The following is a 72,089-nucleotide window of genomic DNA, read 5'->3' as shown; positions in this document are numbered from 1 at the left end:
AAGCTCTCCTCATAGGACTTCATACAGTTGTGTAGTGGAGAATAAAAGAATTACAGGTCTATGGCGACGCACAACTAATTGTAAACCAAGTCAATGATGAATACAACTCTAAAGATGATAAGTTTCTACCTTATAAATAAATAGTAGAAGATTACAAAGAGAATTTCAGTAAAATCACTTTTCAATAGATTTCAAGGATACATAACAAGGCAGTTGACACCATGGCTATAGTAGGGTCTCTTATAAATATGCCTAATAATGAAACTCAGTTTGAGTTTATTATAGAACAATTGATGATACCGACATATGAGATTCCCTCAATAGAATATGTATGTGCAATTGTGGGTCCAGAATCCACATGGTACAATGAGATATATGCATATTTGCATACTCAGTACACGTCTCTGGATTTGTCTAGAAATAAAAAGAAAACTCTTATTCATCAGGCATCCAGACACACTGTAGACACCCAAAATTGTCATGGCTAATTAAATAAATATTTTATTTATTTAATTATCTAAGCCTAATTCTTCTATTAATTAAATAAATCTTTATTTATTTAATTAATTCATTTATCCTCTTCTAGCCTTATTTCTCATTTAAATAAATACATTTATTTATTTAAATTATCATTTTCCTAAATTAAATAAATATCTTATTTATTTAATTATCCTACTTCTTCTATTAATTAAATAAATCTTTATTTATTTAATTAATTTATTATCTTTTTCTACACATGACACATGTCATTCATCTCTTAATTCCTACACTACCTACCTCTTTCATTATTTTGGTATTTCTTTTACCTACCCTCTAATCCTAGCCGACCTCTCTTTTTACACCTCTCAATCTTATCCCTCCATTTCGTATTGTGTCTTCTATTTAAGGAGATGCCTCCTTCATTATCAAACCCTAATCACTCAGGCTAATGATCATTTTGACTACACTATGATCCTACTTGCAACCACATTCCGTTCTTTGTTGAGCTCTTGTGCATATAAAAATCTGAGAGCAAATATATCAAGCAAGATCAATGGAGATAGGAAGAATGGAGATCAAAACCCTATTGGACATGCGATGGTATAATCTTTGTGATTTTATGTGATTTGCATTGTCTTAGGTAATCTTCATATGTTATGGTGGATCTTTGTTGATTGTTAGGCTAGGGTTTTGTGGTTGAATTCATTTAGCCTTTCAATTTTGTTATTATTGTTATCCATTTTCACCATATACATTTTGGCACGCCCGGTGGGACTCTTGTCCCTTTGCATTTAACCTTTTTGTTGCAGATTTTGCGTTTGTGATGTTGCAGATCGGACATTTTTCGATGACATTTTAGGTTTTTCCACGTCTGCGAACTTTCGGATCGCGTCTCTGATTTTTAGGAGCGTTTGCGGAATTTGGAATCACGTCTGTGTTTTAGACAAATTTTATTTTGCAGGTTTCAGATAGGAGCGTTTGTGTTTCATAAGCGCGTCTGTGTTGTTTCTGCTTGCGTTTGTGTCGGAGAAGGGCGTCTATGACTTTTGGCCGCGTCTGTGCATCACAGAACCGCGTCTATGTCATATAGACGCATCTATGTCGTGGGTAACAACGTCTATGTTTTTGACTATTTTGAAATTTTCAAATTTTCATTGATTCGATTTTTGGATTTCGCACTTAGGGTTTCAGATCTGGTTTATTTTTGGACTAACCCTATCAGATCTAGCTAACTAAGTTTGTGCAGCTTGTTTTGGAAGCAAAACATTTTTGTTGAAGGCCCATCTTTCACAAAGTCTTTTGGGTTTCTAAAATTTACCTAACTTATGTGCTTGCAGGAAGGGGTGATCATTTGAAACAACCCAAACTACTAATAAATTTTGTTGCAGGTCCTTGGCTAGGGTTTTGAAATTTTATTGTGTGCCTTGTTTTCATAGATTAGCAAACACTTCCATTGGTGCACTAAAATTGAATCATTGTCTTTTGTGTCTTGAGCAATAGGCTCTTTTTGTTTAATCTTTAGAGGGCCTGTCTTCCCGTGTGGTCATTAGGACTACTAGTGAGAAGAGAACGACCCAAGTGGTAGCAAAAGAAAGCCATCTTCTTCCAAACCACTATAAATAAATGTATTCATGGTGAAAACTATGAATAACGTGTGCTGATTAGTTCATACCGACACTATGTCTCCCCATAAACCCGTTTGATCAAATTTATTTGATCATTTGTAGGGCGTAACCCCTACCGGCTGGGAGCCTTCTGTATTTACAGAGCTGAAAGTGTCGCATGTATGGCCACACGAGCGGATGCCCTTACTAGCACCTTTTTGTTTTAGAAGCCCAAATCCTTCTAGTTGTTGAGGCAGGAGGTCGGACCTCTGGTAGCGGCCCACACACATACGGTTCTTATTAGAGATACAAAGTTTGCCATGCGGAGTTTTCATGGGGACTGATTCTTGGCTGACCCGAGAAGTGAGTGCCGAGGGTGGAGCCAGTGAGGTCAAGCATCTAAGTATCTGCTTTGAATAGCATAGCCTCGGGGGTAAAACCCTATGTGGGATCAACAACTATTGTCTTGGCCAGCCATAAGAATTGTGCTTGTCTTATGTTAAACATTCAAACATTCAAGACCAAACAGCAAAACATTGTGTCTTTTGCGTCTTCAAGTGTATGCAAAACATTTTACATCAAACAACACACTTTTGGAGTCTAAACACTTGCAAACATTGAGTCCTCATCAACATTGTGTCCTCTTGTCACGAAAAATAGTCAAACAGTCGGATTTGGTCACAACAAAACAACTTCACAGATTGGAAAAATTGCACGAAGTTTACAGAAATGCATCTATGTCTGTTTTAACCGCGTCTGAGTCATCTAAGCGCGTCTGTGAAGGGCATAATAGCGTCTGTGTGTCTAGCAGCGTCTGTGTCGAACATAGACACATCTGTGTCTGGAAATCGCGTCTGTGAAGCATACAGAAGCGTCTGTGTCCAGAATTGAAAATTTTTACAGTTCAGCAAACAAGGAAATCAGTTTTGGAATACTTGAGCTTCCTAGGTTGTTTCTTCAGGTTTCATCTAGCATTCAACCTGTCCTTGGGTCTCATACAGTCCATCATTGCTTCACATCTCATTTTACATTCATACATGTCTAAACTTGAGTCAAAAGGTCACTTGCTTGTCCTCATCATACTTTGTCAACACACTACATACAACTACACTTTGCTAAGTGGTCCCTCATCAAGGTTTCTTACCTTTGGGTCTCATTTGGTCTTACTTAGAGTCAAGGTCAGCTTACCTCATCAAGAGAAACTATCATCTCTTTGGAAGTCACACCTACTCTACTACATACATACTTGGTCTTACACTTTGGACATTGCAAGTACACCTCAAGATTCATTTACACTCCATACAACTCTTGGTCTTCCATACTCTTTTCATTTTTCATCTAGTCTCTCACATCTTGGTCAAACACCTAGTTCATGGTTGAAACCCGTCTTCAAAAATCTAGGAGAAAAGCTAGAGAGGCTTAAGAATCCGCAAACATGAGTTCTTATGAGTCTGATAACGATTTATTTTTCAATCCTGAGCACACTACATTGCCTGACATGGATGTTTATAGAAACATTCCCAATGTGGAAAACGCAGACACTACAAACAACAATGCTACACACAATGACAATGTGGACAACTTTTCAATACCATCAGCAGATGTAGAAGAATCCATTATGAATCCTCATTTCAATAGATTGGTTGAAGAAATAATGAGGAGGGATCGACAATACTTCTTACACATGATGGCACAAAGTGGAGCTAAAATACCTCATGACTTTGACATGTCTCAACTTATGGAAAACCGACCCTCGCAACAAACTCACCCCAACATGGATCAAAGGAGACCTAATAGTGGAGGAAATAGAGGACCACATATGGTACCTGAGTCACCATTAGCTTTGCTTCAAAAACCAGAAATCCCACATACACATGGTCAAACATATGATACTTACCTTTGAAGACCATTATGGAAGCCTTATGCAGATAGATATGCTCAATCACATGCTCAAGCTATGGATCAATCAAAACAATTGGACATTCAAAAGCATGCTCAAAATTTGGACACAAGGAAACCTCATGTCAAATTTGGGGGCAACACAATAGAACATGACATGCCTATAGAATATGGTATACATGCACAAAATAGATATGGGGTTCCTCAACATGAAGCTATACCAAGTGCTCCCTATATGCCGCATCAATATAGACCTCCTCCATATGAACATGTGTATGATCAATATCATCCATACATGCAACAAGCTCCTCCTCAAATTGGTGTCTCAAACATGGGGTATGCTACAAGAAATCGATCTCCACCTAAGAGCAATTTGGAGCAACAAATTAGAGATCTACAAAAGAAAATGGAGGACATGAGTACACCAAAACCAACATACACTATGAGAGACATATGTCCTTATCCATTTGATAAGAGCATTCCAATGCCTCCATTTCCTGCACACTTTGTGACACCAAAATTTGACAAGTATAGAGGAAAAGGGGACCCCAAGGCACACATAAGACAATTTTTCACAGCCTGCATTGAGGTAGCGGCAGAAGAAACATATTTGATGAGGTTGTTCCCACAAAGCTTAGGCGATCAAGCTATGGAATGGTTCTCTCAATTACCACATGGTATTAAGTCATGGGGTGACTTAGCAGAGGCATTTATTCAGCATTTCTCCTACAATATTGAGATAGATGTCTCAGTCACTACTTTGTGCAATACTAAGCAAAAAGAGGGAGAATCTTTTGCGTCATTTTTACAAAGATGGAGAAATCTAGCTAGCAGATGCTCTTGTGAAATTCCACAGAAACAAATGGTAGAAATGTTCACTCAAAACGTTAACAAAGACATTGGCTATGATCTAAGGAAAGCTTGTTTGTCCACCTTCAGGGACGTTATTGAAAAAGGCTTAGCAACAGAAAAGGTCTTAATTGAACAAGGAGTCATTAAGATATTCAAGGAAAACAAAGATGACTTTAAAGGAAAAGACAAGCCAAGATTTTGGAATAAAAACAAAAACACAGTCAATGATGGTGTTGTTGATGCCAATACAGTGAGACCCAAATTCATCTTTTCGGGATCAAGTTCTACAAACAATCAAGTGAATACTCAAGCAACTTCTAGATCACGAAGGAAGTACACTCCATTGGGAGAACCACTTGAGTTAGTCTTCAAGAAGCTAGTGGCAAACAAGGTGATCACAGTTCCAGATTTTCCTCCATATGAACCAAAGGTTAAACCAAATTGGTGGAATGATGATGAGTATTGTGAATTTCATAAGAGCAAGGGTCACAAGACAGGTAATTGCCATCGACTGAAGAACATTGTGCAAGATCTCATTGATAGAGGTGATATTGAGATTGAGGGACACTCATCTAATCAAGAACATGAGATGTTTAAGGAACCATTCCCAAAGCATGACAAGGGAAAAGCTAAAGTCACAGATGATCAAGCCAACTATACTAGAGCACCTTACAACTATGATTCAACTATCAATCACATCTCGATGGACAATCATATCTCTACTATTACCATCAAGAACAAAAACCCTGAGAATCCTCCTCAGAGACCCAAGATTGTTCTAAGAGGTGTGGGATCTTCTTCTGAACCTACCTCTGAATGTCATGTTACAACTCGTCGAGGTAAAATTACGTTGCCAGGTGCTTCCACTAAAAATACCACTTCTTCATCAACCAAGCCTGAGTATGACCTTGTAGAACAGTTAGGGAAGACACCCGCGCTCATCTCCATCCTTGAGCTCTTACGCATATCCCCTACTCATAAAGCTATTCTTGACAAAATCTTGAGAGACACTGCCGTTCCTACTGATCTGAACGTGGACCAGTTTCAAGCCATGGTGGGATACCTTTCCATTCCACATTCCCTTACATTTACAGAAGCCGATGACACCTCCGTAAGTCAGCCACATAATGCACCTTTACATGTTGAAGCCTTCATACACAAACATCGAATAAAGCGAGTCCTGATAGATGGAGGAGCTGGTCTAAACATTTGTACATTGAGCACCATTAAACAATTGGGATATTCTGATAAAGCTGTGAATTCGACAAATCAAATCACCATCAAGGCATATGATGATGAAGAGCGCTCATCCAAGGGCACAGTCACCTTACCTCTAAGAATTGGGCCAGTCACAAAGGATGTGGTTTGTCAAGTCCTAGATCTGGATCTCACATACAACATATTGCTAGGACGTCCTTGGATTCATGAAATGAGGTCAGTCCCATCGACACATCATCAATGCATTAAGTTTCCTCATAACGGAGTCGAGGTAATAGTTAATGGTGATCCTAATCCGTTCATATATTGCAATAACTTGAGATCACATACTGATACCATCATTCCCAGTAATCGTGAAGCTGCTCCTTCTTCAGCATACATTGACCCTGAGTCTTTGAAACCTTCGATGTCAAAACAAGGTGAACTTAAAGGCAAATTTTAGGACAAAGGCATGGGAGAATACACTTTAAATTAGACCATGTATTTACGACAAGTCATGAGCTCTCCGAAAGAATATGGAAGGCCACATCCTAACAAGCAAATATCCATCATGATACTCAGATGGGATCCTACTACCTTTCAAAGATGGGGTGAACTAGAAGAGGAAGATTTATACAAAATGCTTTACAAAGACATTGAAGATGACACACATCATCAGATCAATATACCTTGTGAGAAATATGGCAAAGGCTTCAAGATTCTACAAAAATTCGGGTATGATGGAAAAAACCCTCTTGGGTTACGCAAAGAAGGCGTTATGGAGCCCTTACAACCTGAATTGACTGTAAAAAGGGAACGCTCAAAGGGACTTGGTTTTCTGACTTCCAAGATCCACACTAAAAGGATAGAAGAGGCATCACAAATCAAAGTTGCCAAAGTTCAACAAGAGGATTACTATTCCACAATGGGAATGGGGTTCAAACAAATCCTCCAGTGACTATGAGCTCACCGAGACATTCAGAGAGCCAGATGAACCCACAGAAGAAGAGGAATTTTATAAAAAGTTCAGAGTTGGTCAAGAAACAACCCATAAGGATTTCGCACAGTCTTCATCTCAAGGTCTTAGGTCAAAATCACATAGGATGAGGACACCTGTCCCGGAAGGCGCTACTAGTGACGATAATTTGGATTCGCTTGCGATCGAAACTGATGAGGAGAGTGCCATCGATGACCTCGACAATTGCCTCGATATACCCGAATATAACCACATCTTCACTCTTAGCCCTGCAAACTCCGAAAACATTAAAGGCCTTCCCCTTGTTCACCACCAACTCATTGACTGGGATTATGAAGGACTAGCACAATTTGACACATTTCAAAATGACGAAGCTATTATTGACTATCTTGGCATATGAGATGATCTTCCCCCTGGGGACCACAAAGCAGGATACATCATAGAACTCAACAACATGGCATATTTTGGTGAGGGTGTCGGACCTTCCAGTTGCAAAAATGTGAAAATAAGAACAAATCAAGGGTCTTATGGCGAAAACCACACTGTGGCGCTATCTGATTCCAAAAAAGTAAAAAGAAAGAATGTATCTGAGGGCAAAAACCTCTCTGAGGCACCCGAAGATGGAAGGCTCGACATTCTCCCAGCATCATATGAGGAAAAGCCATCCATGTTGGTAGAGGAGACTATCAAGACAAACATTAGTACAGAAGAGGTTCCACACAATATATTCCTGGCTCAATCGTTGACAGAGTCCGAAAGGTCAAAATTCATAAGCTTCTTCAAAGAACGACAAATCAACTTTGCATGGTCATACGCTGATATGCCTGGACTAGATCCGGATTTTGTAATGCATCATTTGACAGTCAAACCGGGGGCAAAGCCAGTGAAACAGAAATTAAGAAAAATGCATCCACAAGTGGCATTACTAGTCAAAACAGAGCTGGAGAAGTTATTGGATGTCGGATTCATACGCCCAATTGATTATCCTGAATGGATCTCCAATTTAGTACCTGTCAGTAAACCAGATCGCAACATCAGAATATGTACAGATTTCAGAGACATCAACAAAGCTTGTCCGAAAGATGACTTCCCATTACCAAATATCGACTTGATTGTTGATCTCACAGCAGGTCACGAAATGTTATCTTTAATGGATGGATATTTTGGTTATAATCAAATCAGGATTGCACCCGAGGATCAACACAAAACATCATTCACTTGCCCGTGGGGAACTTTTTGTTGGAATGTCATGCCCTTTGGGCTGAAAAATGCAGGTGCTACATATCAAAGAGCAATGAACACTATCTTTCACGATCTCATGCACATAACCGTGGAAGATTATGTTGATGATCTCTTGAAAAAATCAATAGACAGAGATACACATTTGGACATACTTTCAGTCATCTTTGATCAGTTGGAAAAATACAAGGTAAGATTAAACCCCAAGAAATGTGTCTTTGGAGTAACCTCCGGGAAGCTCCTAGGATTCATTGTGTCTAAAAGAGGAATTGAAGCCGATCCAGCAAAAGTCAAGGCTATCTTGGACATGCCGCCACCCAGAAATATCAGTCAACTTCGATCCTTACAAGGGAGACTCCAGTCTATACGAAGATTCATAGCACAACTTGTAGATAAGTGTAATCCTTTTCAGCACCTGCTACATAAAAATATCAAGTTCAAATGGGATGATAACTGTCAACAAGCTTTTCAGACGCTCAAAGATTATCTTTTGAATCCACCAGTTTTGATGCCACCAATTCCAGATCAGCCTTTGTTACTATACATATCAGCTACTCCAACAGCACTGGGGGCACTCCTAGCACAACAAATTATTGACGGCAAGGAAAAAGCAGTATACTATATCAGTCGCACATTGGTGGGATATGAGCTAAACTACACAACAATTGAGTATGCATGTCTCACTGTGGTCTTTGCTTCACAGAAATTATGACATTATATGCTCACTCATAAGACTAAGTTGATTGCAAGAATTGATCCATTAAAATATCTTCTCAACAAAGCTACACTTACTGGGCGACTGGCCAAATGGGTAATGATCCTGAGTGAATTCGACATCGAGTATGTGGATAGAAAAGCAATAAAAGGACCAGCAATCACGGATCAACTAGCAGATGCTCCCATGATAGATGATGTTCCTCTAAATTCAGAATTTCCAGATGAATCCATTTTAACAATATCACATGCAAAGCCATGGCAACTATACTTTGACGGCTCATACACACAGCATGGGGCAGGAGCTGGTATTCTCTTTATAACTCCTCAAGGTGATTCTATACCAAAATCATACCGCTTATCATTTCCTTGCACTAACAAAGTAGCAGAATATGAGGCATTAACAATGGGATTACGAATTGCAGTTCAGTGGAAGATCCAAGAACTTCGTGTTTTTGGGGATTCTCAACTTTTCATCCGTCAAGCAACTGATGATTACCAAGCAAAAGATGAAAAATTAATGCCTTACAAGCAACTGGTAGATGATTTGAAACAGCACTTCACAAAGATAGATTTTGAGCAGATACCAAGAGAGCAGAATCGTGCTGCAGATGCCATGGCTACAATTGCTTCACTAATTGATCTACCTCAAAATGAGACCTGCTATGAGTTCCTGGTAGACAACCTGTTGGTTCCTTCATATGAGATCACTCATATTGAAATGATATGCATTTTTGGTCCCGAATCCCAGTTATATGGTTCCATATTCACATATCTTCGTGACAATATCTTACCTCCTGATCTATCAAACAACCAACGCCGCACTTTCATTCGCCAATCCTCTCGATATGTCATTCTAGCTAATATCCTATACCGACAAGGTCTAGATGGCACTCTTCTTAGATGTTTAGAAAGCGACGAAGCTCAGATTGGGTTACGTGAAGTGCATGAAGGGATATGTGGTCCGCATGCTAGTGGTCCTACCTTGGCCAAGAAACTCATCAGGACTGGATATTACTGGCCCAATATGGAAAAAGACTCATATCAGTTTGTCAAGAAATGTAAGCAATGTCAAATTCATGGAGACCTAATACATGCACCAGCACAAGAACTACAACCACTTGCGTCTCCTTGGCCCTTTTGTCAGTGGGGACTCAATCTCATAGGCAAGATTCACCCTCCATCTTCCAATGGTCATAAATTCATTATCACAGCCACAGAGTATTTCACAAAGTAGATTGAAGCCGTGCCTCTCACACAAGTCACTGGGAAACAAATTGCTACCTTCATCCTTAACTATATCATTTGCCGATATGGTATTCCTAATTCCATTATTACTGATAATGGGCATCCCTTCAAAAATCAGGATGTTCGTGAACTCTGTGACCGCTTCCATATTTCCCATCGTTTCTCCACACCATATTATCCCCAGGGTAATGGCCAAGCTGAGGCATCTAATAAAACAATTCTTAAAATCCTCAAAAAGACAGTCGACGACGCTGGTCGTAACTGGCATATCCAACTCAATCCTACACTTTGGGCCTACTGCACAAGTGTCCACACACCTACAGGAGCTACACCCTACTCACTTGTCTATGGCACTGAAGCCATCTTGCCTATTGAGGTCGAGTTACCTTCTTTACGGGTCTCTTTGCAAAACATCATCAACGATGAAGATTACAGGGTCTCTCGCTTACAAGAACTAGAACTGTTGGATGAACGGAGACAAACTGCTTTTAATCATCTCAAGGCTTACCAACAACGAATGAGTCGCAACTACAATCACAAATTCAAGCCTCGCACATTTGAAGTAGGTGACTTGTTTCTCAGAGAAAATCCCAAGAATCAGCAAGACAGAGAGAAGAAGGGCAAGTTCGAACCAAACTGGCTTGGTCCTTACATCGTTACAGCAACCTATGGATCTGGGGCATATCAGCTCTCTACTACAAAAGGTGAACCTTTGGAGGATCCTATCAACAGCATGCACCTTCGCCGATTCTACACATAGCTCTTCGGAATATCCTAATTCAAAAAATACAAAAAAATCAAAAAAATTTCAAAAATACAAAAAAATTATAAAACAAAAAAATCGTTACTTGGTGAAAACCTGGCAAACAGGCACCTTGTGACACAAAAAAACATTGAAAAATTGAGAAAAGTAAAAAGAAATAATTTCGTCCAACGGTGAAAACCACTTCGGTGGTGCCCTGGGCAAGTACCATGGTGAAAACTGGGTCACCAGCACCATGCGTAGAGACATTGCTCCTCCTTCCTTCAGGATTCACTTTCATCACTTCACATTGCACACACTCACAACCTATTCACTCACAATAAAACTTACCCATTCCCATCATGGCTTGTTATTGATCTACCCAAGATTGGTTAGCCATTCATAATATACCCCCCTTTTCACTCCCTTTCCATCCATAATAAATCAGATCCTATCTGTGGCTAAGGCAAATCCTACGTCTAGTGATGGGTGTGGAACTGAGAACATCACATGTTTCGAGGAGTACAGTTTCTTCCAGCTTCCTTCAGTCTATCTGCGCACAATCCACAATAAAACAACATTTGCATCACAGATCCACAATAAAGTTTCGTCTTCTCCGCAATAAAGTATCAGTTTCATGGATTTAGTCAGTTTCAGATGAGCCAGCAGCAACAATGGGCTTCAACAAATCAAATCTTTCAACAGACTCAGACAACATATGGGTCAGTGCGATCTATCCTTTTTGTGAAAGTAAACATTGTGACCACAATCAAAATTCGACTTATACAAGTGACAAGGGACACTAAACTTGAGGACTATAGTGGATGTTAGTGTTGAGTCTTTGTTTTCTTTTGATTTTATCTTTTGGTGACATGTCTTTTAGCTTTTTTGGGATGTCTCTGACTAGAGATTTTTATCTCTAGGATGTCTTTGACTAGAAAGGCGAGGATGGGGTATCGTCACCTATTTTTGTTTGTTGTCTGTGGATTGTCTTTTAGTAATGCTATGACTTGTCCAAGGATATGACGACACTATGAGTCTAGTGTGAATTGGGGCATTCCTTGTTTGTGACTGTCTTATCTACATGCAAACAGGTACAATGACTTTCTGGGTCAAACATATGCCTCGATTGTCATAACCTATTTTGCCATAATAAAGCTCAATGATGATAACGCACAAGAAGCTCTTTCACTTTCATATCTTCTGTCTTTCATCCCCCTTTCTTGATTGACTTCCATCGTCCTTCTTGAGTCTGCGTAGCCTACTATCACATGACTGAGTATAATGACACACCTAAAACATTTGCATTTCATGTAGTTTGCACCTGCATTACCACATATAAGCATTTCATACATACATATAGATATCACAATTGCATCACATCCTGCACACAACACCTGTTAGCACAATTTACATTTGCATTATCATATTCATCTGCATTATATACATTCACATTTGCATCATGCATCACATATACAACATAAAAGAACAAAAATAAAATATATATTGCATTGCATCATATACATATTTGCATCCATATCATAAGCATCACATAAGAACATCTCATCACATAGGTACACATGCATATAGCTGCCGCAAAAATGAATCATCTCATATATATATATAAAGTGTCATGATACAATGATGTCAAAAATCATATGGCTACAATCACCCGCAGGTGTCTACAATACAAAAAAATGGTACAAATACTGATACAAGGGAGCCCTGTATGGCTATGATGAACTCCCTCCCTCGGAGCCGCTTGGCCTCGACAGAATCTGAGCTCTAGAAGGACCCGCTCCAAGATCACCCTACCTATCCCCCCTATCTGGTGGTGGTGGAGGACCCATGACCCCACCACTCGATGCCTGTCTCCTCCGGCTCCCTCCCATAGCTGTCGCTGTCTGCGATGGTCTATGGAAGCTCCTTGCCTGCTGATCTGCTGGCACGGCACCATAATACAGGTCCCTCTAGTAGGCAAACTCCTCTCCGGCTCGCAGGACATATGCGTAGCCTGCTCCTGTGTCCTCCGCCGCCTGCCTCCCTGCCCTCAGCGGTGTCTCAGCCTCCATGTAGTGCTGAATCGCCTGATCCCTCTCCCGCTCAGTATCCCTGAGCCTGATCCTGAGTCGGTCCCTCTCCCTCTCCAGATCCTGAATCTCATCTGCCTGGCCCTAGCAGATCTCCCTGAGCTCAATCAGCTCATCCTCCTCTGGATCCCCACCCTCTGCCTCTGCTTGTGGCTCTCCCTCTGTAGGTGCCTGCCCCTGTGCCTGTCCCTGTACCTGTACTGGTGCCTGAACGGGTACCTATCTCGGTATATGCCTTGGTCCCTGTACTTGTCTCCATCCCTGCTCCTGTGCTTGTACTGGCACCTATCCCTGTACCTGTCCTTGTCTCTATCCCTGTGCTCTAGGACCCTGTGCTGCTGGTACCTGCAGGGGCAATCCACCGCGACCCCTCACCACCTGGGCCTGTCCCTCCTGTCCACCCTCCCTCCGAGGTGCCACCCTCCTCTCCCCAACTACTCCCCTCCACCTCCGTCGGCCTCGGCCTCCATCACCCCCACCATCATCATCATCATCATCATCTCTTCCTCCATCTCCCTCCAGTAGCTCTCCTGGATCTGTCAATTGAGGGAATGGATGCTTGGCCCAATATGCGGAATACTCTGCATCCATCCCAGCATCCTCGATCTCTGGTCACATATCCCAGGGTAGGGGCACCATCTCTGCCAGCTATGTCAGTGCCTGATCATATGACAATAAAGGCCCGAACTGCGCCTGATCCCTAACTGTACGGGCATACATACCTGAGCCTCGTGGCATCCTCTAGATCCTGCCATACTACCTACATACTCTATTTACCAGCTATCTCTCTAGTATATAGGGTGTCCGCCCAGTCAGATACCTGCTCCGGAAGGTGTAAGGCAGCTCCACTGCGTCATCCTCCCACTCCTCACATCCTAGATACGGCCTCTAGATGACTACGTCAATATCATCTATCACTCGCCGCCAATGCTCTAACTTGCCAATCCGAGGCTGCGAAGTGATCATGTCATACAGATGAACAAAACTCCGTCCATGACCTCTCCCTCTTAAATGTATCGGCTGCGTGATAGGCAGATGCTCGTACGCCCAAACCTGCAGTAGTGTCACTCCATAGCCCAGTCCCACTGATCCATGGTATACAAACTGGTGAAGCTCATAATATAGGTGGGCCAACACACATGGACCCCACGCATATCTGGTGTGTTGCGTCACCAGTGTCTCCAGTGCTCCTCCCCAGCCCACTGCCAACCCCCATGTCGCCTTGTCCGGACATAGGAACCCACTGATAGCTCCTCCAATCACAGCTGGCAAGGCTAATCCTGTCGCGGTCATGGTGTCCCATGCCACATGTCCTGCTCTCATCTCTAGGTCGGGATCCTGAAACACCCGTCTCAAAGCCTCTCTGTCTCCGTCATGATCGTATGGAATCAGATCTCCATCAATCGGTATGTGTAGAATCTTATAAACATCCTCAAGGGTGACTGTCATCTCACCCATTGGCAAATGAAATGTGCAAGTCTCTGAATGCCATCTCTCGGCCAGCGCAGTTAGCAAACCCATGTTTGCCTGAAACTCAGGCACATATAGCACGTGTCTCAAACCCATCTCCTCGATGGCAGCTCTATCCTGAAATGACAACTCTGGTCGCAACCTCTATGTCGACGGGAATCTCTCCCGTGACTCTAACATAGGCAAATACTCCTGCAGTCAAACAAATCAATCATGTCAGTCAACGTGGCATTCACTGTTCATCACAAAATGCTACTCGCTATCTAAATGCATATGGTTATCTCTCTCAGTGACACTCACTGTTCATCACAAAGTGTTGCTATCTATCCTAGTAGTTCTCCCTGTTCATCACAAAGTACTATGTGTGTGACATTCTCTATTCATCACAAAGTGTTACTCACATCTTGCACTCCCTGTTCATCACAAAGTGCAGCTCATACTTTGGGTACTCCCTGTTCATCACAAAGTGTTACTCACATCTTGCACTCCCTGTTCATCACAAAGTGCAGCTCATACTTTGGGTACTCCCTGTTCATCACAAAGTGTTACTCACATCTTGCACTCCCTGTTCATCACAAAGTGCAGCTCATACTTTAGGTACTCCCTGTTCATCACAAAGTGCCTTGATCTATCCTAGTCTTCCTAGAGGACCTGCTTGAGTGTATCCTCTCAGCAGCTTATCCAATCGACAACGTATGTTCATCACAGAACTGCCGATTTGACCTAGAAGACAAAACCTTGTATTTTTCGGACATAAACATGTTTCTAACTCACAAATGTGCCTATAGACTGCACAAGCGTGCCTAAACAACATAGACGCGCCTGTTTGACATAAACGTGCCTACATTGTTCACAAATGCGACTTTGCAACATAAACACCCCTGAAAGACGTTGACGTGCCCGCAGTCGACACAAACGCGGTTCTAGACACAGACATGCCTGGCACCGACACAGACGCGCCTGTCGGACAGAGACATGCCTGACACTGACGCAGATGCGGTTTCCCAGTTTTTGCATTTTTTGCATCCTACTTCTAAGCGCATTTATTACATTACCTAGCATGCATTAATGACAACAATAAATGCATCAAAGTATGAGGAGGTTTGGTGGTACTTACCGGCTCTCCTGCCTCTGCTAACCTCTGAAATCGGCAAACACGGTCGAATCTGTGTACGAAAGCCATCGCTGCTGACTGCTGCTGCTCTTTTTCTCGCTTTGCACTGTGATCTCGTGAGGGTGTAGATGACAATGAGGATGTCTTTTTCCCGTGGTTTATCTTATAGCCTACCTTAGCCCTCGCCTTCATTTCCTGAGTCAGTCTTCGTTATCCCGTGACTTTGTCACTTTATTCGGTCAGTCCATTCTAGCCTTTCTTTCTTATCGAGAGATTGTCTGCAATCTTTTCAGACATTTTCATCCAATCTCTCAAGGGGGCATATCATTCCCATTCTGGGGCAACTCTGTATCAGTTCATCTTATCTTCTTTGAAACAACGCGACAAGCCGCATTGTCTCAAAGAGGGGCAAAATGTAGACACCCAAAATTGTCATGGCTAATTAAATAAATATTTTATTTATTTAATTATCTAAGCCTAATTCTTCTATTAATTAAATAAATCTTTATTTATTTAATTAATTCATTTATCCTCTTCTAGCCTTATTTCTCATTTAAATAAATACATTTATTTATTTAAATTATCATTTTCCTAAATTAAATAAATATCTTATTTATTTAATTATCCTACTTCTTCTATTAATTAAATAAATCTTTATTTATTTAATTAATTCATTATCTTTTTCTACACATGACACATGTCATTCATCTCTTAATTCCTACACTACCTACCTCTTTCATTATTTTGGTATTTCTTTTACCTACCCTCTAATCCTAGCTGACCTCTCTTTTTACACCTCTCAATCTTATCCCTCCATTTCATATTGTGTCTTCTATTTAAGGAGATGCCTCCTTCATTATCAAACCCTAATCACTCAGGCTAATGATCATTTTGACTACACTACGATCCTACTTGCAACCACATTCCATTCTTTGTTGAGCTCTTGTGCATATAAAAATCTGAGAGCAAATATATCAAGCAAGATCAATGGAGATAGGAAGAATGGAGATCAAAACCCTATTGGACATGTGATGGTATAATCTTTGTGATTTTATGTGATTTGCATTGTCTTAGGTAATCTTCATATTTTATGGTGGATCTTTGTTGATTGTTAGGCTAGGGTTTTGTGGTTGAATTCATTTAGCCTTTCAATTTTGTTATTATTGTTATCCATTTTCACCATATACACACACTATTATTGCATATACATTTTATAGAAAGGGATTTGATGGAACCCTTCTTGGATGTCTTGATGAAAAGGAAGCGCAACTTGCCCTAAAGGAAGTCCATGATGGAATTTGTGGGGCACATTAAAGTGGTCCACCATTGTCAAAGAAATTGCTAAGAATTGGATATTATTGGCCAACTACGGAAAAGGATGCCTATAAATATGTACAAAAATGTAAACAATGTCAAATGCATGGAGACCTCATTCATGCAACAACACAAGATCTTCAACCTATTATATCACCATGACCTTTTTCACAATGGGGGTTAGATCTAGTTGGTAAAATCAATCCTACTTCTTCCAATGAGCATAAATTCATCTTAACAACTACTGACTATTTTACTAAATGGGTCGAGGCAATTCCCGTTACATACACCACTAGAAAGAAAATAGAAAAGTTCATGCTTAATTACATTATTTGTCGATACATGATTCCAATGTGCATAGTGACAGATAATGGACACCCATTCAAAAATCAAGAAATGAAATAATTGTGTGATAAATTTCAAATACAACAGAGATTTCCAACACCATATTATCCACAAAGCAATGGACAAGAAGAAGCAACAAACAAGACAATATTGAAGATCCTTAAGAAAGTTGTCACTGCCATAGGATGAGACTAGCATCTCCAGTTAAATCTTGCTCTTTGGTCTTACATAATAGGAGTACACACCCCTACAAGAGAAACACCATATTCCTTGGTCTATGGTACAGAAGAAATATTACCTATTGAAATAGATATACCATATTTAAGAGTCTCCTTAAAAACCATCATATCAGAGGAATACTATCGGGTTGCAAGATTACAAGAGCTAGAAATGCTCGATGAAAAGAGACAAACTTCTTTCAATCATCTGCAAGGTTATCATAACATATTGAGAAGGAGTTATAATAAACATATCCGCCCAAGAACTTTTGAAGTGGGAGATCTAGTTCTCAAAGAGAACCAAAGGAACCTAGCGGAACAAGAAAAGCCAAGGAAGTTTGAACCTAATTGGCTAGGTCCTTTTATAATAACAAGGGTTGGAGGCAATGGAGCATACAATTTGGCTACCATGGAGGGAGATCCACTCTCTGACAATATAAACAACATGCACCTTAAATAATATTATACCTAAGGGCTGGGTTAGTTTAGGTTTTACTTTTCGCATTGCATATCATTTTATTCAAAGCACTACATCACATATAGTTTTTTTTTCAAGAACATCATATTCACAATTTTTATAACATAAGTTTCTACATTGGCATATAGCAACATCAATAAAAAAGGGCAACTGTCCAAGTTTGTCATTCATTTGCATCCAAGATAAACAAGGGTCATTTCCTTTCTTAGTTATTCAGACATGAAATCTTTGAGGTCCTAAGGTCATTCATTTTCAACATTACCCTGTGACGACGCTTTACTTATGGTTTGGTAGTGATTTCACTATTTGAGACATGTTTACCCAAAATCTATCAATTACTATATCTTAAACATATTAATAAAATCTCTAATTCATTCTAGACACCTAGTTGATCATATGACTACTAAAAAATCTAAAATTCTACTTCAACACCATTGTAATTGTCACACCCAAGTAGGTTTCATTACTTAAAAATTCAAGGCAAGAAAATAAAAAGAAAAAGAGCTACGCCAAATATTCATCTCAAGGCGAAAGAGAAATGATATATAACTGAAATATCATGCATGCAAGTGTGACAAAAGCTTGACTATGGGAACAAGCAAGTAACTCCAACAGGGCTATGAACCCCTACTAGAAATGGAGCAATATTTGAGAAATTGCAGTCTATAACCTCATCGGAGCTCTAAAAGCTTGTTGGCAGTGATTCTCTATTCGAGATGCTTTTGAAGTTAGGATAATCCACGTAGCTAGTCATATAAGATGCTAAGGATCTTTAGTGAATACAAGAGAAGAAATTAACTCATTTGCACACACATGGGCAAAAGAAGATCAAAGTTTCAAGAACCAATGGGGAAGCTTTCTGTGTATCCATTTGTAGATCCTAGTCACTAGGTGTGTTAACTTGGATATTACAAGGGACCTTAGGGATCAGTTTTTTAGGACCCGAAGGCAACTGAGAGGGCGGGGGGGGGTGGGGGTGGTGAATCAGTTGTCTAATAATTTCAACCCAATTATAACTTAGTTAAACTTGATACTCAATACCGGTAAACCAAACTTAATGCCAGTAAGCAGATTAACAGTTAATATCAATACTGGTAAAGTTTAACACATGAAACAGAAAGAGAAACAACATCCACAACACATAATAGAGAGATTTGTATGTGGAAATCGTGTAAGGGAAAAAACCACAGTGGGAAACCTTTCCCACAATCAAATGATACTACTGTGGATAGTATGTGTATACAAATGGGGTCTGCACATGCAAAAAGGCCAGCTGCCAAGAGCTCACTGCACAAGATGGGAGTCTCATTGACTACAATTGGATGATTAAATTCAATGATAATGTACTCCTCAAAGTAGCATCTCCAATGTTGGATTCAATACCAATTAAGCTCTAATTATCTCCTTCAAACCTTCCTTGAATCTTAAAATGATTTCTACATAAGTATCTCTTCTTATATTCGCATATACCAAATATCTCAACCTTACCATACCATATTATGTTACCTTACATAATCTCACAAATGAGATCTTACATATATACCAAAACCTAAGACCAAATGTGTAGGTCAGCTCACAAAGAATATTACAATTAAATCAATTACAAAATGAATAAAGATGCGATGCATCATGTCTCCTTAATCAACAATACCAACTGATTAAATCATCTCCATAATGTGCCATGCTAATTTGGAATAGATAATGCATGTTGGTCCATAACCTAGACCAATTTTCTGGTAACAACAAATATGTCAACTCGATTAGAAAAATAACCAAATCATCAAAACCAAGTGTCCAAACCATATCTTTGACATAACCAAGTGATCTCCAGATGATAACATGTCATGCTTAGTGCCGGTAAACAATATAACCTATCGATGAACCAAATACTGGTGACTGTGCATAAGTCAATGAACATGCTGCTGAACATAATGTGCCGGTTCAACATAACCAAAGATCTCAAGAAGTATAAGTGTTGATAAGTGTTGACATCAATGACAAAATTAGTGCAACACATCCATAATACCAACAATATACCCCTTTGGCATTGATGTCAAAACAAGATGGAAAAACCATCTAACTGCCAAAGTAGAAATGCCAAAAACCAAAAAACAACAATCTCCAAGAATAGATCAATACCAAAATTCAAGATATACATGCAAAGAGTAAAAATCTCTCCCTGAATGAATAATCTCTCCCCAAAGGATAATGTTTTTCCATAGATATCTCTCCCCCTTTGACATCAAATGCCAAAGCAATATAAATACCAGATACAAATAAGTTCATAGAACTAATTAAAAATACCAACTACTCCCCCTAAGAAGTAGCTCTCCTTCATCAAAGTCAAAAAAAGATCTCTTTGTAAATTCTGTTGGTTTGATGCCAAGCATCAACTATCTAAATCTCTATCGGTGAGGGTATAACCCCAAGCTACTCTCTAAGATATTCAAAAAAATTGTTAGGCAAAGGCTTGGTAAAGATATCGCAATCTGTTCTTTAGTATTCACATAAACCAATTTCACTTCTTTTGCTTCAACATTCTCTTTCAGAAAATTGAATTTGATAGAAACATTGTTTAGTTTTAGAGTCAAATACCAAATTCTTAGATATATCAATTGCTGCCATATTATCATAGTAAATAATTATAGGTTCTTTGTATTTTACCTTTATGTCCTTCAACATTTTCTTGATCCATAATACCTGAGTGTACAATTAGTTGCTGCTGCAACATATTCTGATTCTGTTGTTGATAATGATGTACAATGTTGTTTCTTGTTCAACCATGAAATCAATCTGCTACCAAAAAAGAATGCCCCGCCAGTGGTGCTCTTTCTGTCATCTACATCTCCTACCCAATTAGCATCAGTGTATGTACATAAGTCAAAAATTTTATCTTTAGGATACCATAAACCAAGATTTGTTGTGCCTTGTAAATACCAGAAAATCCTTTTCACTTTTGATTCATGATTTTCTCTAGGATTACTTTGAAATCTTGAAACAATACATACTGCATTCATTATATCAGGTCTTGTTTGTGTCAAATACAATAAAACTCCAATCATATATTTGTATCTTGTCGGATTAACAGGAGCTGAATCATCCTTCAATGATAGTTTATCAGTTGTAGTCAAAGTAGTACTTACCAGTTTAGAGTTTTCCATACCAAATTTCTTTAGTAATTCCTTCAAGTACTTTGATTGACATAAGAATATACCTTTATCAGTCTGTGAAATCTACAATCCTAAAAATAATTTTATCTCCCCAATCATAGACATTTCAAATTCTTCTTGCATCTATTAGAAAAGTCTTTACACAATCCATCTTCTCCTCCAAAAATGATGTCATCAACAAAAAATTCAATAACCAAAAAGTCTTCATTAGTCACTTTGAGATATAAGTTACTGTCAGCATTACCTTTAGTGTAACCAATATTCAAAAGATATTTGTCCAATCTAGCATACCAAGATCTAGGAGCTTGATTCAATCCATATAAATTTTTCCTTAATTTCCAAACCATATCTTTGTCATTTGTCAAAGAAAATCCATCAGGTTGTTCAATGTAAACTTCCTCTTCAAGATCACCATTCAGAAATGCACATTTAATATCCATTTGATATACTTTATAATTCTTGTATGCTGCAAATGCAATCAATAATCCGATTGCCTACCGATGCAAAGGTTTCATTGTAATCAATTCCCTCTTTATGTGAATATTCCTTACATACTAATCTTGCTTTATTTTTGATAACCTTACAATCTTCATTAAGTTTATTTATGAATACCAATTTAGTTCCAATTACATTTTTATTTTTAGGTCGGGGAACCAATGTCCATGTATTGTTCTTTTTAATTTGTTCTAATTCATCGTCCATAGCTTTAATCAAATTTTTATCTTCACATGCCTCAATAACAAATATTGGTTCAATTTGAGAAATTAAACATACCTCTTCATTTGCCAGTCTTCCTCTTGTCATAACTCCTTGATACTTATTCCCAATTATCTGACTTTCAGAGTGATTCAATCTTACATACCTGGGTGTGTCCACTTTCTGTTGTTCTTCAGTCACTGCAAAATTCTTTGATGATTCTGGTGTGACTGGATCAACATTCTATATTGGTGCACTCTGTATAGGTTCATTTGTGATTATCTCAATTGCTGGTTCAAAATCCATAGACCTTGAATTTCTTCTAAAGTGTTCATATATCTTCACATATGTGCAATCAAGCATGTCTTTTCAATGTTATTCAAGTGAAAGATATTACCTCTAATCTGATTACCAGTTCCAATTTCCAAACCAGTTTTGTTCATGATTTTGCATTTACCATTCTTGAATTGTAACTGAAATCCTTTTTTAACTAATTGACCAACACGATTGACTGCTTATCTACTAATATTTTGTAGCTCCATTTCAATTGGTATATTAAAAAATGCCAAACAGATACAGTCATCCTTTTTCAAATAGGAAATGCATCTTCATCATGCATATTGCATTAACATAGGTCATATCGAAAATTCATTGTCTCTGCATGCATTCTGCATATCATTATGTCATACAGGTCTGCACATTGGGGGCATAACTGAAAAAATCGTAAAAATCATCAAAAGTCCTACAAAAATCAACCAAAAATATTTGAAAAACTTCCTTTAGAAATATCAAAAACATTTGAAAAAAAGTCCTAAAAAATCCATAAGCAGTGAAAAACTTAACATCCAAAAACAATGAAAAACTTAAAAATATAAAAAATATCTACAAAATGTCCCAAAAAAATCAATAAAAAACATTCAAATATGTGAAACACATAAGATCCAAAAACATTGGAAAATCCTTCAAAAAATCCAAAACATTCAGAAAGAGTAGTGAAAATAACAAAAACATTCATATAATGTTATTTGAAAATACCAAAAATATATGCAAAATGTCCTGAAAAAATCAATCCAAAACATTCAATATCAATCCACATAATCCAAAAACAATAAAAAATCAATCCAAGATAACTTGTAATAAAATGTCTTGCAAGAATCAAATACCCTAGCATAAATCCAGCAAACACTTCGTATGAAGTTAACAAAGGATATGACTACCCAGTCAAACATCGACAATAAACTGATCAAAATTTCTTATCAATCATATCATATCCACATCAAGTGATCATTATCTTGTCTTAAACAAAAGAGGATACACTCAAAATTAGACAAGTCAGTCTTAAATGGGGTCCACAACTTTCTAAGATCAAACATTATCAACCATCACATCAAGCAATTGAGAACGAAGGCACAAGGTCAATATAGTTGTTGAATTTTGTCTGGGTTAGTCTTTATCTTTTATCATTTGGTGATACATCATGTTCCTATGCTACTCAAGGATGTACACAAGTGATTAGAGGAGCCATGATGGGCATTATTTTTTTCTTTGTTTTCTTGTTTGTGGTGTAAATCGGTGAAGTTCTATGGAAATTTCTCTAGTGGGTGTTTGTGATAGGAGCATTTAGCTATTGAATGCCACACATACCTTGACCCCTAGTGTATTTCCCATAATGGAGGGTTCACTCCTTGTCTGCTACGTGTTTGTTTCTTCAATGAGATATCTTTATATCTGGGTTCCTTATACCCTGGTGTGCTAAGCTTCATTGTTCAATAATAAGGCTCAATGATGAATATATATTGCACAATAAAATAAATGACACGGGTTCATGATTCATTCAATTTCATTCTCATCACATTTGTTTATTGATAGTTTGTTGATTTCCCATCTTCATTCTAAATCATATTATTTTCCAACATTATTCTTTCATCAATCTCTTCTTTTCTGTCATCTTACTAACATTTTTTCAAGGTATATCTGAGTTAGAAGAATATTTTGGCATTATCATACAAAAAGTAAAAATAAAAATAAAAATGCATCCATATAGTTTCAAAATGCATGCATTTAATTCAAAATGCATCCATATAGTTTTAAATTGCATTAAATCATTGCCTTCATAACATCGTTCATAGATCATATAGAATCATATAGAAAAGAATAAATCATTGCATTCATAACATTATTCATAAATCATATAGACATACATCATATAACTCATAGCATCATTAAACATACATGGAAAACAAAACATAAATCGCCACAAAAAAAAAACTGCATATCATATATATATAACTAAAAAGTGATAATATATATGAATACAATAAGCATAAACAAGCCCGAAGACTTAGATATCATGATCAAAATGTATCAACCAACACTTCCTCTATCAGCAGGTGGATCCTGCCCACGAGATCCAGCACCAGGATGTCAAGGTGGACCCATGACTCCTCCACTACTAGTCTGTTGAGAGGTAGCTCGACTCAATCTTCTTCCCATAAAAGCACTAAAACTAGGCTCCCTCTGACCCTCAGGAATAGCTCTCTCATAAGCCTGTCGATAATAAAAAGCCTCTTGTGCAGCAACAAAATATCTATCTGCCTGGCTATGCACCTCTGTTACAGGTCCAAATAACTAATCATATGCATCCATGGTGATCTAAGTTCTCCTAACTGCCTCATCTCTCTTCCTCTGGACACGATCCCTCTCAATATCTAGTGCACCGTAGTCTTTGCAGTATGCCTCTCTCTCTACATCTCATCTAGAGACCTCATCCTCTAGACTCTAAATCCATGCTTTGAGAATCTATAGATCATCATCATCCCTATCATCCACCTACCCTCCTCCACCCTCTGTAGGAGGCATGTTCTCTAGCTTTGGCATATCATCATCATCATCGTCCTCACTGCTTGATGACTTTGAAGAATTATCGTCATCTCCACTGCTTATAGACTTAGTGTCTCCACCAATGTCTAGGTCCTCCCCCCTCATCTCCTCCACCCTCCTCTCCTCCTGCAACTCTCTACCTCATGTTGATCCTCAATCAATGTCTAGGGTGTCATATCTACTTGGCTGTAATCAGAACAGTATGATCAGTCAATCGAATAGGCCTATGTCTGACCCACCATGCATCATACTCCGGAGTAGACCCTAGATTTTCTGGACTTGTCATCCAACCCCAAGGTAATGGCTGAAGAGAATCAAACTCGACAGAAACAACATGTGTCTATATGCATACACCCCAATCAGAAAACTCACGAGAAACACAAGCAAAATACGCGGTAACAATAGGTGTCACCCAAACCTCCCCAAATTGTCAGAGTACCATCCCAGAAGAGACATCTCAATGATCCTCTGAGTCTTAATTGTCTTGCCAATAATATATCTCTGTTGTCTACAGAAAGGCAAGTGATGTGCATCATCTTCCCAATTGGGGCAATCTAAAAATGGTCTCCAAATGAAATGCTGCAAAATATCAAGCTGATGTCACTAGTATAAGGTGTTACCCAAACCTTAGTGTCTAATACCAATTGTGTACCTATAAGAATAAGGCTCACTAGGCTGGAAGTCAACATGAATAACAAGTCTAGCGATAGATATGTGCTCCCATGCCCAAGTCTGGAGTAATATCACACCACAATTGATAGATCGGTATCCAAGGTAAACAATGTCATGCATCTGATAATAAACCATAGCTAAGAGACACAAACCCCAAGCATATACTCGACAATGAAAAACCATATCATGGAGCACTCTGCCTCATCCAATTGGAAATCCACGACCTCATCTATCAGGAATAAATAAACCACCTACGATACTGCAAAAAATGATGGTCAGATCATCATAGTCCAAGAGAGCCCAAGGGATATCATAAGGTCCACTGACCTGGAATTCTTGCACCTCACACTCAAAAAGGGCACACAATCCTGCAATGCCATCGTCATGATCATTGACAACTCTCTCACCATGAATAGGAATGAACAATATATTCCATACATCCTCTAAGGTAATGGATGCCTCACTAGTAGGAAGATGAAAATAACATGTCTTGGAATGCCATCGTTCTATCAACACTGTAATCAAGGCTCTGTTGGCCATAACCTCTGGTAAATGTAAAACATAATATAATCCAAGTTGTCGAATATGTGCAACCTCCTCCTCAAGTAAATCGACACGAAGATCAAGTCCACTGGGTCTACTCTGTTGGTAGTATAACACTCCAATATTCTCATGCATAGAGAAAATGTTGAGAATATCAGATATCGGATAATGAGAACATGACAAATTATCAAGCATGACAAAAAAATTCAATATACAACGAATGCATAATGTTTTACACCCATGCGTGATGTTTAACACTTATGCAATACAATAAAGGCTTATGCATGACATTTACCATGAATGCATGACAATATGAGCTAATGCGTAACAATTTCAGTGGATGCATGACATTTACAATAAATGCAGTACATTTAAAGCTAATGCGTAATAGTTTACATGCTTGCGTAACAGTTACGGCTAATGCATAAAAAATGATATGTGAATGCGTGAAGGATGCAAATTAGGTCTCTAAATTTTTTTCAGAAAAATTAAAAAACATGCAAAAAATAAGGCAAAAATTTAGAAACATACCATGCCGCTAGTCCCTAGAGGTCTCTGATAAGAATGTACTCGGTCAGACACATGCAATCAAGCTCTATAGCCAGCCATGAGGATCAAAATACTCAAAGAAAACCAAGAACTTACCACAACGCAAATGAGCAAATGAAAACCTAAAATCTCTATTTATAGCTCAAATTAGGGTTTTTTACCACCTTGACGCCCATGGTCTCTACCCACTTCAAACAACTTGTAGGCTACTCAAATGATCTCAAAATTGCACAAAACTACACATGATTTCTCATTATACTGATATAAAAAATATGGTCTCAATTTTAAAAAATTTCAACCACCTTTTCCGAGGGGGCATATTTACACTATACAGTGGTATGAAGGCATACTACGACATAATTTTTTCATTTTCTTCAAAAAAATGTCATTTTGACTTTGTCTCGAAGAGGGGCAAATGTAGACACCTAAAAATGTCTCATTGATCATGTACTAATTATTCCTCTAAATTAGTTAAATAGTTCTTTAATTATTTAATTAAGTTAATTAATCTTATTCTTCTAATTCATATTTCCTCATCATCTTACTAGTTATTTCTATTTCTATCTATTATCATTTAATCATCTTTTAATGTTAATTAAATATTTATTATTTAATTATTTATTCTGATTAATTCCCCAATTTAAATAATCTTTATTATTTAATTAAATTCATTTTATGTTTCTATTTCTATTCAATTAATCATTAACCCTCTTCTAAATATTAATTAAATATTAATTATTTAATTAATTGTGATTTATTTCCTTTAATTTAAATAATATTTATTATTTAATTAAAGTCCATTTATAAATAATTGATTAGTCTCTTTAAATTATTTAATTAACTAACTAACCGATTCTTCCATTTCTCCTAATTTCAAATACATGTGCATGATTTCAAAAACCAAAATGAAAATCAAAGTCAAGTTCTAAATATATTCAAATACTAAATTGAATTTAAAATAAATTCAATATTTGAATTAAAATCTCAATCAAAGATTAAATTGAAAATCTAAGTTAAAGTTCAAGCACATGCTAAATTAATTAATTAAATCATCATCTCTCCAATCTCTATTTCTATCTTTTAGTTATCTTTTTCTAAATAAAGATTTCTTTGTCATCCTCTTTATTTCCTCCAATCATTCTTTTTCTTCCCTCAGTTAGCTTTTTCTCAATCAGTTGACTCAATTAATCAACTCAATATATTTTGTTCCACCTCCAAATCAGCAGTTCAACTATCAATCTTCATGTGAGCTCACCTGAGTTCCACCTCTTGATCAACCTATTCCACCTTTCAATCAATCTTCTCCAATTATCTATAAATATCATTTTCAATCCTGGACAATTATTCTCAATCACGAACTTTGAATCTTTATGTCATTTTCAGGTTGCCAACGTGATATCTAAGAGCCACTATACCATAAAGAGGAGAAGAACAATGGAAGCCATGATGCACAATAGGGAGTTTTACATTATTTAAATTTAGTCTATTTTGCATCTATTTCATTGGTTTGTGTTCAAATTGCTTAGATAGTTAAGGGATTCATGATTTTCCTTATTTCCTATTTAGAAATGATGAATTTGAGCATGGCACACTTCTTACACTCCCTAATAAAATGGGATAGTAGAATTAACGAACCAAACCATAATGGAAAGAGGTAGGATCATGTTGAGTGGTGCTAAGCTGGGTAGATGCTTTTTGGTAGAAGCTATTAGTACTGCTTGTTGTTTGATCAATAAATCTCCTTGCTCAACTCTTAATAACAAAATGCCTTATGGAGTCTTTGGTTATGAGAATTTTTTTCATGTGCCTCAAGAGATGTGATCTAGACTAGATCAAAAAGCGTAGAAATGCATCTTTGTTGGTTACAGTGAAAATGTAAAAGGTTATAAGTTTTGAAATCCTCTAACCTAAAAAATGATTATTTCTAGAGATCTTATTGTTAGGGATTTTAGAGCTTATTAAGGTGAAGAATAGTGAAAAGTGAAGAAAAAAAATTGTTATTTGAAACAAATATTAAGAAGCCAGAATATGCACATGTGGAATACCAAATAGATGAATTTAAGGATGGAGAAGAAGACGAGGGTTCAAAGAGTTTAGATGATGTGCAATATGAGCCTACAAAGGGAGATGAATACACGAGCCCATAACTGCTATCTTGAGGAGGTCCACAAGGAAACAAAATCTAGTTGATAGGTATAACCCACTATATTTTTATTGTATATTCAATTTGTTAAGTACTGAAATTGAAACTAGATCCTCTAAGGAGGCTCTCTGTTGAAAGGAAAGTGAGTTTTTGATGTAGTCCATGTAGGAGGAGATGATGGCATTAAATAGTTGTGAAACCTAGGCTATTGTAAGATTTCCTAAAGGAAGTAAGAACATTGGATGTAAGTGGGTATTTAAAAAGAAGTTTGGAGCAGACTAATAGTTAGAGAAATACAAGGCCAAACAAGTGGCCAAGGGCTACTCCTAGAGACAAGGAGTTGATTTTGGTGAAATCTTCTCTCTTAATAAAAAATTGACTTCTATTAGATTCATATTGTCTATTACTACTACTTGTAATTTGAAATAGAGAAAATGGATGTTTAAAATTCCTTTTTGCAAGGGGATCTTGAGGAGGAGATTTATATGTGGCAACCTAATGGTTTTGTTGTGAAAGGGAAAAAAAATTGGTTTGCAAGTTAGAGAGATCTTTGCATGGTTTGAAACTATCACCAAGGATGTGGTACCAGAAGTTTGATACTTTTGTGTTGAATTTGGGTTATAAGAGGAGTGAGAAGGATAATTATGTTAATATTTAGGTTATTGGTGGTCAAACACTAATCATCATATTATATGTTGACGACATGTTGTTTATGGGTAAGAATAAAGAAATGGTTAGAGAATAAAGGCTCAACCTGGCATATTTGATATGAAAGACTTGGCGGATACAAAACATGTTCTATGGATGAAGATTAATGGAGATTAGGTTCACAGAAAGATTTTGTTAAGCCAAAGTAAGTACAATGATGCTATTTTATAGAGGTTTAATATGCATGACTATAATCTAGTTAGTATTCATTTTCCAATTAGTATTGAGTTGAGTTTAGACATGTGTCCATGTTTTGATGATGATTATTTGAGTATGTCTGATGTTAATTATGCTAGTGTTCTTGGAATTTTGATGTATGCAATGGTTTCCAATAGACGACATATAGCTGAAGTAGTGGGAATTCTGGGCAAGTTTATGTCTAATCTTGGTAAGGAGCATTGGAAATTTTTTTAAAATATGTTTAGATATTTGCAATTACTCTTGATTTGTATTTGGTTTATCATAGTGCTAATGATTTTCTAAGACAATAAACATACAAGGATTTGTTGATGCAGATTGGGGAAGAAAAGGTCTACTAATGGCGATGTATTTACTTTTTTTGGAGGAGAAGTGGGTTGGATGAGTTAGAGGTAGCCCATAGTTGATTTTCCTACAACTAAAGAAGAATATATGGATACTACTCATGCCTTTAAGGAGGTGATATGGTTACAAAGAACTGGCATTAGCATTGGTTTTGATTGCATGATTGTGAGGATCAAATGTGACAGTTGGAGTGCTATATGTTTGTCCAAGAATCCTATGTAATTCTCATACTAAGAAGTTGAATTTTAGTATAACTTTGTACATCAAATGGTTGATAATGGTAAGGTATTGATAAAAAATTTTGACACTCTAGATAATGGTGCAAATTCACTTATGAAGCCAATGATCTCGAAAAAGTTCTCTTGGTGTAGGAAGGCCATGGGCCTTAATCACTATACTTGATTTTATTTTTTATGTATCTCTTGGATGTAATTTCAATGTAAAATGTCAAGTGGGAGAATGATTGGATAAGGTGACATTAGCTTTTCAATCCTAAGCCATTCATATGTCTCCATGTTTATTTGAAAGTGTTCATTAGGACATGTGGGTAAAATATTAAATATTTGTACACTATGGATATTTTCAATTGATTGTCAATAGGAGATAAATATAAATCAATATGAATAAAATATACTCCTTTTGATGTCCATAATGAGACATTAATAGTCATGCATAAAGATATCAAGTTTTAGAGGAGAAAAGGTATCCATTTGGGGATCTAAATAATCATCACAAGCTATGAAGAACTTGAAATGTGTAAAGATTAGGTGGCTTTGGGTTTGGAACCCATGAAGAGTCACTTGAAAATTTATTTATTATTGTATTATGTCTATTGGATATTCATTCTCTATGGTGTGTGTTTTCAATTAAGTGAAAGATAATAAAAACCCTATTGAAAATCCTATTATAGAAAGATAATCAAGAGATAAGACATAAAATGTCCATGGCATGTGTTTTTGCAAGTGGTTTTGGCCCATTGTTTTGGAAAAATAAAAGTGTCTTTTCCTCTCCCATTTCGCTATAAATTGGAGCGAAGACACAATTTTTAATACATCATTTGGTCATTGTTTCTAAGTGGCTTTATAACCATTTGGAGAAATATACTGAATTTAATTATTGTTGTGTTCTCACTTTTGAAGAATAATAATATACTTGCCCTCGTTCTCTAGTGATTTTTTTATTCAAAAGGGTTTCTCCATATAAATTTGGTGTCTCTTTTGGTATGGCTGATTTTATATTTATGTTGAATGGTAGAGTCACATGTTGATTTCTGATTTAGCTTCAAATTTGGTAATATTTTCAGATTCATAATCATAGAATAAAGTTCATATTCCAAGATTTCTTCACCTTGTTTTTTCAACATCATTAAACTACACCATCTTGTTGAGCAGCATAAGGAATTATTGTTTGCATCTTAATGCCATTAATTCCACAAAATTATTCAAATACATAATTGCAATATCTACCCCTATTACCAATCCTTAATAATTTAGTTCTATTTCTACTCTAATTTTTAACTAATGCCTTAAACCTTGAAAATCTCCAAACAAGCTATTTTTATCTATTCAATTAGATAAACCCATACCCACCTACTGTAACCAGAAATAAATGTAAGACATTACCTAACATAGTAAAGTAGAGGGTAAGATAGTTCATATAGATCATTATGAATGAGTTGTAGCAAATGATTGGCTCTCCATGCTTCTCTTGAATCAAAAGGATCTTGATGACGATTACCTGACACACATCCCTCACACCATATGCTCACTAAAATTAGAAGCTACTTTTTTATTTATCCCCTAACCATATCTTATCGAAACATGTATTGTAATATCTCATAATTTATATGTCCAAGCTCAACATGCTAGAGTTTTGACATATAATGCTTAGTGAGTGTGTGTTTATGCTCAACAAACCCAATAAAATTAAAAAGATTGTTTTTTATAATTAAATTTACCAATAGAAATTACATTTCTTGGGTTGTTTCTATCTCCATCAATAGATTTACTAGTAGTGACAAGAAATTTATATTCATCTTGAGCAATTTTAGGTACTGAAATAACATTCACCCCTAATCCTTTCAGGAATAAAACATTTTTTAAAGATCAATATGATTTTCTAGTATGGTACAACAATTTAAGCATGCTAGATCATATCGAATGAAAAAGATTAGAAGTTTATTTTAGAGTAGGTTTTTATTTGAACAATTTAACTCAAACGAATGAAAAATTCAATTGATAGTAAAAGAGGCATAGAGGAAAATGTGTTAACATAGTCAAATAACCATAAACACATGCAAAACTATTTGAAGTCTACAACCATTTGAAGAATTTAAGGGAACTTATTTAGGAGAAATATATTCATTTAAATCTTTTGAAGTCAATTTATTGGGAGAGCATGTAGTCATTTCAAGCTTTGTCTAGAGAGAAGCTCGTGTAAAACAAACTGAAATTTTAAAATATATAAGCAACAATAGAAAAAGGGGAAAATAAAGTTAAAAGATTATAAGTATCTAGTTTTTATTACATTCAACTCAAAATAGTGTCTATAAAAATACTATTAGAAAATGAATAATATTATAGTTATTGTTGGAGCCTAGAAATTTCTAGTATTCTAGAGAATTTTGAAACTGGAATGTTCCTTTTTCTAGATAGGTTCTAGTTGTTTCTAATTTCTAGAATATTTTATCTCTCAAGAAAATTTGTGTCACTTTATAGACAGTCTCATTCCTTAGCATTTCCTCTTATTTCCTTGAATATAATATATATCATACAATGAAGGGCGCATTATACTACTATCCCTACTTATTGTTTACTACTAACTTACCAAGCAATCCTTGTCGATCAATTTTTTTTTCCACCACTCTTACTAACTACATCATCATCTTCTTCTTCTTCACATAGACAAAATTTTAAATTGAAAGAGTTAATTGAACAATATCTTTTATTTGGTGAACAACAATCTCAATTTGTTTTGTTTTAGCATGAAAAATTATATTGTTTGCACCTTGCATGGTACTTTGATTGTCATTGTACAAAGCATTAGTATAACATTGTGGAAAACCAAACTCAAATAAAAGGTTTCAAATCCAAACTTTTTTCTGTTTCACTTCTTTTGCTACTCTATATTCTATTTCACAAAAATATAATAGTGTAGTTGTTTGTTTTTTGTTACTCCATGTAATAGGGCCTACTCAAACCGAAAGATATAATGAGTATTAGATTTTTAATCATCTATATCACCTATTTAGTCCAAATTTATATATCCAACCAAATAAATTGAAGACTTATAGTCATAGTGATGCAAAAGTCCATTGTTTAACGAATATATTATAGATTTCTCCTACTAGCCAACTAGTGATTTTCTATAGGCATCTGCATAATATAGATACTAGATTAGCTACAAATTAAATATATTTCTTAGAATGGGTAAAATAAACCAAGTTACCAATAAGGTATCTATATCAAGTGTTATTAATACTCTTAAAGTACATTCTTTATAAATCTTAACTCTTGATTGAAAATCAGTGGAGGTTGGCTTTCATTCAAGTATGTTAAATTTTACTAAAAGATACAAAGCCTGTTTTGATTATGAGATGAATAATCAATCATGGAGCCTAAAAAATTGTAGACCAAGAAAATAGTTCATTTCTCCAAATCAATCTCATGAAACACCCATTTAAGACATGATTTTAAGGAATTTTTTAAACCAATATTTGATCCATTAATAAGTAGATCAGCTACATAAACTACAAAAATAATAATCTCATCATAGAATTTATTTAAATAAATATTTAGATCAAATTTACACCTTCTAAACCTATGAAGTTGAAAGTACCTATCAATCTTCTCATTCCATTCTTGTTGTTCTAGTTTAAGACCATAAATTAACTCTTTTAATATGTAAACAAGGTCATGATGTTCTTAATCTACAAATCCTAGTGGTTGATCCATAGATATTTATCCATTTAAATATTCATTTATTAAAGAATATTTAACATCCATTCAATGATTATGCCAACTAATATTTGTAGCTAAGAAAATAATGATTCTAATTGTATTCATTTTAAAGTCTAGAGAAAATGTCTTTTTGTAATCAACGCCCTCTTTCTTATTGAAACCTTTAGTAACCAATCTATCCTTCATTTTTTTTATAGCATACTTTTATTTAAATTTAGTTTTGTAGACATTTATAAAATTTAAAATTCTTACCATTCAGATAGGGCACAAGTTCCCACATTTTGTTCTTTATCAATGCTTCACATTCATCCTTTATCCATTTTTCACATTGTTCCTTTCCACTAGCTTTCTCATGTTATATTTGATCATTTATCTATAATACTTTGGCCATGATAGTACTCCTATTCTTTCCATGGATCTTTGGGCCTGTATTATAGATTTATTCAACACTCTTTATATTTCAAATGTCTAGCTAAAATATCATCTTCATCATCACTACTTGCATAAAGGGGTTGATCACAAGCATTAATTTTTTTATTTAAAATTTTAGTATCATTATTTATAATAGTGATCATTTCATTCTCATCAAAATTTATATCTTTATTGACAAATATTTTATTCATTGTTCTAACTTTTTTCTCCTTTCATCAAGAGTATGTTATGAAACAACATAACCAAAAACTGTAAAATACCCAATGTGAGGTTTTCTACCACTCTGCACACTTCTTTTGGAGTATTATTGGTGACAAAATTTGTAGGGATCTCATGCAGGAGCACCGAGTGAACCAAGTGTACCTCCTGATTCCAATGACCTATATGGGATCAAATATGAACATTTTGAGTTCTATATGGTTTCTTGTGTTAAATAAGGTCTAATGAGACCAATAGCATTTTAATAAGTTCATTTTACCAATAATGTAATCAAGTTGTCTAGATGGTCCTAGGAAGGTCCTGATTTGGCCAATATTGTGCAAATAAGTCAAAATGGGTCAAATTGATGTAATAATATAAAAGTTGGTTCCAACGGACCTTTCATGTCTATTTGGACCAATTTCAATGTGTTTAAGGTCATGGTTTAGCAACATGTTGAAAGTAACCCAGTCATTTTGGGGGACTATAATAGTCTAGAGTCTAAGTTGGTTGAGTAATGCAAAAATTGTCATATTGTCAACTTGTTGTCATGATAATTTTACAATTTTTGTAAGTTGTGATTCTTGAATGGTTAGTTTAGTTTGAAAAATGGTTGGAGGAGGTTTTTTTTGTTTGGGGTGTCACCTTTAAAGACCCCAAGCCCCGAAATATGTAAGTGTGTGTTGATTTGATTATTTTGAGAACAAAATTGGAGCATCAAAACTGTTGGAAACATAGGAAATCATCTAATTTCTATTGATTGCATATTGAAGGTGGATTGGAAAGAATGATAATCACATAGATCCTCAAATTAAATTTTTTTGCCTTTGTTTTGTAGTTGGTCTTAATCCTTGAAGTTATTGATGCCCCATTCTACAAGCAAATCTCTACTGGGTAGCCTAAAACCCTCAAACCCCTAGGGTTTGATTGTAATAATGGCTTTTGGCCTATCAATCCTTAGTTGAAAAATCTATCGATATAAGAGATGATAGGCCATTGTATCATATTTCAATTCCAAGATCCATTAAGAGGACACAACAGGGTGAAGAGGATGGAGAACTAACCCTAGGTGTGACATCTCTATGTGACATACCGGTTTGATGAGTGTAGTGCGAGAGAATTGAGTGGTAGAGCACTAGAAAGGAGTTTGAATGTGATAGAGAATTATTTTGGATATTGACACAACATTTCATGGTTAGGGATAGTCATCTTTTAGGAGAACGAAGCAAGTTTGTGACAGGTGTTCAGTCAAATAGGCCTTATAGCCCTATTAGGTCTGTTAGTACAATATTGGTTGGGATATCTACAAGTTGGTCCAGTACTGAAAACTGAGATATTGTTGAGAACTCCCAAAAGGGTAACTGAAAATATAATTTCTTTTCCTAGATCCTCAGGGTGTTAATAGTTATCACCTGATTCCTTCAAATGGAGGCCTAATTGCAACCAGTTCTGTTTGTGGGCAAGAGAGTCAAAATTGATGTTCCGGTGGGTCTAAACCATGAAATCCTATTTAATTTGTATTAAGGTGTTGTGAGAACACCCCTCCAAGGGTTGTTCTATTGAATTGGTCAAGTGGGCCATTCAAACCCCTAAAGCCTAGTAGTAGCCCACTCATATATGCAAGGGTGTGTGTAGTCACACAAGACTTGAGAGTGTTATATGTTTGTAAGTGGACATATTGGAGCCCTTGATTCTCCCAAGGAATTTTTTAGTGTCATTGAACCATTTCTTGACTTGGTGTTGTGCAAGGAACCTTTGGTAGTAGGGTTTTGGTTGAGTTTGGGAGCCTTAGAGGTTGGTTGGTTCAAGGTTATCCTTCCAGTCTATTGCCTCCTCATCATATTGAAATCAAAGAAAGGAAGTAGGTCCCCGAAGAAGCTAGTAGGGTTTTGAGAGAAGGGTAAGTAAGAGGTTTAATTCAAGATGCCTCCTAAGAGTGTGGGTACAACTAAAGAGTTACAAGAGTTGAAGGAGAACAATGCAAGGTTGCAAGAATCCTATATTGCATTGATAGCAAGTCTTAAAGCCTTAGAGTCCAATAAAAGAAGTACTGTTGATATAGGAGATGTGAGTGATGAAGAGGAGGAAGAAGAGGAGTTCCAAGAAGCACATGAGGAGGAACAATTAGATCCTGAGGAGCAGCAGACACTCAAATAGTTAATGGCAGTGAAAGGTGATCAGTACAATGCGAGAGTTGACGTAGATGTATAGTGAAAATCTAAATGAAGAAGATTTGCCTAATTGGGTAGCAACCATGGATACTTATTTTGAGAGTAAAGATGTGCTAGAGGATCAGAGGGTCAAAGTGGAAAAGACAAAGTTGAAAGGACATGCTCTACTATGGTGGGATTATGAACAAGAAAAAAGAAGAAAGAAAGGCAAAGCCAAGATCATATCTTGGGATGGGATGGTTTTAAAACATAAAGGTAAATTTCTTCCTAGAGACTATGAAGTTCAAATATTTAAGAAATTGCAAAGTTTAAAACATAGGGATTTAGATGTGGAGGCATATACTGATGAGTTTTATAAGTTGAGTATAAGAGTAGAAAGGGATGAAGATGAAGTTGAAAAGGTGGCTAGGTAGCTTGGTGGTCATAGATTCAATATTCAAGACGAGTTGGTGATTGCTAACCCCAAAAGTGTGGAAGAATGTTTCCAATTGGCACTGAGAGATAAGGAAAAATTCAAAAGAAGGCAAGAGAAATCAATAAGAGGAAGATGCAACAACAATAAAAAAGGTAGAGGTGCATTTCCTTCACAAAAACATACCCATGACGATCAAGGTGATACAAGTAAATATAAAGAAAAATCATTTTCTGATTCTAGAGGTGGATTTGGTAATAATAGAGGAAGATTTGGTAGAGGTTCTAATCAATTTTCAAGAAGATGTTATAATTGTAATGAATATGGTCATCCTTCTTTTAAGTGTCCTGAAAAGACAACATCATCATCATGTAAGGTTGACGTGAGGGTTGTATTTTCTCAAGAGGAGGAGGAAGTTGATAGTAGTCCAAGGGAGGTTGTATGCAATTTTGAAGTTGGTGAGTGTTTGATGATCAAGTAGCATATCTTGAAGACCTCACAGGAACCTGAATCCATCTAGAGAAGGAACCTCATTAGAACAAGGTGTCAATGTAAAGGTTAAGTGTGTACTCTTGTTGATTATTCAGGTTCCACTGATAACATGGTTTCTACTAAAATGTTTGACAAGATACATTTGGAAATATTGCCTCATAATAATCATTCTATAGTTTCTTGTGTCAATGATGATGTTAGTCTATTAGTTAAGGAACAAGCAAGGGTTAATTTTCAGATTGGTCAATATAAGGAGAGTGTTATATGTGACATTTTACCCATGGAATGTAGCCATATTTTACCTGGTAAACCTTGGCAATATGACAACCATACTAGTTATGATGGTAGGAGAAACATTTATACTATTGAAAAGGATGGGGTTAAGTACACTTTATGGCCAATCAATGATGGTGTCAAGGGTAAAAACACAATAGTCATGTTTGGGAAGAAGACATTGCTTGAGGATGAAGAGTTGGTAGCCAAGTCATGGATAAAAAGGGTTGGAAATGATAATTTGTGTGAACGTATAATGGTTGGTTCAATTTTATGTCTATTTGTAAAGGACATGGTGAAGGATAAATCTGATGTTATAGGTAAGAAGGTGCATGTACAACAAATAGATTTTGAGGAAGTGGAGAAGAAGGTCCAAGGGCAACCACCCATTGAAGAATCTTGGTATCCACCAAATCCTATGGTGGTTGGAGTTCCTTTGTGGACTAATTGGTTTTTGTATTCTAGTTTTTATTAGTTTCTTGCAAGTTTTTAGAATGGTGGAGTTTATGTTCCCTCATGGGACATGAGGATTTTTCAAGAGTATGGTGCAGGAGCACCGAGTGAACCAAGTGTACCTCTTAATTCCAATGACCTATATGGGGTCAAATATGAACATTTTGAGTTCTAGATAGTTTCTTATGTAAAATAAGGTCTAATGAGACCAATAGAATTGTAATAAGGTCATTTGACCATTCATGTAATCAAGTTGTCTAGACAGTCCTAGGAAGGTCCTGATTTGGCTAATATTGTGCAAATGAGTCAAAATGGGTGAAATTTATGTAATAATGTGAAAGTTGGTTCCAACGGTCCTTTCATGTCTATTTGGACCTATTTCAATATGTTTAAGGTCATGGTTTAGTAAAATGTTGAAAGTAACCCGATCATTTTTGGGGATTATGATAGTCTGGAGTCTAAGTTCGTTGAGTAATGCAAAAATTGTCATATTGTCAATTTGTTGTCATGACAATTTTGCACTTTTTGTAAGTTGTGATTCTCCAACAGTTAGTTTAGTTTGAAAAATGGTTGGAGGAGGTTGTGTTCATTTGTGGTCACACCTTTAAGGACCCCAAACCCCGAAAGATGTAAGCTTGTGTTGATTTGATTGTTTTGAGAAGAAAATTGAAGCATCAAAACTGTTTGAAACACAAGAAATCATCTAATTTCTGTTGATTACATACAGAAGGTGGATTGGCAAGAATGATCATCACATAGATCCTAAAACTAGATTGTTTTACATTTTTTTTGCATTTGGTGTGAATCCTTGAAGTTATCTCTGCCCCATTTTACAATCAAATCTCTATCGTGTAGCCTAAAACCCTCAAACCCCTAGTGTTTGATTGTAATAATGGGTTTTGGCCTATCAATCCTTAGTTGAACACTCTATCGCTATAGGATATGATAGGCCAATTTTGAGCCATTAAGAGGACACAATAGGGTGAATAGGATGAAGAACTAACCCTATGTCAGGCATCTCTATGTGACAAACCAGTTTGATGAGTGTAGTGCAAGAGAATTAAGTGGTAGAGCAATGGAAAGGGGATTGAATGTGGTAGAGGATTATTTTGGAGGTTGGCACAATATTTCATGATTAGGGATAGTAATATTTTAGGAGAACCAAGCAAGTTTGTGACATGTGTTCAATCAAATAGGCCTAAAAGCCATATTAGGTCTATTAGTGTAGTACCGGTTGAGATATTTGCATGTTGGAGTAGTGCCAAAAATAGATATATTGTTAAGAAATCCCAAAAGGGTATCTGAAAATATAATTTTTTTCCTAGATCCTCAGGGTATCAAAAGTTATCACTGGATTCCTTCAAATGGAGGCCTAATTGCAACCTGTTTTGTTTGTGGGTAAGAGAGTCAAAATTGATGTTCCGGTGGATCTAAACCATAAAATCTTGTTTCATTTGTGTTAAGGTGTTGTGAGAACACCCCTCCAAGTGTTGTTGTATTTAATTGGTCAAGTGGGCCATTCAAACCCCTAAAACCTAGTAGTATCCCACTCATGTATGCAAGGGTATGTGTAGTCACACATGACATGAGAGTGTTATTTATTTTTAAGTGGACATATTGGAGCCCTTGAGTCTCCCAAGGAATTTTTAGTGTCATTCAACCATTTCTTGACTTGGTGTTGTGTAAGGACCCTTTGGTAGTAGGTTTTTCGTTGAGTTTGCGAGCCTTAGAGGTTCGTTGGTTCAAAGTTGTTGGTGTAAATAAATATTCATTATGGATATTATTACACCTTACTTAAGTTTACTTAGGAAACGCATTTCATAGTAGTTTGGGTATGAGACACTTGGGTGTTTGTGCCACATTGGGATACTGTGTAGGAAAATTTCCACCTTTTATGGTGTTGATCTTGTTACTACTTTATCATATCCACTTATTGTGGAGTGATAATTCCACCTTTGGTGGGTGATCCACCTCATCTAGAATATTTTATTGGGGTATCTGCAAAAAGTTGTTGTACCAAAAAGGCGCCACATTTAAAAAAAAAAAAAAAATGCTCATAAGGCGCACCCACTATAGGGTGCGCGCCTTATAGGCTTGGCACACCAAGCCTATAAGGTGCGTGCCCTATAGTGCGTGTACCTTATAAGGTGTGCACCTTATGACAAAATGTGGGCTTGGATCATGGGTCAAGGGTCCAATATAACCATTTTTTAGTGTAGCTCATTTGGCTAGCGCCAAATATGGTGCTAGCCAAATGACTTCCATTGAAATTTTTTAACCTTTGATAAATTTATACTTTATACCCTATAATCTATACTCTATAAAAATATAGTTTGATAGCCACAAACATAAAAGTTAAACCATTTCAAACCTATAACAAATACCCTAGATCGTATCACCAAATATGCTAAATTCTCAACCCTATACAACAACCATAGACCCTACAACCCAATATGCTAAACCATATGAGGTTGTTATGGGTCGTATGGTGTCCAAACGGGTCATATGGTGTCCTATGACTAGTTAGGAAACCATATGACCCCTTAGGACACCATATGACCCCTTAGGACACAATGTGAACCCTAACGACATGTAAGGGGTTATATGGTATCCTAAGGGGTCATAGGACACTATATGACCCATTAGGAGACCATATGACCCATAATGACATTATATGGTGTTCTAAGGGGTCACATGGTGTCCTAAGGGTCATATGGTGTCCTATGACCCCTTAGGACACCATATGACCCATAACGACACTATATGGTGTTCTAAGGGGTCACATGGTGTCGTAAGGGGTCATATAGTATCCAAAGGGGTCATAGGACACTATATGACCCATTAGGACACCGTATGACCCCTTAGGACACAATATGGTTTTCTTATGGGTCGTATGGTGTCCTAAGGGGTCATATGGTGTCTTAAGGGGTCATAGGACACCATATGACCCCTTAGGACACCATACGACCCATAACAACACCATATTGTTCCCTAAGGGTTCATATGGTGTCCTAAGGGGTCATATGGTGTCGTAACAGGTCATATAATGTCTTATGACCCCTTAGGATACCATATAACCCCTTACATGTCATTAGGGTTCACAATGTGTCCTAAGGGGTCATATGGTGTCCTATGACCCCTTATGACACTATATGACCCCTTAGGACACTATATGGTGTTTTTATGGGTCGTAGGGTGTCCTAAAAGGTCATATGGTATCTTATGACCCCTAAGGACACAATATGGTGACGTTATGGGTCGTATCATGTCCATAGGGGTCATATTGTGTTCTATGAACCCTTAGGGCACCATATGACCCCTTAGGACACAATATGGTGTTGTTATAAGTCGTCTGATGTTCTAAGGGGTCATATGGTATCCTATGGGGCCATAGGACACCATATGACTCCTTAGGTGTCGTTAGGGATCATATTGTGTCTTAACGGGTCATATGGTGTATTATGACCCCTTAAGACACCATATGACCCCTTAGGACACCATACGACCCATAATGATACCATATGGTGTCCTAAGGGGTCATAGGACACCATATGACCTCTTACGACACAATGTGAATCCTAACGACACGTAAGGGGTTATATGGTATCCTAAGGGGTCATAGGACACTATATGACCTGTTAGGACTCCATATGTCCCCTTAGGACACCATATGACACCTTAAGACACAATATGGTGTTGTTATCGATCATATGGTGTCGTAAGGGGTCATATGGTATCCTATGACCCCTTAGCACACCATATGTCCCCTTAGGACACAATATGGTGTCACTATGGGTCGTATGGTGTCATTAGGGGTCATATGGTGTCCTATGACCCCTTAGGATACCATATGACCCCTTAGGAAACAATATGGTGTCTTTATGGGTCCTATGACCACTTAGGACACCATATGACCCCTTACGACACTATATGGTGTTCTGAGGGCTCACATGGTGTCGTATGGGGTTATATGGTGTTGTATGACCACTTAGCACACCATATGACTGCTTAGTACATAATATGGTGTAATTATGGGGTGCATGGTGTCCTAAGGAGTAATAGGACACCATATTACCCCTTAGGACACAATGTGAACCCTTAGACACGTAAGGGGTTAAATGGTATCCTAAGGGGTCATATGACACTATATGACCCGTTAGGACACCATATGACCCCTTAGGACACAATATGGTGTTGTTATGGGTCATATGGTGTCCTAAGGGGTCATATGGTGTCCTATGACCCCTTAGAACACAATAATGTGTCGTTATGGGTCGTATGGTGTTCTAAGGGGTCATATGGTGTCCTATGGGGCCATAGGATACCATATGACCCCTTAGGTGTCATTATGGATCATATTGTGTCTTAACGGGTCATACAGTGTGTTATGACCCCTTAAGACACCATATGACCCCTTAGGACACCATACAACCCATAATGACACCATATGGTGTCCTAAAGGGTCATATAGTGTCCTAAGGGGTCATAAGACACCATATGACCCCTTAGGACACAATGTGAACCCTAACGACACGTAAGAGGTTATATGTTATAATAAGGGGTCATAGGACACTATATGCCCCGTTATAACATTATATGACCCCTTAGGACACCATATGACCCCTTACGACACAATATGGTGTCATTATGTGTCGTATGGTGTCCTAAGGGGTCATATGGTGTCCTATGACCCCTTAGGAATTCATATGACCCCTTAGGACACAATATGATGTCGTTATGGGTCGTATGGTGTCCTAAGGGATCATATGATGTTCTATGGGGCCATAGGATACCACATGATCCCTTAGGTGTCGTTACAGATCATATTGTGTCTTAACAAGTCATATAGTGTGTTATTACCCCTTAAGACATCATATGACCCCTTAGGACACCATATGACCCATAATGACACCATATGGTGTCCTAAGGGGTCAAATAGTGTCTTAAGGGGTCATAGGACACCATATGACCCCTTAGGACACAATGGGAACCCTAACGACACATAAGGGGTTATATGGTATCCTAAGGGGTCATAGGACACTATATGATCCGTTAGGACACCATATGACCCTTTAGGACACTATATGACCCATAACGACACTATATGGTGTTGTAAGGGGTCACATGGTGTGGTAGGGGGTCATATGGTATCCTATGACCACTTAGGACACCATATGACCCCTTAGGACACAATATGGTGTTGTTATGGGTTGTATGGTGTCCTCAGTAGTCATATGGTGTCTTATGACCCCTTAGGACACCATATGACCCCTTAGGACACAATATGGTGTCGGTCTTAGGTGTCGTTATAGATCATATTGTGTCTTAATCGGTCATATGGTGTGTTATGACCCCTTAAGACACCATATGACCCCTTAGTACACAATACGACCCATAATGACACCATATGGTGTCGTAAGGGGTCATATAGTGTCCTAAGGGGTCATATGACACCATATGACCCCTTAGGATTCAATGTGAACCCTAACGACACATAAGGGGTTAAATGGTATCCTAAGGGGTCATAGGACACTATATGACCCGTTAGGACACCATATGACCTGTTAGGACACCATATGACCCCTTAGGACACACTATGGTGTCGTTATGGGTCATATCGTATCCTAAGGGGTCATATGGTGTCCTATGACCCCTTAGGACACCAGATAACCACTTAGGACATAATAAGGTGTCGTTATGGGTCGTATGGTCTCCTAAGGGGTCATATGGTGTCCTATGGGGCCATTAGAGACCATATAACCCCTTAGGTGTCATTAGCAATCATATTGTGTCTTAACGGGTCATATGGTATGTTATGACCCCTTAAGGCACCATATGACCCCTTAGGACACCATACAACCAATAATGACAACATATGGTGTCCTAATCGGTCATATAGTGTCCTAAGGGGTCATAGGAAACCATATGACCCCTTAGGACACAATGTGAACCCTAAAAACATGTAAGGGGTTATATGGTATCCTAAGGGGTCATAGGACACTATATGACCCATTACAACATTATATGACCCCTTAGGACACCATATGTCCCCTTAGGACACAATATGGTGTCGTTATAGGTCATATGGTGTCCTAAGGGGTCAAATGGTGTCCTATGACCCCTTAGGAATTCATATGACCCCTTACGACATAATATGATGTCGTTATGGGTTGAATGGTGTCCTAAGGGGTCATATGGTGTCCTATGGGGCTATTGGACACCATATGACTCCTTAGGTATTGTTACAGATCCTATTGTGTCTTAACATGTCATATGATGTGGTATTACTCCTTAAGACATCATATGACCCCTTAAGACACCATATGATCCATAATGACACTATATGGTGTCCTAAGGGGTCATATAGTGTCCTAAGGGGTCATAGGACACCATATGACCCCTTAGGACACAATGGGAACCCTAACGATACGTAAGGTGTTATATGGTATCCTAAGGGGTCATAGGACACTATATGACCCGTTAGGACACCATATGACCCCTTAGGGCACTATATGACCCATAACAACACTATATGGTGTTGTAAGGGGTCACATGGTGTTGTAGGGGGGCATATGGTATCCTATGATTCGTTAGGACACCATATGACCCCTTAGGACATAATATGGTGTCTTTATGGGTCATATGGTGTCGTAAGGAGTCATATGGTGTCCTATGACCCCTTAGGACACCATATGACTCTTTAGGACACAATATGGTGTAATTATGGGTCGTATAGTGTGCTAAGGGGTCATATGGTGTCCTATGGGGCCAGAGGACACCATATGAGCCCTTAGGTGTCCTTACGGATCATATTGTGTCTTTACAGGTCATATGGTGTGTTATGACCCCTTAACACACCATATGACCCCTTATGACACCATGAGAACCATAATGACACCGTATGGTGTCCTAAGGGGTCATATAGTGTCCTAAGGGGTTATATGACACCATATGACCCCATAGGACAAAATGTGAACCCTAACAACACATAAGGGGTTATATGGTGTCCTAAGGGGTCATAGGACACTATATGACCTGTTAGGACACCATATGACCCATTAGGACAACATATGACCCATAATGACACTATATGGTGTTCTAAGGGGTCACATGGTGTCCTAAGGGGTCATCTGGTGTCCTAGTACCCCTTGGGACACCATATGACCCCTTAGGTCACAATATGGTGTCATTATGGGTCGTATGGTGTCGTAAGGGGTCATATACTATTCTATGACCCCTTAGGACACCATATGACCCCTTAGGACACAATATGGTGTCATTATGGGTCGTATGGTGTCCTAAGGGGTCATATTGTGTCCTATGATCCCTTAGGACACCATATGATCCATTAGGACATAATATGGTGTCATTATGGGTCGTATGGTGTCCTAAGGGGTCATATGGTGTCCTATGGGCCATAGGACACCATACGACCCCTTAGGTGTTGTTATAGATCATATTGTGTTTTAATGGGTCATATGGTGTGTTATGACCCATTAAGACACCATATGACCCTTTAGGACACCATACGACACATAATGACACCATATGGTGTTCTAAGGGGTCATATAATTTTCCTAAGGGGTCATAGGACACCATATGACCCCTTAGGACACAATTTGAACCCTAGAGACATGTAATGGGTTATATGGTATCCTAAGGGGTCATAAGACACTATATGACCTGTTAGGACACCATATGACCCCTTAGGACACCATATAACCCATAACAACACTATATGGTGTTCTAAGGGGTCACATGGTGTCGTAAGGGGTCATATGGTGTCCTATGACCCCTTAGGACACCATATGACCCCTTAGGACACAATATGGTGTCGTTATGGCTCATATGGTGACCTAAGGGGTCATATGGTATCCTATGGGATCATAGGACACCATGTGACACCTTAGGTATCATTAGGGATCATATTGTGTCTTAATGGGTCGTATGGTGTGTTATGACCCCTTAAAACACAATATGACCCCTTAGGACACCTTATGTTGTCATTATGGGTCATATGGTGTCCTATGGAATCACAAGACACCTAATGACCACTTAGGACACCACACGACCCATAATGACACCATATGGTGTCCTAAGGGGTGATATAGTGTCCTAAGGGGTCATAGGACACCATATGACCCCTTAAGACACAATGTTAACCCTAACAACATGTAAGGGGTTATGTAGTATCCTAAGGGCTCATAGGACATTATATAACCCGTTAGGATACCATATGACCTCTTAGGACACCATATGACCCATAACAAAACTATATGGTGTTCTAAGGGGTCACATGGTGTCCTAAGGTGTCATCTAGTGTCTTATGACCCCTTAAGACACCATATGACCCATTAGGACATAATATGGTGTCATAAGGGGTCATATGGTGTCCTATGACTACTTAGGACACCATATGACCCCTTAGGATACAATATGGTGTTGTTATGGGTTGTATGGTGTCCTAAGGGGTCATATGGTGTCTTATGGGGTCATAGGACACCGTATGACCCCTTAGGTGTCGTTAGGGATCATATTGTGTCTTAACGGGTCATATGGTGTGTTATGACCCCTTAAGACACCATATGACCCCTTAGGACACCTTATGTTGTCATTATGGTTCCTATGATGTCCTAAGGGATCATCGCACACGATAAGACCATACTGACCCCATATGGTGTACTAGGGGCTGATATGGTGTCCTAAGGGGTCATAGGACACCATACAAACCATATTGACACCGTATGGTGTACCAAGGGGTCATATGGTGTCCTAAGGGGTCATAGGACACAATATAACCCCTTAGGACACAATATGACCCCTAACGACACCTAAGGGATCATATGGTGTCCTATGACCCATTAAGACACCATATGGTGTCGTTATGGGTTGTATGGTGTCCTAAGGGGTCATATGGTGTTCTGTGACCACTTAGGACAGAATATGGTGTCATTATGGGTCCTATGAAAACCTAAGAGGTCATATGGTGTCTTATGACCCCTTAGGACACCATATGACCCCTTAGGTGTCTTTAGGGGTCATATTGTGTCCCAAGGGGTCATATGGTGTCCTATGACCCCTTAGGACCTAGAGAGAGGAGGGAGTGAGGAAGAAACCAAGGGAAAGAGGTGAGAGAGGGAATTAGATGGGTGTAAGGATGAAGAGGGAGATAGCTCGAGGGATAGGAGAATAAGGGAATTGTGAGAGCTAGAGAGGGGAGGGACAAAGAAGAGTATGTATCTATAAGAATGAAAAGCTTGAGAAGAGGCAAGGGGAGAGAGAAAATATGAGATCTAGTTCATAAAGAGAGATGGAACTATGAGATGGGGGTTTCTATGTACACATTTGGCGCTCTCCCTATTTGGCATGCACCAAATGTGATGAATGGATTTTTCCATTTGGCATGTGCCAAATGGAAAAATCCATTCATCACATTTAGCGCATGCTAAATAGGGTGAGCACCAAATTTGGCGAGCGCCAAATAAGGCGAGCACCATATTTGGCATGCGCCAAATGGCCCTCTTTGGGAAACACCAAACCTATGGGTTGGATTTACCTTGGGCATCCAACCCAAAGGTTTGGATGACCATTTCAGGCTAGAGACGTGTTTTTATCAGAACATTGAAAATTTTGACATATTTTTAGTCATGCTCTCTGTGAGGTTTGCATGTGTTTCAATGAAGTTAAAAAAAAATATGGTGGTAAACTTGAGCTCCCTCTTAGCTATCCAATAATGTAATTTATTTCAAATTTTGATTTCGTTAAGTCTTTCATCTATACTTTCTTTTGTCAGTGTGTCCATTTTTTGTCAAAAACCAACATGCACTATTTTGGGAATAGATTTTTACACGTTAATCAGATTTTAAAAAAACTTACATTTTTAGAAACTAGACTCCATTCTACACAACTTTTTTTAAATTTTTTTTATTTTTCATTAGTTTTCAATGATTTTAGGGGGGAGCATGCCCAAATTTCTATTTTTCAGGATGTGTCCACTTCAAAAATTAGTAAAAAATCATATACTCATTAAAAAATTAGCTAAAAAATCTGGCATAAACTAAAATGTGTTAGCTAATTTCTGACCAAAGCAATTTTAAAAATTCAAAAAAAAAGTTAACATTTTAGGGGGGCCACAATAGATGCTATGTTATGTTTTTTGCATAAAAACATGACCACTTTTTGTGGCCCCCCTTTTTGAAGCCCTTAATCTCCAGCATTTTAAAACAAATTAGTAGTTTAGAAAGAAGACTCACACTCTAACTCTTGTTCTTGTTTCATCTTCAAATTTGGAGTGTAACTATCCTCAATTTGTTGTTGAAGTTCAGACTTTGCTGATTTCAGAAAAAAAAGTGGCATCTTAAGAAAAAAAGTGGCATTTTATTGTTTCTCCTACCTACCACACCTATTTCCTACATACCCTTGTTTCTTATTGAGCCACATGTCATGTTTGTGTGCTCACATATCCATAAGTCTTGCCTATATAAGAAGGCTCATCTACATTGTTTGTATGGGCAATCAATCTATATCTTGTAATGATTCAGTTGATCATATTTTGCATCTTGATAGAATATAGTTTATTCCTATCATCTATTTCAATGTCTCTCTTATTTGTGCTTTCCATTGCCTCTTGATCTTGGCAAAATATTACATGGTATCAAAGCTGGTCCATGTCTCACATGGTATCAGAGCTATTAGAGTGTCATTGGTTTGCCAATTGAGAAAAATTTGATGTTATTTAGGGTTGTGTATTTTGGAGCTTTGTATTGTAGGTTATTATTGAAGCCTTATGGGTCAAATCTAAGGACACCAATGGATTGAGGAGGTCCAAAAAAGTTAGTTTTACCTTTTGTTTCATCCAATTTGGACTTTAGAGGCCAAATCTAGAGGCATTTGAAGTTTGAAGATGTGGCAGAAATTTTCCAGAAATTATAATTTTGCAAACAATTTTCAAATAGCGATATCTCACTCATCTGGACTCCTTTTTTTGAGAAATTTTTTTTGTTTTGGGTTAGAATTTTGTGATCTGTATAATGGTGCAGATGTTTTTTGATTTTTGGATACAGGGTTTTCAAAAATCATGAAATCCCAATTTTTACAACTTTGGAGGCTTCATTTGGGCTCATATGGAATCCTTTTTAGGTGCCATTTTTTTTGAAAGTGCATAATTTTTTGTCTACTTTCATAATATGCCATTTGTTTGTAGTGATTTTTAGTAGAAATTATACTTTAAGTATTTGTTCATTTTTGGCATATTTGGTTCTTGTATTTTTCTTGGATCTCAGTTTAGATCACTAACAGTATTTGTTGAAGTTTCTTATATCTCATTTTGAGAAGTTGTAAAGTTGAAATCAGAAGTCCACTTTGCCATTATTTGCAAGTGCCAACATGATCTTTTAATGGGGGGTTAGTTGTCTGTTTATATCTCTTGGTGAAATTCCATTCAGAGGCATCTTCATCTGCAGTATTCTACAGGGCTTTGTTGTTGGTGGCATCATTTTCATGTTTCCACATTTGAATATTTTATCATGATGTATGCTCTTTCTTGAGAAATTTTGTGCTCACACTATCATAAAGGGTCACACCTCTTTGTATCTTGTCATTGTTGACTATTTGATGTAATCCTCTTATACACTTAGATTATGAATATCTTGTGAGACTTGGTGCATGGCTCGAGCTGAGACTTAGATTGTACACATTTTTGCATGGCTCTTGTGAGACTTGGATTGTACCAGTATTTCTACTATTTCTAAGTATCCAAATGATGCTCACAGCAGGCTATCTCCATACCTGATCTTCATTTTCTTGCAGCGAGTGATTCATCCTCATCGACTTGGTACTTGGTTTTGTCACACTTTGATGACATTATTGGTGCAACATTGGCTCTCTTTCTTCCTTATGGGGAGGTATTTTGGTCAACATCTTGAACCATCCTTGCAGGAGATTCGACATTGAGGGGGGCTTCATGGTCTCTTCTTCTCTCTTATGGGGGGACACGGTTTTGTTCTTCTCATTCATCATTGAGAGCATTGTGTGCTTTCATCATCTCTCTTTTGGGGGAGGGTTTTTTCCCATTGGGTTTTTCTCTCTTTCTCCATTTGTGAGAGATTGCATTGCATAGTTTTTCTTGCATTTGCATGTTGTACATGGGTACCTATCATGGCCTAGTAGCTGGGACCCATCTTGCATTATTGACTTGAGTCTTCATTCCCCTAAGTTGCACTTAAGGGGGGGTGTTGGTATGAATAAATATTCATTATGGATATTATTACACCTTACTTAAGTTTACTTAGGAAATGCATTTCATAGTAGTTTGGGTATGAGACACTTGGGTGTTTGTGCCACATTGGGATAGTGTGTGTAGAAAAATTTCCACCTTTTATGGTGTTGATCTTGTTACTACTTTATCATATCCAATTATTATGGAGTGATAATTCCACCTTCGGTGGGTGATCCACCTCATGTCGAATATTTTATTGTTTCTCCTACCTAGGACACCTATTTCCTACCTACCCTTGTTTCTTATTGAACCACATGTTATGTTTGTGTGCTCACATATCCATAAGCCTTGCCTATATAAGAAGGCTCATCTACATTGTTTGTATGGGCAATCAATCTATATCTTGTAATGATCCAGTTGATCATATTTTGCATCTTGATAGAATACAGTTCATTCCTATCATCTATTTTGTCTCTCTTATTTGTGCTTTCCATTGCCTCTTGATCTTAGCAAAATCTCACATGGTATCAGAGTTGGTCCATGTCTTACAAAGGTTATCCTTCCAGTCTATTGCCTCCTCATTAGGATCCTATTTAAAACATCAAACAATGTAAGTAAAAACCAAATCCCAAAGTTTATTATGAAAATTTTGTGAATACAACAAACAATGTGCCATTCAAATTGAGTTCTATTCATTCATTCAACCACTCCATCTTGTTGAGGAGTACAAGGAATTATTATTTGCATTATAATACCATTCCTTTCACAAAATGATAGAAAAGAATAATTGTAATATTCACCTCCACTATCCATTCTTAAGAATTTAATTATATTTTCATCAGAGAGTTTTTTAGTGGTGAATCTTTGCCAATTGGTGAATTCTGCAAGAATAGTCTTGGGTATCATCGTGGTCAAATAGACCAAAATTTTAGGGTTAATGACACACTATAGAATCTGGCTTCGCCATTGACCACACATCATCGACGTGCATGCCCTTAATATTTGCTTGGAATCACTCAGACGTGGGTATTAGATCACCTCCGTTATTCGCCAACAATAGTAAAATGACCAAGTACCTAGGACCTAATTCACCAATGGTAAATTAAATGTTCATTGCATGTGTCAACCAAATTCGCAAATATCAATTAAAACATTATAAGCACTCGAGGACCCATTTCGCCCTACTTAAATTAAATGTTCATTGCATGCCCGCACAATTCACCAAAAATGCAATCATGGATTGCTATAAATACACTCTTTCTTACAATTTGTTCATGTCTGATTAGTAAATTGGGAGCTCTTGAGTCTCGATTCGCATTCTACAAATTGAGCTGGAAAGTCGAAGTTCATTGACATTGCAGGACGGGTCGAAGGGCCAGAGTTACAATCCTGCAACACAGGCCTAGGCATTCCTGATTCCTGATTTAGAGAATTGAGAAGGCATAAAGGTGAGTAATCATTTCTTCATTCTTGATAGTATTAGTTTTAACTTTTAATTCATAGTGAGAGGTCAAGACTCAAGATGTCACAGTCAGACATGGGTGAGACTCCTCAGGGTGGTGAAGGGATTGAGATGTTAGACAATGGTAAGACTCCTAAAGACGGTAAAACTAAAGGGATTGAGAGGCCATCAAAATTCCCAAAACCTAAACTTAAAGATACTACCATAAAGTCTTTCTTTGGAATTGGCAAAGTTTCTGGTCCATCAACTTTTGCAGTTGTAGAAGCCATTCACAATAGCTCACCACCACCACAAATGAATCAAATGAGGATGACAATACCGACATGGTAGAAGATGTTGTAAGGGATACACACAATGAGATAATTAACTTGGATGCAAATGCTAGTACTGAAGATGATGTTGGTAGGAAGAAAAGAAAAAGGGAAGTAAAACTAGGGCAAGAGTGGGAGATGACAAGGAGTTTTAAGATTGATTGGGTAGCAAAGTACCCATTCATTAAACAGGTCCCAAACAATGATGAACAACCAACAAAATGCAGGTGTATGATTTGTAGATGGAAAACTAAAAGAGAGAAGAAGATGTAGCTAAAGCTTGACACCATAGAAAAGCATATTGGTAAGGTTTATGAAAAAGATCATTGACACAAAGGAAACACAAGTAGTAAGATAGAAATCAAAGGAAGAATGTCTTCATGTTAAGTATGCCGTGGAATATGAAGAGAATAACCACAAAACGACACTGATTGGTAATAGTGGATTTGAAAATACAATCAAGGCTAGGCTTGAACATGCAGTGAAAGATGCAAACTTGGCAAAGATTGTTCAGATGAGTGTTGTTTTTCATATTATGTTGAGAGGGCATCCTATGAAAGATTTCCCAGAATTTAATAATTTATTATCTTTTTTGAATGTTCTTCACTATCCTATGTCACATTGGTCAATAAATGCTGGATGGGAAATGACAAACTGTCTCCCTGAGTTGGAAAAGTAAAATTTACAAGAGAGTGTAAAAGAGTCAAATTTCATTTCATTATCTATAGATGAAGTTACTGCGATAGATAACACTTCTTGGGTTTGTATGCATGTGTATACCGTAAAAGAACACGTCCGCCGAGCTCATCTACTCTATGTTCGTAAAATGAGGGGAAATTCAACAATAGAAAATTTATATTTGTAAGTTAAGAAAGCTTTGAATGAAATTGTTGGTATGGATGACTTGACAATTGCCAAGAAGTTGGTGTGTGTTGGAGCTAATGGAGCTGCAGTAATGCAAGGTCAAAAGACTAGTCTTTACACAAGATTACAAACTAGTATTGCACCATACATGGTTGGCATTTACTGCATGGCCCATTGAATGAATTTAGCATATAGAATTGTAAGCAATTTCCCTACAGTGTCAAAAGTTGAAGATGTGATCCACAAGCTCCACTCATACTTTTGTCGAAGTCCTAAACGTTTTGCAGAATTTGAGATTTTTGCTAAGGGAGTAACAGGAGGAAATAAGCTTCTCAGAGATGTTGAGACCAGATGGATATCCTTGCATGGACTAGCGGAATGAGTTCTAACAGAATATCAATCCTTAATTGGATTAATGTATGAGCAATGCCTCATAGTAGACAAAGCTCCTAATCTCTTACATAAGTTAAGTGATATAGAGACTCTATTAACTTTAGCTAGTCTTCTCCCCATGCTGGATTCAATGAAAAACTTGTTAAGAAATCCCAAGATAGAACTATGTATATCAATGAGTATAGCACTCTATGTAAAATGACATGCTTGAGCCTGGATGGTCTATATTTAGATCTAACAGGGTGAAGCCCAAATTTTTTTAGGTAGCAAATAATTACAGATTTGAATCATGTTGAAACTTTTTTACATTTTAATACAAAAAAATGAGTTATGTGTCTTTGTAAAAGGATTTCAGATACCAATGCACCAATCGAAGATGGGCAAGCGAGACAGAGCACTACTAGTTAAAAAGGAAGATTTTGACAGGATTGTTAAATCTGTTAGTGATAATTTGAAGTCTATTGCATATGAACTTTCAACTAAGATTCATGAAAGATTCCCTCGAGAAGAAATACTTGAAGCCATGGGTTGTGTGTATCCTCAAATTTGGCATTCAATTGGAGATAATACAAATGACACAAAGATGTATCATAAAAAACTAGAGGAATTCATATTGACATTTTCAAAAGATGCATATTGCAATGGACAACCAATAGAAGAAATTTTAAATTTAGATCATCTTAGAAAATAATGTAAACAACTTGCATTGGTTATGAAACAATAGTTGGTTAACTTGGAGAATCCATTTGAACCTGGATCAATCACAAGGCTTTGGAAAAGGATAGATCAAAGTGAAGCATTGTGTATTGCAATACCAGAATATTTGAAACTTGCTGATTTATGTCAAACAATGATATCAGGGTCGGTGGAAGATGAGAGAGTTTTCAGTGTATTAGGGCTTTTGAAATCAAAGATCAGAAACAAATTATACAAGAATCTGGAAACATGCTTGAGGTTGTTTGCAACCCAGTATAATGTTAGAGATTTTCCATATGATAGGGCACTAGCATTCTGCAATTCCATGCGTGAAAGACGAGGGGTGTGCAACACTTTAAAAGATGGTGGTGTTACTACTAGTGCTAGTTCTAAGACAAATGAATATGATGGATCATAGACTCAGAGTCAACATGAAGACGAAGACATTTTTGAATACCCAACTCAGAATGAAGATGAACTTGTTATTACTAGTCAGTTTTCGAATCTTGACTCCATTTAGGATATGAAAGCCTCAAAGTGATTCACTGAAGTGAATTAGCAGTCAGTTTATAGGCATTTATAATTATACTATAGTTCTTGAGTCAAATTACAATTTCAATTTGCAAAATTGAAATACTATAGTTGTCATTGATGATTTTTTATATTGTATTCCTTGAATTTGTCAATCAGAATGGATACTTATTTCATATTTTTAATTGTGAATTTGAATTATTAGTAAACAATTGAATTATTAGTAAATTGGTATTTGGTTCCACATTATGTTGAACATGAAATGCAACAATTTGTGTCACAAGATCCATAAAATTATTCATATTGCATAACTATTACTGCTAGAACCTTTCTACTGTTCTATATTAAATGCTTAACATGATGTTCATACTGATTAGGGTTTTGTGTTTGTTTTTTTATCTTAGTTGGCTAGTAAACCGAAGTTATCGTGCATTGAAAATCTGAGTTGTCCTCTCTTTATTTGTCCATGTCAATGTCAAGTGTGGTGAAACAGTTGGTCAGACATGTTTAATGTTTCATCTCTAACTCGTAGATAAATTTAATTTTTAACAATTTAAGTGGTGACTTAGTGAGTGTTGGTTTGGGTTTAAATCGTGAGGTCTCCAATTTTTTGAGTGTTAGAATTTTATGTTAGCGAGCTAGAGATTGTTAATGAAATTGCTTTGGTCATGAGGTCTTGAATTGGTTTGATGCCATGCATTATAGCCACGAGATTTAGCGAGTAAGTACTAAGTCATTAATGGTCTGTGTGCCACTGCACATGCCTATTTATGATGGTAAATTAACATAAAACGTCGATTTTTATTGGTACTCGCTGGGTCGCTACGGTCAAGAGATAAAAAGTTTTGAGATTTTATGGTTATTTCTAGCTCAGAGGTCCTTTATCATCAAGTCAATTTAAGTCATGAGCTTGCGAGTACTGGGAGATTTTAGTTGTCACTACCTCGCAAGATGTTTTGCACTTGACCATTTTATGTTGCGAGGTTGCGACTAGGTGTGATTTTATGTTGTCGCAAGGTCAAGAGGTGTTCGTGGTTAAGGCATTTTAATTTGTGATCATGTGATGTGGTTGGTATCGCAGCTTAGTTGGTTTCATTGCTTGCTTGCAGGTTTTGAAGTTGTTTAGCATTTTAAGTTGTGATCTAGCGACAGGTAAGTTTTGGTCTGATTTTGTGGTCATCGCATGCTAGCGGGTTTGTAAGTCTTAAGTGAAAAAGTGTTGCAAGCATGTGATGGTGGTTAAGTGTCTTGTTGTTGCAGGATCGCAAGGGTTTAATTCAAGTTAAGTTTCTAGTTGCGAGCTTGCGATGAAATAAGTTATTTTGTTAGATTTGTAGTGGTCTCCAGCTTGTAGGTAAAGAAAGAATATTACAAATGTTGTTGCGAAGTTGTGATTGAAGGGCTTGATGAAGATCAATGGTTGTCGCTCACTCGAGAGATTCTTTGAGGACTCGTAAAAGGGGTTGCAAGCTTGCAATTAAGAGGATTTGGTAGCATTGTCGCTAACTCGTCGGTTCCTTTTCAAAATGTTATAACCGGTTGTGAGTGTGTGATTAAAGATTGGGATTGACATGTGGACTTGTTTGTTGGGTTCTGTAAAAGTTTTGAATGGAAATCACCAATCAAATGCCACAGTAGCTACTGCTAGTTCATGCAAGTGTGGCAATTAATATTAATGAGACTTGAGAGAAGTGACGGTGCCCAAATACCATTAATTGCATGATCAAGCCAAGATTTTGACATTTATATAATTGCTTTAATGCCACACTAGCTAGTTCATGCAAGTGTGACAAATCATAAATGGCAATTAATGAGACTTGAAAGAAGTGACGGTGTCCAAATAACATTTTATGTTGGGAGGTTGCGACTGGGTGTGATTTTATGTTATCGCAAGGTTGCGAGGTGTTCACGGTTAAGTCATTTAAATTTGTGATCATGCGATGTGGTTGGTATCACAGCTTAGTTGGTTTTGTTGCTTGCTCGCAAGTTTTGAAGTTATTTAGCATTTTAAGTTGTAATCTGGCAACAGTGTTTTGGTTTGATTTTGTGGTCATCGCATGCTTGCGGGTTTATAAGTCTTAAGTTAAAAAGTGTTGTGAGCATGCAACGATGATTAAGTGTCTTGTTATTGTGGGATCACAAGGGTTTAAGTCAAGTTAAGTTTCTAGTTGCGATCTTGCGATGAAATAAGTTGTTTTGTTTGATTTGAAGTGGTCGCCAGCTCGCAATTAAAGAAAGAACATTACAACTATTGTTGCGAGGTTGCGACTGAAGGGCTTGATGAAGATCAATGGTTGTTGCTCACTCGCAAGATTCTTTGAGGATTCGTAAAAGGGGTTGTGAGCTTGTGATTAAGAGGATTTGATAGCATTGTCGCTAACTTGCTAACAAGTGGACTTGCTTTTTGGGTTCAATAAAAATTTTGAACGGCAATTGAAATCAAATAGAAGGGAATGAATTCAAATTTTGCTTGAGTAATTCAGCTTTGAAGTTTGAAATTTGAATTAATGCCACAATAGCTAGTTCATGCAAGTGTGGCAATTAATGAGACTTGAGACTTGAGAGAAGTGACGGGGCCTAAATATCATAAATTGCATGATCAAGCCAAGATTTTGTATAATTGCATTAATGCATTCTATCTTCGAGGTAATCCAGTGAATTGAGCTCTACAACAACGTTGGAGAATTCAGAGTGTTGGGTGTGGGAAAATTTTAGAAAATTGGTTAATTTTTTCTCCTATAGCTAAAATGAGCCAGGCAATGAGTGGAACTAGAGCTTCCAAGCACAAACCCAAGTAGTGCAAGCCCAAGCCCAAGCCCAAGCCCAAGCCCAAGCCCAAGCCCAAGGCCATGACAAGTGGAGCAAGAGGACCTGGAGGTTCCAAGGCCAGTGCCACTGAGGAAAATATGGTTAAGAAATACAAAGAAGAATTTGTAGATTTGATGCTAGGGACTTCCGTTGCTTTGAATACAAATGATTCGGTATGGAAAGATTTATGGAGCCAATGCAGAAACCCTACCATGATTAATATGACTTGTTTTGCTTTGTTTAATTATTTTTGGAATAATAGGGTTAAGGGTGTCCCGATGTCAAACCCTTGGGATTTAAATATGGAAACGTTAATTGTGCTAGATGTGTATGTGTATGTGGATTTGATCAAAGGGTTGGCCAAACACTATTGCCCAGTATCTAGGGTAATTAGAAGAAAGAACTAGTCTGCCCTAGTTTCAATTAACAGAGCTAGCTTTGTTGAAGCTTTCCAGATTACTGGTGCTGCATGTACAGATATAGATTTGGAATAGATTGCAGAGGATTATGACAAATACAAAGCTATCATCAAGAAGCATGTGATTGATAGATACATGCCTAGGGTGAATAGGAAGCTGGTTATAATTCCAGAGAGTATCGAACCGCCATTTGACATCACACCTTTCCACCATTATATGCATTGTGCAATTTATGGATTATGTAGAGTGTTGGGTTTTGATTTAGATTTAACAGTGTTAGCAAAATTACTGATGATGGCTATGGACATTCAACACCCAAATGTTAACAAAGATTATGATAATGTGGGCTATGTGGTTGAACACATTCATAATATTCTAGTTGAAATTTAGAGTGGTGCACCCAACCCTACATTCAAGCATTATTCATTGTTGATACATTTAATCTTGTTCTATAATGTTGAGTTCATGGATAAAGAATTGGATCTTTTCAAAGAAGAACTCGGTGTCTTAATGCCAATAAAAAGATGGACCCAGGTTTGGGACAATATTTCTCCAATTGGAAAATTGGATTGTTTCACCAATTATGGAAATGCTAGGAATAAATAGGGAACAATTGTCAATTAATGTTAGGAGAGTTTTGATACCTTACCAGTTTGTTCCAAACTGGTCTATTTCACATAACTGGGGGGAATTATTTTTTTGATAGCTTTACTATGATTAGAGTCTATGGGTGTCCTCAGCCTCCCCATATTTTACCAAAATTTGTTCCAATTAGGATTTCTTTTATGGAGTTTATCTGGCAATTGACCCTAGTTGAAAAAGAATACCTTGATAAACACAGGAAGGGTTCTCTTCTTCCTAGGCTTTGGGTTGTGTTTAATTTTACCATTGGTAGGAGTTCCTTTGATGAAGTAAACAATTTCCTTAAACAATACAAGTTGGTTAATGTTGTGTCTAGATTCTATGGTCTGGAACAATTTATTAAAGTTGCAATGCCAAAAATGATACCTTCAGCCACAATAAAGGACCATGAACCATTGAATGATGAAGATGTGGTTAGAAATTTGCTGAGAAAAGATGAAGTACAAGAAAAAAGAAGAAAATAAAAAAAAAATGATGAGAGTTGAAGTAGAATTGAAGGCTGCTGACCCTAGTTTCTTAGGTTTTTGCCCTAATAGCCCATACCTGGAGAGGATTAACAAAATGTTGAGTTTATATGAAACTCTGATGGAACAAATGCTTCAAATTCTAGATTCAGAAGTGGCTTCTCAGCAGCAAGACCCCCAAGATGGACATTCTTCACATGGCAAGATGCCACTTAGTGTGTCTGCTAATGATGTAGAGAGTGGGGATGAAGTTCAATCTACCCCAATGGCAGAGAAACAAAAAACCAATGAGGTTGGTACAATTCTGAGGAGAGACCCTACTAGAGAAATTGTTACAGAACAAGGACAATACTATCATCAAATAAGGACACATCTCAGAGAAGAGGGCAAAATGAAGAACAAGGAGAAACAAACAAAGCCCTTGCTCAAGGCTTTGAAGAGCGTGTGATGTTGTCAAATGAGTTCATGAAAGATGATGACTTTATTAAGTCGGATGAATTTAAATTTTTTTTGACAAGATTGAAACAAAAACAATTAGGACAAAATCTGATCATAGAGAAAGAAAAAATGAAGAAAAGAAACAGGAGATCATCAAGGCACTGCAAGAATATGATGCTGGCAGGGAGAAAATATATGTGGAATAGGCAAGACAATTGATTAAGAGTACTGGTATGATTATGATGCCTGACTAGGATATCTAGACTATTTTTATTATTGATCAGATTAGGAAGCAAGAGGACCCAATGTTTAAAACAGAATTTGAAACTGGATATGTAATAAGAGGAATAAGATTTAATCCGAAGTCAAAAACACTTGCTGCTTGGTCTTTGGCCCCTTCCACTGAAAAGCCCCACCTTCTAAATATCCAAGTAGAAAAGAAAGCTGACAGAATGATCTGGAACTTGCAAAACACAACTAACACAAAGATTGCCTCATTTTTTACTCAAGTGTCTTTCATGAATTTATCAAAAATAGAGGATTTGTCAAGAAGACACACAGAAACATATATCCAATTGATTGCATTGTCTAAAAAATATGAAGAGACACTGATGAAGAAGGGCACTCTAGAGGAAGAGTTAGCAGATTTGAAAGAAAAATTTGTAAATGAGCCCCCTCCAATACAAATTATAGAACAAGTACAAGAAATACCAGCTGATGTGACGGCAAAAATGGAGGAATACATAGGGAAAATTGAAAATATTGAAAAGGAACCAAATTTCAAGGCTATCTCTATTGTGTTAGCAATTATGAAACACAGGATTAATGTATTGAAAGGAAAATTGATGGCAGTGCATGATTTGCACAATTCTTTGAAAAAGGTAAGTAAAACATTCTCTGAGGTTGTTGCTTTTCTTGGACCTTTATTCAATGTTTGGTCAGGAAGAAGCAGATTAATGGATAAGATAGGTATTACAAAGATGTATAGTGATGAGTTCCCTCCCAAGATCAGTGATACTAAAGACATGGTGGAGGTAATGAATGCAGCTTATGCATTTTTCATAGGGAAGGATGTGCTTATAAATGAAAAATTGCAGACATTTGGGAAAGGTTATATTAAATTGGTGCCTTCAATTTATGGTAGTGATGGATTTTTGAAATCAGTTTCTGATTGGACCAACGAATTTGAATTGATTCTGGAGTAAGAAGAAATAATCAAGCATGCAAATGAACAAGTTCATGTTGATTTCCTTAATGGTATGCTTGATTCACTATTCAAGATTGAGGTTGAACATGCAAAGTTCATTGTTAAGTCCAGGGCAGTTACGTATGCTAGATGGATAGATTCAGTTATAAAGTTGGAAGAGGTAAAGGCATTCAGTTGGCCAACATACAAAGAGGTGGATAGGTGGCAAGCCATGCTAAATCGAAAGAAGAAATCTTAGGTTGAGGTTGCTACCCAAGATTCCTCATAGTAATCCTAATCTTGTTTAATCCTCATCTTATAAAAGATTCCCAGATTAATTTGAGAGGGATGGCCACTTTTTCTTTTTGATCGGTATAGAGGGATGGCCAGTTGGCCATTTTTATTGATGTTGAACTTGAAAACTCTTATATAGTTATAATAGCTCAACTGTTCAAGAATTTGATAAGTGCATAGTTGAATCACATTGTGAATTTACTTTCTGATATCATTATGAATATAATATCAATATCATTTGCAGTTTTAGATCTTCACATAATTATCTTTGTGTTGAATTTATGTTTTCACTATGAATTGAATGGTCAAGGGCTTTTTCAATGTACATATGAATCTGGGTTGTGTATGTAATGGCATTATTCATAATTTCATTCCTATTTATCTGCAAATGAATATTATTGAAGCTTATTATCAAGTTTTCTTTGAATTGTAAGTGACTCTATGCCCTAGGATAAGGCACTTGTCTGTTGTCTTGATTTTTTACTAATTATGTTGTATTCCTTTCTATTGTGGTGTTTAATACTTTCATTCTTAATACTCTTATAATTTTATATGCTATGGATGTTTATGTAATATATATATGGAGGTGTTCTAACTTCTATGACTATGTCTATAATCTGCGCACCAATTACAATGAGGTGAATCCTTAATATGATTCCAGACTAACAAAAATTTTGCATTCTTGGGCATAATAGGATTATGAAGCATTAAATGAAAAATTACATACACCATAACAATGCAACAAATGAAAAAAGTTAAATCCCATGATTCTGATCATTTGAAAGAGATAGAATTATACACAAAATAAATTTATATATAACTCCTTCAAGAACCTGCACAAAGGTTGACACTAAATTCTTATCATTTGCTCTGTAAATGACTATATCGTATACAACTTTCTCCCTTCACCTAGAGTCTAGAATAACTACTGAAACTAGAAAAGGAACCCCAATGCTATACAACTTGCAAAACTTCTTGAGCCATGCCATTATCACCCTGATGCCTTCAAATGGAATGTGAGATGTTACGTTCTATCCAAAAGATCATTTCCAAATAGAGGAGAAAGCCTTCATGCCCAAGAACAGAAACAATGAAAAGAGGAGCCCGAGCCTTCATGCCCACGATCAGGGAAAGTGGAAACAGGAGCTTTAGGGTAAATGTAATATGTTGGGGAGGGTTTGCGGCTTCCATGTCATCACAAAGATGACTGGCTTCCACTCCCCACCCAAACAAATCCTTCTTTCATTCCTCTGCGGGCTCCTTCTTCAAACCCCTTGCCATCCTATAGCAGAGTAGAAGTAGAGGATGTGCCATGCTTGGCCTTTCTTGATAAGAAAAGGCTTTCACACCTCCTTTGGCAATCCTTCTCACTTTCACAACCCCTCTGACAATAAACAAACTCACACAGAAGAAAACAAAAAAAAACCCATCTGGTATCACAGAGCACACAATAACTCCATGCACGATCCTGCTCAAACATCATCTTCCTTTCTGAGGAAAAAACCACTCTCAGAAAATGAAAAAGATTTCTTTTTTGAGTTTCTCTTCTACCAATTAAGTCACCACTCCATTGTATTTATAACATTTTTACACTTAACATTTGTGGTTGAGAATTGGCGAGTGCCAGTTCAGTTTCCCTCAGTCGCTCGATCTCAAGGTTACGAAGGCTTAGCATTTTCAGCTTGTGAGTTGGAGATAGAGAGAGCCATAAGAGCTTGTAGTTAGGTCGTGATATTTTCTAATGGGTAGTCTTCCAAGTAGAGAGTTGATGACTGTGTGCCACGTGTTTTAATTACTTAAAGTTAATATCTTGAAATCGCCAATATTTTTTTTTATGGTTTGGAAATAGCTTGAAATCACCAATATTTTATTTTTAGGGTTTGGAAATAGCTTAAAATCGCCAATTTTTTTTTTTTATGGTTTGAAAATAGCTTGAAATCACCAATATTTTATTTTTTATGGTTTGAAAATAGGTTGAAATTACCAATGCAAATATTTTTCTGGTTTTAAAAACATTACCATTCACCCATGCCATTATTTTTTGGGTTTTAAAAACAGTACAATTCACCAAGATTTTTCACAAAATTTGAGCGATCAGGGCTAATTCGCCAATGGAGATTATTATTTTTCTCCATAAACCACAAAAATTTGCTAGTAAAATTAAAATTTTCTTCGGAATTATACAACTTTTGCCAGGTTTTTACACCTTGTCCAAGGGAGGGGTTTCTTAAATTTTGCCTTGATTTTCATTCAAATTTTCAACTACTTCCTTAAACCTTGAAAAAATAAAAAAACTTAATTTTTATTTCCAATAATATAAACCTATACTCACCTACTATAATCATCAATAAATATAAGAAGGTACATGGCACCTAAAAGTGACAGATAACCTACTTCACATAGATCACTATGAATGAGTTGTTGTTGTTGATTGGCTCTTCATGAATTGTCTAAATTAAAAGGACCTCTATGATGATTACCTAACACATATTATCAATACACAAATTAAGAAGCTCTTTTTTTTATTCTTCCAACCTTATCCTTTCTAACCATGTATTGTAATATATTATAATTTATAAGTCTGGTTCCAACATGCTAACATTTTTCTATATAATCAATTTAAGGAAGAAAAAAATAAGAGACTGTGTGTTCATCATCAACAAACCTAAGTATAATGTATTTATATATGATGAAATTGATGATAAATGATTTATTTACACTTGAGGAAATGAGAAATCATAAGGACATGTAGTTGTAATGGTAATTATATGCATATAATTTATGCAAATTATGTTGATTATGATGAAAAAGATGAAAATACTAACAAATATTATGTGTATGACCTACTTATGAATGTCCATGGATGTCACATGTATCGGTAATGTGATTATGTTTCTAAGATGTATGGAAACTATTATGTGTATGACAAAAAAGATACATAGACTAACAAATCTTGTGCATATGACTTACTTATCTATGTTAATTAATGTCACATGTATGTGTAACAGTAATTATGTGTCTCGAATGTATTTTCATTTATATATGTTAGCTCATTTTATTTAGTCTTTGAATTCATTTGCATTATCATTTCATTAGGAAATAGTATAGAATTGTTAGTCTATATTTATAATTTCATCCCCATTATCATTTTATTATATCATGTATTAGTTGCACTACGATCACATTAGTTGGATATGTCATTATAGAGGGGCCTAATTTAACCCTATAGGTTCAAACAAATCATTTGTATGTGCTACAAATTTTGAGAAATGACTTGTCAAATTTAAATAATTTTTTGAACTTAGGCCACTTAAGAGATAGTGCTATTACAATATGGCCCTAAATGTTCAGGACACTTGGAATAAAAAATAGGAGCATTCTTAGTGAAAATCCACCTACCCAAACATGTTGTTGCTAATGGTTCATGCCCATGATGAAAAAAATGAATATTAGGCTACCTTGAAACTTTACATTGCACGCATCTGATAATTTTTGCATAAAAAAAAAATGATGCTATAGGAAAATGGATCCGAGTGTTGAAAATATGAGATAAACTATTTGAGAGGGCATCATGTAACTCTTTAGGTTAAAATGAATCATTCGTATCTGCCTTGCATTCTAAGAAATAAATTGTGAAAGTTCAATAACTTTTTGAACTTAGGGCACTTAATAGATAATGCCAGTACAATATGGCCCCAAATATTTGAGTGAGTTGGAATTCAAAATATGAGGATTCCTATAATATGAGAGATATTATTCAAACGGGGAGTGATATTGATATTCAAAGCTATATGCAGGTGATTGTTGGTTGTCTTCAATAGGGGGAGACTTGTTTGGCATTTTTTGGTATTTATATGTTTTTCACATCTAGTGTTACCATCAATGCCAAAGGGGGAGATTGTTGGCCATTTGGTAGAATTAATTATTTGTTACATTTATGTTTTGTCATTGATATCAACACTAGTTGTTTGGATGCTTTACCGACACCCTTTTGGTCCCAGTAGGTTGAATGGTTTCTAGTTAACCTGGATCAGGCATGATCTGATAGACTTCGGTATAATCTACTGATGGAATTGACTTGTTCATAATGCTTATACTCATACTTGATCAGTTCATTTTGGTCTAGTGATTGTATGCTATCCTACTTTCTTAGAAGATTGGTTTCTAGTTTCAACAAGGGTTTCACCATTAGAAGTTTTGATGGAGATCTTTGATGAATTGCATAAGTGTTGTTGGCACAACTTCTGATGGAGTTTTAGGATGATGTTGGTAATCATGTTCAAGACTTGGCATTTGGAGATCATTGTTGTAGCATGTGGACCTATACTTAGTGCCGGTTGATCTAGGTTATGAACCGACATAAATGTAATGTGTGGATAGGACCTATTGTTGTATTTTTGGGATGTCTTATGCATTGGATATTATTATTTTTTGTCTAAGGCCGACATGGTTTATAAATATGTAATTGTTTTATTATCTGGTGGCCGACCTGATTGTTTATGGTTGAGGGTTTGTATAAATAGATGTAAGATCTCATTGTAGATCATCATGGTAAATGTAAGAATTCATGGGCAAGGAGTGAGAAGTGGGAATAATGTAATTGTTGGCATTTTTGATGTTTATGTTGTGATTGTCATTGATGGACACACACTTGTATTGAGATCCCCTTTATATGTATGAGCTCATGCTCAACCGGTATGTTGTATTCTAGTCTTTAGACAAGTAGTGATTTTGCAAAATGTGTTTCCCGGTCTAAAGCGGCATGTTGACCCCAAGCAGTTTGTAGATCACAAGCGGTACGAGGGTGCAAAGCGGCATAACACATTCTTACTAGTCTTCATTTTTGTCAAACCAACAACTTGTATTTTGTATGAACCGGTAATACTCTGTGATGAGCTACCAACTGGAATTTTGTGATGAGTTACCAATCCACTGATTGTTTGACGGTGCCGACACATTAACGGTGATTCCTATGTCATGTTACTAAGTATGTCTAGGCTCATTGAACCTAGGAAATTGTAAAGAAATCCTATTGGACCGACATGAAATCAGACTCCTTTAAAAGGACATCATGTCTAGGGTTTTAGGTTGTTGCGAAAAGGATTAATGTTGAGCTAGGGTTAAAGGTGGATGTTGAGTTGTTGGAAAAGCAATCTTATATGAGAAGATCGAGTTGTAACTAAGAGAGAGATAGAGAAGACTGAAGTAATGCTGGAATGCATTAGCTGTGAGCAATACTAGATCTAACCAAGCAGTTTGTGCTATTAGATAGATCAAACACTTGTTGATTACTCACATCTTTAACAAGTCAGTAGCCCCTAACCGGGTAGGCCTCAAAGCCTTTGTAAAATCCTCTAACAAGGTGGTTCACACATGTGAATCTAAAATCCTCTAACAAGGTAGTCTTTAATCGAACTTATCTCCTAATAGAGATTGAGATTCCTAATAGGATCTGTTCTGGTGAAGAACATTGTAAGACCTTAACCGGTTCAACCTTAACCAGTCTGGTTTCTATTCTGCAGATAGTGACTTGTGAGTTACATCTCACCATGGTTTTTCCCAGTTGGGTTTCCACATCAAATAGATTGTGTTATGGTTGTATTGCTTTTGTGGGTGAATGTTTTATTTGCATTTTGGTTTGTATGTGTGGTAACCGGTTTGACTGTCAGACTGCTTTATCAGTTTATCTTTAGACTGTGTAAGTGTTTTAGTGCAAATATTTTTGGCATACTAATTCACCCCCCCTCTTAGTATTCATCAATTGGTATCAGAGCCAACCTTTCTATAAGTTTAACCACTTGGAAAGAGATATGGGGGAATACACCTTGAGGGAGTTTACTCAACGGCTCACTAAGTCTAAGAAAGCCTATGATGATCGTATGGTCAAATACAAGGCATCTCAAGCAAAAAGAAGAGAACATGCAGAAAAGCTGATGGAACTATTTGAAAGTAGTTCTGAAGATGAAGCTAACATGGAGGCTATGATTGCTAAAGTGAATAAGCTGAATGATTCAAACTCCAATCTGAGAAAGGAGTTGGAAGGACTAACTATTTGGTTCAGTCAAGAGCTTGAGAACTGGAGAAAAGGTGAAGATCTAGTAAAAGATAGAGATCATGAGATCTCCAAGTTGAAACATGAGATTAGTGCACTAACTGCTCACCTTCATGAGAGTAGAATGGAAAAAGAAGACATGCAAGGAGAACTAAACATTGCCATCTTTGAAAATGCAAGTCTTATGGAGACAAACACTGCTATTTCCAAAGAACTCTTTGAGTCAAAGGAAATACTTGCTAAGTTTGGCAAAAGTACAGTCAAGCTAGAGCAAAAGCTTGAGTCATCTAGACCGGAAAAGAATACCAATGGTCTTGGTTTTTCTGGACATGAGGAAGGAGAATCCTTAGGAACAAATGCTGAAGCATCAAAGAAGCAACCAGCACTCAAAGGAAAAGGTAAGAAAAAATTCAAACCTGTTTGCTTTAACTGTCTTAAGGAAGGACACACTACCAATGTATGTAGGAGCAAAGCCTACAATAATTTTCCTTATTTTATCAACAATGTAACTAGATTCAATAAGTTCAATGGTCATTGTTATGCATGCAACAAGTTTGGGCATAGAGCATTTGAATCCAGGTCTGTAGTGGATAACATTGGAAGATATGCTCAGAGGACCCAAGGAACTGGTCCTGAATCTTTTATGAACCGGAACCAGAACTTGTTTAATGACTTCAATCATCAGTCAAGAAGCGATGGTCATCAAGCAGAAACTGGATGGAGAGAAAGCTGTATGATCTATCATGGTCATGGTCACACTGCTGCAACATTCAAAAGGAAGAATGGAAACATGTACAATGGACCTTGGAGAGCACCTGGACTTGTTTGCTATCATTGTAGCAAACCAGGTCACATTGCAAGATTCTACAGAAGCAGAAAAAGTATATTTGATGATATACCGGTCACTCAGGAAGGAGAAATAGATGTTGAAAAAGTTCAAGGAGACATGAAGAAAACATGGAAGAAGAAACCAACAATGTCGGAAGAGGAACTGGTTTCTGCACCTAGTTTGGAAATATCAGAACCGACAAACTAAGATTAAAGGCTTAGGGGGAGAAAAAGGCAAAATTCTTTCGAACCCCTAGTTAACACCGGTAAAATACCTTAACTGGTATGCTACACTTGTCGCTTGGCAGAAGACCGGAAATGATAAAAAGGCAAAGTAGGGTTTACACCCTAATAGAGGAGCATTAATGATGGTAGGTGAGAGACATGTATAAATGCATTTTTCAAATCATTTCTCACTATTTGTTTTCGAGCAAAGAAAACTTTTCAAGTGTAGAGCGAAGAAAAGGTAATTTGAGCTTAGATTTAAAGAAATTAGATAACTTTGAAAGAGATTCAAATCTAGTTTGCAAGCGGTAGTGGAGAACTCAAAGTGATGATTTGGCATCCGACAAAGAGCGAAGTAAAGTAGAATCAGAAAGACCTAAATTCACATTTGAAAGGTATTTTTCGTGTTCTTGAAATAATCTTCAATGACTTCTGCATCTCATACCAGTTCAAGCACATCCATTGAGTCAGAAAGTTTCATTCAGAGGAAGTCCAAGTATAATGCTTTGTCACAAGTTCCAGCTGGAGTCATAGTCAAAGAAGGAATTTTAGACTATATTGATTGCAAGATAGAAGACTTAGGGTCCTTAGCCATTCATACTCAATTAGGTCTATTTTGCGGAAAGGAAAAAAGTATCAAACTGAAGTTCAGTATCTTAGAGAAGAAGAAACTCCATAATGCGGTATATTTTCTGGAAGACTTCACAGAGGATCACATCAAGATCATCTTGAGCAGAGTCCATGGTGACAAGATGTACATGGAGAGAACACATGATATCACGCCTGAGGAAATTCATGCAATCACTAGTTTCTGCAACACAGGGGAAGTGCCAGCCCTGAGAACAGTAAGCAAAACAAAAATGACCAAGCTCACCGGTTGGATAAGTGATTCATGAGGTATGACAGTTAATCCTATCAAGGATTAACTGGTAAAATATGCCTGCATGGTGATAGGCTATAGAACATTCTCAGCTAGCAAGATTAATTCTGTATCTGCTGTAGTGGTAAATGCCACTTATAGGATGATTATAGAGGATAAATCATTTGACTTATGCAATAGTATGCAGAGACAACTCTTGTTAAATCTTAAGGCAATCAAAAAGGACAATTCACTGAGATTTAAGTCTGGACAACTATTGGTAGGGTTGTTTTTCTATTTCCAAGGCTACTTTCCGAGTGTAGGAGATGTCCAGTGGTCCCCTGACCAACTGGTAACCAAGCAGATAAAGGAAAGTGTGCAAGCCATTGGAACCGGCTATCCTGAGGTACTGAACAAATACTTTGATGAGATCAGAAGAAAGATGAGTCAGAGGGTACGAATCTCAGGTGACATAGTGAAGAAGTATGAAGATGACATCTGTTTCACTATTCAGGTGGACAAATGTCTAATGGAGGCTGTTGAGCCTAGAATGGAGGAAGTGGAGCCTATGGGCTATGAGGTCATGTTTGACATGCTGGAAGGGTATGCTTCAACCCTTATTGCCTCGCCTCTTGATCCAAAGGCTAAGCAAACCAGAACCTACTTGGAGAGGATTGCACCGGTTGAAGAACCATTGGTGAAGAAGGAAAAAAAACCGCCAGCTAAGAAAGCTAAGGCAGTGCCTACAACATCAACACCTACTACCACTGCGACTCCAAGAGTGACCAAGCGATCACCAGCAAAGAAGAAACCGGAGGTAACACCGGCAAAATTCTTCGAAAGAAAGAGGAAGACTAAGGCAAATGAACCAGACTCTAAAGAAACCGAGTCTGATGAACAGCCAAAGAAGGCTAGATAGACCAAGAAGATGAAGAAGAATTAACCGGCAACATCCACACTGGTAAATATAGATATCTCCTCTTACAAACCTTTGACACATTGCCAAAGAACAGTAAAGAATATTAGGAGAAAGTTCCTTCATGATTTAATAGATTATTATGATGAATTCAATAGTGAAGAAAAAGATGAAGTACTGCAGGAAATCATTCTTTACTTATGTAAAAATGACCGGTCACCATCAGAGTTTAAATCTCAGACACCGGATTCATTATTTAAAGCATTGGATAACAAATGGCACATTGCCATTCAAAAGGAACAAGAGATTAGGGAGAAATTTTTTGCACAGTACTTCCCCAAACTCTCAAATTCAGAATTATTTGATGTATTGGATCAAAATAAAGGTCTCTTCTTCACAAGGAGAAGAAGACTCTGGTTGTTGGAGGGGAGAGTTGATGATGTAGAAAAGGATACACATCAACACATGGCCCATGCTATCAACTTTCACAAAGCTTGAATGGCCAACCTCCAAGTGGAAAAAGAACCAGTTATTTCCAAACCGGATGAGGTTTTTGATGAGGAAGGAAACCTGGTGGAGGAATCAATCGACACCATAGATGTCGATGCCCTGGATATAGAAGATGTCACTCAGGACATACCTATTGAGGGAACTGAATAGGGGCAACAAGCCAATCAGGGTGGTGAACAAGTTGTGGACACACAGCAAGTGGCAAAAGAATAGGAAGAGAAAAAGAAGAAGGATGAAGATGAGAAACAGAAAAAAGAGGAAGAGAAGAGAAAAGAGGAAGAGGAGAAAAGAAAAGATGAAGAGAAGAAGAAGCAAGAAGAAGAAAGGAAGAAGAAAGAAGAAGAGGACAAGGAAGAAAATAAGAAGAAGGAAGAAGAAGAAAAGAGAAAGAAGGAAGAGGAAGAAAAGAAGAAGAAAGAAGAGGAGAAGAAGAAGGAAGAGGAAGAGAAGAAGAAGGAAGAGAAAAAGAAGAAGAAAAAGGAAGAGGAAGAGAAGAAGAAGAGGGAAGAAGAAGAAAAGGAAGAGCAGAAGAGGAGAGCAGAGGAGAAGAAAAAGGCAAAGGAAGACAAGGAATACGAGAAGAGCAGAGAAGCAGAAAAGAAGAAAGCTGAAGAAGCCAAGGAACGAGAAGTGGCAAAAAGCTCTCAGGTGGAGACTCTGAAGGCAACCGGTAGTCAACCCTCACCGGTTGATCTCTCTAGTCCTATTGATCTCCAATCTGCAAGTGAGTTGGAGCTTATGCAGAGCATCAAGGTTGCTCAAGAGTGCCTTGAGATCATTCGTAGGAAAAAGGAACAAGACATCATTCAGGCAGCTGTAGACACACTTACCGGTTTAATCCTCGGTACTAATCTTCCTGACACTGATTCATCACTAGCACAACTCAAAATTCTATGTACTATAGTGGATGATCAGGTGCAAGGTCTAGAAGAAGCAGCAGAGGCCAATGTAAAGAAAGAGCACTGAACTGTTAAAGGATCAAAAGGACATAAGGAGTGCCTTGGATGAGGGAAACTTGCTACTCAGCAAAATCTATCAACCTCATCTATTCTATGATGATGTGCTAGCCAAGAAGAAATAGCTTCAAATGGACTTATAGTCCTACTTAAGCACATTCAAGACTCCTTACGACTCCTTTGCAGCATATGGGCAAACTGTTCACCGGTTCCAGATCCAGTCAACCAAGATAGAGCAAGAGATCAGCACAAGGTCTAGGGATTTGCAGGAGCTTCAACTGGTATTACTTCCACGACTGCAAATTCTCCAGAAATGCTATTTGAACTTGGATGCCCTGATAGTCACTCAAGAATTGAGCACAATAGATGCCATGGAGGAACAGTTATCACAAATGCAAACAGAGAAGGAAGTGGTGACCTCCCTACTTGAGTCCTAGTCTCTTTCCATGAAACAATTTTTACAGGACTATAAAGTGGTTTTTGACAAGTATTATTCATTATTGTCATAAACTCTTTTATATATATATGGAAATAGGTTTTTCAGCGGTACTTTGTCATTGTTGGCAAAGGGGGAGAAGTATATGGTTTTAAAATTTTGAAACTTTGATATATCAGGGGAGAAGTATATCAGAGGGAGAAGTATTTGTTTTGAAATTTTGATATATGTTGTGATATATGCTATATGCTCTGATGATTATGCTCTGAATGCAAAATTGCTATACACTCTGTTGATTAAGGGATAGT

This window comes from Cryptomeria japonica, chromosome 7, assembly GCF_030272615.1.
Source record: "Cryptomeria japonica chromosome 7, Sugi_1.0, whole genome shotgun sequence".
NCBI classification, from domain to species: domain Eukaryota; kingdom Viridiplantae; phylum Streptophyta; class Pinopsida; order Cupressales; family Cupressaceae; genus Cryptomeria; species Cryptomeria japonica.
The sequence above is the reverse complement of the archived record's forward strand: the minus strand, read 5'-3'. Positions refer to the sequence as shown.